Genomic DNA, 68247 nt, shown 5'->3' with positions numbered 1-68247 from the left:
CCTATCTCTTTATCTCCTTACGAATCCTTTCTGTATTGTTCTTTTCCTAATGATCATCTGCACACTCAATTAGTTCCTTCATTGATTCAATCCCTTTCTTATGTTTTTCATACGATCTTTAGACAGATTACTTCTTCATCCCTAATATCTCTTTCTGCTTTTCCCAAATTCCAATTTACACAATTGCCTTCTTAATTAACTTTTTATCTTCATTTTCCAAACTTCGCTTTTCACCATTACATCTTTGATCTTTATAGATATTACCTCCCATTGATTATTTTCACCCTTTTCGTTCTTACTCACTACATACACATTCTCTCCTTTTCAATTTCCAATTTTTCACAATGTTGTGAAATCATGTTTTTTAAGCTAGTTCCGCTTTGTTCGCAGGATAGATCACTTGATCTTCTCGTGTTTTCACAATTCCGGTGTGTGAACTCTTTCTTATTCGTTTTTCAGTGTTGTCCTGTGACTTCTTAATCCTTTTTCATGTTTTTCTATATTCCATGTGAATAATTAGCGGTGATTCGATATCACACTTTACTTAGTTTTCAAATATGTAGTGTTTCCCTACTTGTGATCATGTATCACCTTTCTTAGTGTAAATTGTGTTGTGTTTATCTCAATCTCTGTGTCCTACTAATGAGGATTACCTACTAATGAGGATTAGCTGCTCTCTTCTCATGGTAAGTTCTATTCCTTTCTTTCACTAATCCTCTTTATCTTTGTTCTTTTTCTAATAATAATCATCTACACAACTCAATTAGCCCCTTTACTTATTCATTATCCTTTCTTTCTCATTTATTATTTCTTCATACGTTCTTTATATTCTATTACCTAATACATATATTCTTTGATATGAATTTTAGTCTACATGGTTAGGTATCCTTTATTATAGGATAATTTAGCTTTTTATGTATTGATTCTTAACGTTCTTTATATTCTTCAAAGCCTACTGATGAGATCCTGGGGACAGGATCGAAATACGTATCTAGGCATCCCAATTTTTAGTCTTCAATTAATAGGTGCTCAGCCTAGTCACTACTTGGAGTGGGCCTTCCTTTTAAATTCTAATTAATTTAATTTGGCCAATTCTTCTTCATATACACACTCACTGTTATGTAGTGCATGAGCAGTTAGCATATTAGTTTAGATTAGACTTGATCTTATATCCATCAGAGTGGATATTACTTACTGTTTCAATGCACTTCTGATACTTTGTGCAGTCTGAGGTTTACTTACTTAATTTTGATATCTCTGTTCATCTTTAATTGTGTAATCTGTTTATGACTTGTACATTAGCTTTTATATTAACATTAACATTACTACATTTACTCCTTCACAGAGTGTCCTTTAGCAGATAATTCTTACCCTTTTTGCAGAACCCATTCTACATAGATCCACACATTTATGTTTGCATGGATCACTCTCTTTTGTGTTCTTCTCATCTCATTTACACACCAGCCATTAGATTTGTGGGGTTGTCCGTCTGTAACTTAGAGAAGTGGGATTCAGGTGGATAATGATTATCCAAATTTCTCGTCCTTAATTGTGCTGGTACGATTACTGATACGATTACTGATATGGTAGTCATTAGAAGAACCTTGTCTGTGAGCATGTAGCTGGGAATATTGCTCTTCTGATCCCGTAGATCATGGGAGGGTTGAAAGCATACTTTCACCACAATACGAGGACATAATATGTTGATGTCTTGTCATCAGCACTTGTATTATCCTCACCCATGTAGGGTGAAAGGAGATCAAGATGTCCTAGATTTGTGTTTACTCCACTATATATATATGTGTTTTATCATATATATATACCCTTGGGAGTAATCCTTTTTTACTTATAGCTTAGCTGTTGGTCATAATCTCACTCCATTGTAGCATGGTTAATAGAGAACTGACCACTGACTTTGTTTCTAGTTTTGTTTTTCATCTGTTACCCTATTAGGGATTGTTTTGCTTTTGTGTTTCTAGATTATGATAGATGGGATAATCTCACTTATCCTCTCTAGTGCACGGGAAAATGAGATTGGTTTCCACTTTCATTTCTGTTCTCGCACCGTCATGATGACTCACACTATCACTACATATATTCCCTATCTCTAGATAATATTCTACTGGAATATCTATCTTATATTTTTTTCCCATTTACCTATAGGCTATTACGCCTTTCTATGTGGTAGGCATATTCCCGGACAGCCTGGAATATCCCGAATCATTCCTTAAAATTTAATCGAATACAAGAATCTGTACTTTTTATAGCCACAAGATATGTAGTATCATCATGGAAGAGGCGACTTCTTAGCCTATCTCTTTATCTCCTTACGAATCCTTTCTGTATTGTTCTTTTCCTAATGATCATCTGCACACTCAATTAGTTCCTTCATTGATTCAATCCCTTTCTTATGTTTTTCATACGATCTTTAGACAGATTACTTCTTCATCCCTAATATCTCTTTCTGCTTTTCCCAAATTCCAATTTACACAATTGCCTTCTTAATTAACTTTTTATCTTCATTTTCCAAACTTCGCTTTTCACCATTACATCTTTGATCTTTATAGATATTACCTCCCATTGATTATTTTCACCCTTTTCGTTCTTACTCACTACATACACATTCTCTCCTTTTCAATTTCCAATTTTTCACAATGTTGTGAAATCATGTTTTTTAAGCTAGTTCCGCTTTGTTCGCAGGATAGATCACTTGATCTTCTCGTGTTTTCACAATTCCGGTGTGTGAACTCTTTCTTATTCGTTTTTCAGTGTTGTCCTGTGACTTCTTAATCCTTTTTCATGTTTTTCTATATTCCATGTGAATAATTAGCGGTGATTCGATATCACACTTTACTTAGTTTTCAAATATGTAGTGTTTCCCTACTTGTGATCATGTATCACCTTTCTTAGTGTAAATTGTGTTGTGTTTATCTCAATCTCTGTGTCCTACTAATGAGGATTACCTACTAATGAGGATTAGCTGCTCTCTTCTCATGGTAAGTTCTATTCCTTTCTTTCACTAATCCTCTTTATCTTTGTTCTTTTTCTAATAATAATCATCTACACAACTCAATTAGCCCCTTTACTTATTCATTATCCTTTCTTTCTCATTTATTATTTCTTCATACGTTCTTTATATTCTATTACCTAATACATATATTCTTTGATATGAATTTTAGTCTACATGGTTAGGTATCCTTTATTATAGGATAATTTAGCTTTTTATGTATTGATTCTTAACGTTCTTTATATTCTTCAAAGCCTACTGATGAGATCCTGGGGACAGGATCGAAATACGTATCTAGGCATCCCAATTTTTAGTCTTCAATTAATAGGTGCTCAGCCTAGTCACTACTTGGAGTGGGCCTTCCTTTTAAATTCTAATTAATTTAATTTGGCCAATTCTTCTTCATATACACACTCACTGTTATGTAGTGCATGAGCAGTTAGCATATTAGTTTAGATTAGACTTGATCTTATATCCATCAGAGTGGATATTACTTACTGTTTCAATGCACTTCTGATACTTTGTGCAGTCTGAGGTTTACTTACTTAATTTTGATATCTCTGTTCATCTTTAATTGTGTAATCTGTTTATGACTTGTACATTAGCTTTTATATTAACATTAACATTACTACATTTACTCCTTCACAGAGTGTCCTTTAGCAGATAATTCTTACCCTTTTTGCAGAACCCATTCTACATAGATCCACACATTTATGTTTGCATGGATCACTCTCTTTTGTGTTCTTCTCATCTCATTTACACACCAGCCATTAGATTTGTGGGGTTGTCCGTCTGTAACTTAGAGAAGTGGGATTCAGGTGGATAATGATTATCCAAATTTCTCGTCCTTAATTGTGCTGGTACGATTACTGATACGATTACTGATATGGTAGTCATTAGAAGAACCTTGTCTGTGAGCATGTAGCTGGGAATATTGCTCTTCTGATCCCGTAGATCATGGGAGGGTTGAAAGCATACTTTCACCACAATACGAGGACATAATATGTTGATGTCTTGTCATCAGCACTTGTATTATCCTCACCCATGTAGGGTGAAAGGAGATCAAGATGTCCTAGATTTGTGTTTACTCCACTATATATATATGTGTTTTATCATATATATATACCCTTGGGAGTAATCCTTTTTTACTTATAGCTTAGCTGTTGGTCATAATCTCACTCCATTGTAGCATGGTTAATAGAGAACTGACCACTGACTTTGTTTCTAGTTTTGTTTTTCATCTGTTACCCTATTAGGGATTGTTTTGCTTTTGTGTTTCTAGATTATGATAGATGGGATAATCTCACTTATCCTCTCTAGTGCACGGGAAAATGAGATTGGTTTCCACTTTCATTTCTGTTCTCGCACCGTCATGATGACTCACACTATCACTACATATATTCCCTATCTCTAGATAATATTCTACTGGAATATCTATCTTATATTTTTTCCCATTTACCTATAGGCTATTACGCCTTTCTATGTGGTAGGCATATTCCCGGACAGCCTGGAATATCCCGAATCATTCCTTAAAATTTAATCGAATACAAGAATCTGTACTTTTTATAGCCACAAGATATGTAGTATCATCATGGAAGAGGCGACTTCTTAGCCTATCTCTTTATCTCCTTACGAATCCTTTCTGTATTGTTCTTTTCCTAATGATCATCTGCACACTCAATTAGTTCCTTCATTGATTCAATCCCTTTCTTATGTTTTTCATACGATCTTTAGACAGATTACTTCTTCATCCCTAATATCTCTTTCTGCTTTTCCCAAATTCCAATTTACACAATTGCCTTCTTAATTAACTTTTTATCTTCATTTTCCAAACTTCGCTTTTCACCATTACATCTTTGATCTTTATAGATATTACCTCCCATTGATTATTTTCACCCTTTTCGTTCTTACTCACTACATACACATTCTCTCCTTTCAATTTCCAATTTTTCACAATGTTGTGAAATCATGTTTTTTAAGCTAGTTCCGCTTTGTTCGCAGGATAGATCACTTGATCTTCTCGTGTTTTCACAATTCCGGTGTGTGAACTCTTTCTTATTCGTTTTTCAGTGTTGTCCTGTGACTTCTTAATCCTTTTTCATGTTTTTCTATATTCCATGTGAATAATTAGCGGTGATTCGATATCACACTTTACTTAGTTTTCAAATATGTAGTGTTTCCCTACTTGTGATCATGTATCACCTTTCTTAGTGTAAATTGTGTTGTGTTTATCTCAATCTCTGTGTCCTACTAATGAGGATTACCTACTAATGAGGATTAGCTGCTCTCTTCTCATGGTAAGTTCTATTCCTTTCTTTCACTAATCCTCTTTATCTTTGTTCTTTTTCTAATAATAATCATCTACACAACTCAATTAGCCCCTTTACTTATTCATTATCCTTTCTTTCTCATTTATTATTTCTTCATACGTTCTTTATATTCTATTACCTAATACATATATTCTTTGATATGAATTTTAGTCTACATGGTTAGGTATCCTTTATTATAGGATAATTTAGCTTTTTATGTATTGATTCTTAACGTTCTTTATATTCTTCAAAGCCTACTGATGAGATCCTGGGGACAGGATCGAAATACGTATCTAGGCATCCCAATTTTTAGTCTTCAATTAATAGGTGCTCAGCCTAGTCACTACTTGGAGTGGGCCTTCCTTTTAAATTCTAATTAATTTAATTTGGCCAATTCTTCTTCATATACACACTCACTGTTATGTAGTGCATGAGCAGTTAGCATATTAGTTTAGATTAGACTTGATCTTATATCCATCAGAGTGGATATTACTTACTGTTTCAATGCACTTCTGATACTTTGTGCAGTCTGAGGTTTACTTACTTAATTTTGATATCTCTGTTCATCTTTAATTGTGTAATCTGTTTATGACTTGTACATTAGCTTTTATATTAACATTAACATTACTACATTTACTCCTTCACAGAGTGTCCTTTAGCAGATAATTCTTACCCTTTTTGCAGAACCCATTCTACATAGATCCACACATTTATGTTTGCATGGATCACTCTCTTTTGTGTTCTTCTCATCTCATTTACACACCAGCCATTAGATGTGTGGGGTTGTCCGTCTGTAACTTAGAGAAGTGGGATTCAGGTGGATAATGATTATCCAAATTTCTCGTCCTTAATTATGCTGGTACGATTACTGATATGGTGGTCATTAGAAGAACCTTGTCTGTGAGCATGTAGCTGGGAATATTGCTCTTCTGATCCCGTAGATCATGGGAGGGTTGAAAGCATACTTTCACCACAATACGAGGACATAATATGTTGATGTCTTGTCATCAGCACTTGTATTATCCTCACCCATGTAGGGTGAAAGGAGATCAAGATGTCCTAGATTTGTGTTTACTCCACTATATATATATGTGTTTTATCATATATATATACCCTTGGGAGTAATCCTTTTTTACTTATAGCTTAGCTGTTGGTCATAATCTCACTCCATTGTAGCATGGTTAATAGAGAACTGACCACTGACTTTGTTTCTAGTTTTGTTTTTCATCTGTTACCCTATTAGGGATTGTTTTGCTTTTGTGTTTCTAGATTATGATAGATGGGATAATCTCACTTATCCTCTCTAGTGCACGGGAAAATGAGATTGGTTTCCACTTTCATTTCTGTTCTCGCACCGTCATGATGACTCACACTATCACTACATATATTCCCTATCTCTAGATAATATTCTACTGGAATATCTATCTTATATTTTTTCCCATTTACCTATAGGCTATTACGCCTTTCTATGTGGTAGGCATATTCCCGGACAGCCTGGAATATCCCGAATCATTCCTTAAAATTTAATCGAATACAAGAATCTGTACTTTTTATAGCCACAAGATATGTAGTATCATCATGGAAGAGGCGACTTCTTAGCCTATCTCTTTATCTCCTTACGAATCCTTTCTGTATTGTTCTTTTCCTAATGATCATCTGCACACTCAATTAGTTCCTTCATTGATTCAATCCCTTTCTTATGTTTTTCATACGATCTTTAGACAGATTACTTCTTCATCCCTAATATCTCTTTCTGCTTTTCCCAAATTCCAATTTACACAATTGCCTTCTTAATTAACTTTTTATCTTCATTTTCCAAACTTCGCTTTTCACCATTACATCTTTGATCTTTATAGATATTACCTCCCATTGATTATTTTCACCCTTTTCGTTCTTACTCACTACATACACATTCTCTCCCTTTTCAATTTCCAATTTTTCACAATATTGTGAAATCATGTTTTTTAAGCTAGTTCCGCTTTGTTCGCAGGATAGATCACTTGATCTTCTCGTGTTTTCACAATTCCGGTGTGTGAACTCTTTCTTATTCGTTTTTCAGTGTTGTCCTGTGACTTCTTAATCCTTTTTCATGTTTTTCTATATTCCATGTGAATAATTAGCGGTGATTCGATATCACACTTTACTTAGTTTTCAAATATGTAGTGTTTCCCTACTTGTGATCATGTATCACCTTTCTCAGTGTAAATTGTGTTGTGTTTATCTCAATCTCTGTGTCCTACTAATGAGGATTACCTACTAATGAGGATTAGCTGCTGCTCTCTTCTCATGGTAAGTTCTATTCCTTTCTTTCACTAATCCTCTTTATCTTTGCTTCTTTTTCTAATAATAATCATCTACACAACTCAATTAGCCCCTTTACTTATTCATTATCCTTTCTTTCTCATTTATTATTTCTTCATACGTTCTTTATATTCTATTACCTAATACATATATTCTTTGATATGAATTTTAGTCTACATGGTTAGGTATCCTTTATTATAGGATAATTTAGCTTTTTATGTATCGATTCTTAACGTTCTTTATATTCTTCAAAGCCTACTGATGAGATCCTGGGGACAGGATCGAAATACGTATCTAGGCATCCCAATTTTTAGTCTTCAATTAATAGGTGCTCAGCCTAGTCACTACTTGGAGTGGGCCTTCCTTTTAAATTCTAATTAATTTAATTTGGCCAATTCTTCTTCATATACACACTCACTGTTATGTAGTGCATGAGCAGTTAGCATATTAGTTTAGATTAGACTTGATCTTATATCCATCAGAGTGGATATTACTTACTGTTTCAATGCACTTCTGATACTTTGTGCAGTCTGAGGTTTACTTACTTAATTTTGATATCTCTGTTCATCTTTAATTGTGTAATCTGTTTATGACTTGTACATTAGCTTTTATATTAACATTAACATTACTACATTTACTCCTTCACAGAGTGTCCTTTAGCAGATAATTCTTACCCTTTTTGCAGAACCCATTCTACATAGATCCACACATTTATGTTTGCATGGATCACTCTCTTTTGTGTTCTTCTCATCTCATTTACACACCAGCCATTAGATTTGTGGGGTTGTCCGTCTGTAACTTAGAGAAGTGGGATTCAGGTGGATAATGATTATCCAAATTTCTCGTCCTTAATTAGTGCTGGTACGATTACTGATATTACTGATATGGTAGTCATTAGAAGAACCTTGTCTGTGAGCATGTAGCTGGGAATATTGCTCTTCTGATCCCGTAGATCATGGGAGGGTTGAAAGCATACTTTCACCACAATACGAGGACATAATATGTTGATGTCTTGTCATCAGCACTTGTATTATCCTCACCCATGTAGGGTGAAAGGAGATCAAGATGTCCTAGATTTGTGTTTACTCCACTATATATATGTGTTTTATCATATATATATACCCTTGGGAGTAATCCTTTTTTACTTATAGCTTAGCTGTTGGTCATAATCTCACTCCATTGTAGCATGGTTAATAGAGAACTGACCACTGACTTTGTTTCTAGTTTTGTTTCTCAGTCTGTTACCCTATTAGGGATTGTTTTGCTTTTGTGTTTCTAGATTATGATAGATGGGATAATCTCACTTATCCTCTCTAGTGCACGGGAAAATGAGATTGGTTTCCACTTTCATTTCTGTTCTCGCACCGTCATGATGACTCACACTATCACTACATATATTCCCTATCTCTAGATAATATTCTACTGGAATATCTATCTTATATTTTTTCCCATTTACCTATAGGCTATTACGCCTTTCTATGTGGTAGGCATATTCCCGGACAGCCTGGAATATCCCGAATCATTCCTTAAAATTTAATCGAATACAAGAATCTGTACTTTTTATAGCCACAAGATATGTAGTATCATCATGGAAGAGGCGACTTCTTAGCCTATCTCTTTATCTCCTTACGAATCCTTTCTGTATTGTTCTTTTCCTAATGATCATCTGCACACTCAATTAGTTCCTTCATTGATTCAATCCCTTTCTTATGTTTTTCATACGATCTTTAGACAGATTACTTCTTCATCCCTAATATCTCTTTCTGCTTTTCCCAAATTCCAATTTACACAATTGCCTTCTTAATTAACTTTTTATCTTCATTTTCCAAACTTCGCTTTTCACCATTACATCTTTGATCTTTATAGATATTACCTCCCATTGATTATTTTCACCCTTTTCGTTCTTACTCACTACATACACATTCTCTCCCTTTCAATTTCCAATTTTTCACAATATTGTGAAATCATGTTTTTTAAGCTAGTTCCGCTTTGTTCGCAGGATAGATCACTTGATCTTCTCGTGTTTTCACAATTCCGGTGTGTGAACTCTTTCTTATTCGTTTTTCAGTGTTGTCCTGTGACTTCTTAATCCTTTTTCATGTTTTTCTATATTCCATGTGAATAATTAGCGGTGATTCGATATCACACTTTACTTAGTTTTCAAATATGTAGTGTTTCCCTACTTGTGATCATGTATCACCTTTCTTAGTGTAAATTGTGTTGTGTTTATCTCAATCTCTGTGTCCTACTAATGAGGATTACCTACTAATGAGGATTAGCTGCTGCTCTCTTCTCATGGTAAGTTCTATTCCTTTCTTTCACTAATCCTCTTTATCTTTGTTCTTTTTCTAATAATAATCATCTACACAACTCAATTAGCCCCTTTACTTATTCATTATCCTTTCTTTCTCATTTATTATTTCTTCATACGTTCTTTATATTCTATTACCTAATACATATATTCTTTGATATGAATTTTAGTCTACATGGTTAGGTATCCTTTATTATAGGATAATTTAGCTTTTTATGTATTGATTCTTAACGTTCTTTATATTCTTCAAAGCCTACTGATGAGATCCTGGGGACAGGATCGAAATACGTATCTAGGCATCCCAATTTTTAGTCTTCAATTAATAGGTGCTCAGCCTAGTCACTACTTGGAGTGGGCCTTCCTTTTAAATTCTAATTAATTTAATTTGGCCAATTCTTCTTCATATACACACTCACTGTTATGTAGTGCATGAGCAGTTAGCATATTAGTTTAGATTAGACTTGATCTTATATCCATCAGAGTGGATATTACTTACTGTTTCAATGCACTTCTGATACTTTGTGCAGTCTGAGGTTTACTTACTTAATTTTGATATCTCTGTTCATCTTTAATTGTGTAATCTGTTTATGACTTGTACATTAGCTTTTATATTAACATTAACATTACTACATTTACTCCTTCACAGAGTGTCCTTTAGCAGATAATTCTTACCCTTTTTGCAGAACCCATTCTACATAGATCCACACATTTATGTTTGCATGGATCACTCTCTTTTGTGTTCTTCTCATCTCATTTACACACCAGCCATTAGATGTGTGGGGTTGTCCGTCTGTAACTTAGAGAAGTGGGATTCAGGTGGATAATGATTATCCAAATTTCTCGTCCTTAATTGTGCTGGTACGATTACTGATACGATTACTGATATGGTAGTCATTAGAAGAACCTTGTCTGTGAGCATGTAGCTGGGAATATTGCTCTTCTGATCCCGTAGATCATGGGAGGGTTGAAAGCATACTTTCACCACAATACGAGGACATAATATGTTGATGTCTTGTCATCAGCACTTGTATTATCCTCACCCATGTAGGGTGAAAGGAGATCAAGATGTCCTAGATTTGTGTTTACTCCACTATATATATATGTGTTTTATCATATATATATACCCTTGGGAGTAATCCTTTTTTACTTATAGCTTAGCTGTTGGTCATAATCTCACTCCATTGTAGCATGGTTAATAGAGAACTGACCACTGACTTTGTTTCTAGTTTTGTTTCTCGTCTGTTACCCTATTAGGGATTGTTTTGCTTTTGTGTTTCTAGATTATGATAGATGGGATAATCTCACTTATCCTCTCTAGTGCACGGGAAAATGAGATTGGTTTCCACTTTCATTTCTGTTCTCGCACCGTCATGATGACTCACACTATCACTACATATATTCCCTATCTCTAGATAATATTCTACTGGAATATCTATCTTATATTTTTTCCCATTTACCTATAGGCTATTACGCCTTTCTATGTGGTAGGCATATTCCCGGACAGCCTGGAATATCCCGAATCATTCCTTAAAATTTAATCGAATACAAGAATCTGTACTTTTTATAGCCACAAGATATGTAGTATCATCATGGAAGAGGCGACTTCTTAGCCTATCTCTTTATCTCCTTACGAATCCTTTCTGTATTGTTCTTTTCCTAATGATCATCTGCACACTCAATTAGTTCCTTCATTGATTCAATCCCTTTCTTATGTTTTTCATACGATCTTTAGACAGATTACTTCTTCATCCCTAATATCTCTTTCTGCTTTTCCCAAATTCCAATTTACACAATTGCCTTCTTAATTAACTTTTTATCTTCATTTTCCAAACTTCGCTTTTCACCATTACATCTTTGATCTTTATAGATATTACCTCCCATTGATTATTTTCACCCTTTTCGTTCTTACTCACTACATACACATTCTCTCCCTTTCAATTTCCAATTTTTCACAATGTTGTGAAATCATGTTTTTTAAGCTAGTTCCGCTTTGTTCGCAGGATAGATCACTTGATCTTCTCGTGTTTTCACAATTCCGGTGTGTGAACTCTTTCTTATTCGTTTTTCAGTGTTGTCCTGTGACTTCTTAATCCTTTTTCATGTTTTTCTATATTCCATGTGAATAATTAGCGGTGATTCGATATCACACTTTACTTAGTTTTCAAATATGTAGTGTTTCCCTACTTGTGATCATGTATCACCTTTCTTAGTGTAAATTGTGTTGTGTTTATCTCAATCTCTGTGTCCTACTAATGAGGATTACCTACTAATGAGGATTAGCTGCTGCTCTCTTCTCATGGTAAGTTCTATTCCTTTCTTTCACTAATCCTCTTTATCTTTGCTTCTTTTTCTAATAATAATCATCTACACAACTCAATTAGCCCCTTTACTTATTCATTATCCTTTCTTTCTCATTTATTATTTCTTCATACGTTCTTTATATTCTATTACCTAATACATATATTCTTTGATATGAATTTTAGTCTACATGGTTAGGTATCCTTTATTATAGGATAATTTAGCTTTTTATGTATCGATTCTTAACGTTCTTTATATTCTTCAAAGCCTACTGATGAGATCCTGGGGACAGGATCGAAATACGTATCTAGGCATCCCAATTTTTAGTCTTCAATTAATAGGTGCTCAGCCTAGTCACTACTTGGAGTGGGCCTTCCTTTTAAATTCTAATTAATTTAATTTGGCCAATTCTTGTTCATATACACACTCACTGTTATGTAGTGCATGAGCAGTTAGCATATTAGTTTAGATTAGACTTGATCTTATATCCATCAGAGTGGATATTACTTACTGTTTCAATGCACTTCTGATACTTTGTGCAGTCTGAGGTTTACTTACTTAATTTTGATATCTCTGTTCATCTTTAATTGTGTAATCTGTTTATGACTTGTACATTAGCTTTTATATTAACATTAACATTACTACATTTACTCCTTCACAGAGTGTCCTTTAGCAGATAATTCTTACCCTTTTTGCAGAACCCATTCTACATAGATCCACACATTTATGTTTGCATGGATCACTCTCTTTTGTGTTCTTCTCATCTCATTTACACACCAGCCATTAGATGTGTGGGGTTGTCCGTCTGTAACTTAGAGAAGTGGGATTCAGGTGGATAATGATTATCCAAATTTCTCGTCCTTAATTATGCTGGTACGATTACTGATACTGATATGGTAGTCATTAGAAGAACCTTGTCTGTGAGCATGTAGCTGGGAATATTGCTCTTCTGATCCCGTAGATCATGGGAGGGTTGAAAGCATACTTTCACCACAATACGAGGACATAATATGTTGATGTCTTGTCATCAGCACTTGTATTATCCTCACCCATGTAGGGTGAAAGGAGATCAAGATGTCCTAGATTTGTGTTTACTCCACTATATATATGTGTTTTATCATATATATATACCCTTGGGAGTAATCCTTTTTTACTTATAGCTTAGCTGTTGGTCATAATCTCACTCCATTGTAGCATGGTTAATAGAGAACTGACCACTGACTTTGTTTCTAGTTTTGTTTCTCAGTCTGTTACCCTATTAGGGATTGTTTTGCTTTTGTGTTTCTAGATTATGATAGATGGGATAATCTCACTTATCCTCTCTAGTGCACGGGAAAATGAGATTGGTTTCCACTTTCATTTCTGTTCTCGCACCGTCATGATGACTCACACTATCACTACATATATTCCCTATCTCTAGATAATATTCTACTGGAATATCTATCTTATATTTTTTCCCATTTACCTATAGGCTATTACGCCTTTCTATGTGGTAGGCATATTCCCGGACAGCCTGGAATATCCCGAATCATTCCTTAAAATTTAATCGAATACAAGAATCTGTACTTTTTATAGCCACAAGATATGTAGTATCATCATGGAAGAGGCGACTTCTTAGCCTATCTCTTTATCTCCTTACGAATCCTTTCTGTAATTGTTCTTTTCCTAATGATCATCTGCACACTCAATTAGTTCCTTCATTGATTCAATCCCTTTCTTATGTTTTTCATACGATCTTTAGACAGATTACTTCTTCATCCCTAATATCTCTTTCTGCTTTTCCCAAATTCCAATTTACACAATTGCCTTCTTAATTAACTTTTTATCTTCATTTTCCAAACTTCGCTTTTCACCATTACATCTTTGATCTTTATAGATATTACCTCCCATTGATTATTTTCACCCTTTTCGTTCTTACTCACTACATACACATTCTCTCCCTTTCAATTTCCAATTTTTCACAATATTGTGAAATCATGTTTTTTAAGCTAGTTCCGCTTTGTTCGCAGGATAGATCACTTGATCTTCTCGTGTTTTCACAATTCCGGTGTGTGAACTCTTTCTTATTCGTTTTTCAGTGTTGTCCTGTGACTTCTTAATCCTTTTTCATGTTTTTCTATATTCCATGTGAATAATTAGCGGTGATTCGATATCACACTTTACTTAGTTTTCAAATATGTAGTGTTTCCCTACTTGTGATCATGTATCACCTTTCTCAGTGTAAATTGTGTTGTGTTTATCTCAATCTCTGTGTCCTACTAATGAGGATTACCTACTAATGAGGATTAGCTGCTGCTCTCTTCTCATGGTAAGTTCTATTCCTTTCTTTCACTAATCCTCTTTATCTTTGCTCTTTTTCTAATAATAATCATCTACACAACTCAATTAGCCCCTTTACTTATTCATTATCCTTTCTTTCTCATTTATTATTTCTTCATACGTTCTTTATATTCTATTACCTAATACATATATTCTTTGATATGAATTTTAGTCTACATGGTTAGGTATCCTTTATTATAGGATAATTTAGCTTTTTATGTATCGATTCTTAACGTTCTTTATATTCTTCAAAGCCTACTGATGAGATCCTGGGGACAGGATCGAAATACGTATCTAGGCATCCCAATTTTTAGTCTTCAATTAATAGGTGCTCAGCCTAGTCACTACTTGGAGTGGGCCTTCCTTTTAAATTCTAATTAATTTAATTTGGCCAATTCTTGTTCATATACACACTCACTGTTATGTAGTGCATGAGCAGTTAGCATATTAGTTTAGATTAGACTTGATCTTATATCCATCAGAGTGGATATTACTTACTGTTTCAATGCACTTCTGATACTTTGTGCAGTCTGAGGTTTACTTACTTAATTTTGATATCTCTGTTCATCTTTAATTGTGTAATCTGTTTATGACTTGTACATTAGCTTTTATATTAACATTAACATTACTACATTTACTCCTTCACAGAGTGTCCTTTAGCAGATAATTCTTACCCTTTTTGCAGAACCCATTCTACATAGATCCACACATTTATGTTTGCATGGATCACTCTCTTTTGTGTTCTTCTCATCTCATTTACACACCAGCCATTAGATGTGTGGGGTTGTCCGTCTGTAACTTAGAGAAGTGGGATTCAGGTGGATAATGATTATCCAAATTTCTCGTCCTTAATTATGCTGGTACGATTACTGATTTACTGATATGGTAGTCATTAGAAGAACCTTGTCTGTGAGCATGTAGCTGGGAATATTGCTCTTCTGATCCCGTAGATCATGGGAGGGTTGAAAGCATACTTTCACCACAATACGAGGACATAATATGTTGATGTCTTGTCATCAGCACTTGTATTATCCTCACCCATGTAGGGTGAAAGGAGATCAAGATGTCCTAGATTTGTGTTTACTCCACTATATATATATGTGTTTTATCATATATATATACCCTTGGGAGTAATCCTTTTTTACTTATAGCTTAGCTGTTGGTCATAATCTCACTCCATTGTAGCATGGTTAATAGAGAACTGACCACTGACTTTGTTTCTAGTTTTGTTTCTCGTCTGTTACCCTATTAGGGATTGTTTTGCTTTTGTGTTTCTAGATTATGATAGATGGGATAATCTCACTTATCCTCTCTAGTGCACGGGAAAATGAGATTGGTTTCCACTTTCATTTCTGTTCTCGCACCGTCATGATGACTCACACTATCACTACATATATTCCCTATCTCTAGATAATATTCTACTGGAATATCTATCTTATATTTTTCCCATTTACCTATAGGCTATTACGCCTTTCTATGTGGTAGGCATATTCCCGGACAGCCTGGAATATCCCGAATCATTCCTTAAAATTTAATCGAATACAAGAATCTGTACTTTTTATAGCCACAAGATATGTAGTATCATCATGGAAGAGGCGACTTCTTAGCCTATCTCTTTATCTCCTTACGAATCCTTTCTGTAATTGTTCTTTTCCTAATGATCATCTGCACACTCAATTAGTTCCTTCATTGATTCAATCCCTTTCTTATGTTTTTCATACGATCTTTAGACAGATTACTTCTTCATCCCTAATATCTCTTTCTGCTTTTCCCAAATTCCAATTTACACAATTGCCTTCTTAATTAACTTTTTATCTTCATTTTCCAAACTTCGCTTTTCACCATTACATCTTTGATCTTTATAGATATTACCTCCCATTGATTATTTTCACCCTTTTCGTTCTTACTCACTACATACACATTCTCTCCCTTTCAATTTCCAATTTTTCACAATATTGTGAAATCATGTTTTTTAAGCTAGTTCCGCTTTGTTCGCAGGATAGATCACTTGATCTTCTCGTGTTTTCACAATTCCGGTGTGTGAACTCTTTCTTATTCGTTTTTCAGTGTTGTCCTGTGACTTCTTAATCCTTTTTCATGTTTTTCTATATTCCATGTGAATAATTAGCGGTGATTCGATATCACACTTTACTTAGTTTTCAAATATGTAGTGTTTCCCTACTTGTGATCATGTATCACCTTTCTCAGTGTAAATTGTGTTGTGTTTATCTCAATCTCTGTGTCCTACTAATGAGGATTACCTACTAATGAGGATTAGCTGCTGCTCTCTTCTCATGGTAAGTTCTATTCCTTTCTTTCACTAATCCTCTTTATCTTTGCTCTTTTTCTAATAATAATCATCTACACAACTCAATTAGCCCCTTTACTTATTCATTATCCTTTCTTTCTCATTTATTATTTCTTCATACGTTCTTTATATTCTATTACCTAATACATATATTCTTTGATATGAATTTTAGTCTACATGGTTAGGTATCCTTTATTATAGGATAATTTAGCTTTTTATGTATCGATTCTTAACGTTCTTTATATTCTTCAAAGCCTACTGATGAGATCCTGGGGACAGGATCGAAATACGTATCTAGGCATCCCAATTTTTAGTCTTCAATTAATAGGTGCTCAGCCTAGTCACTACTTGGAGTGGGCCTTCCTTTTAAATTCTAATTAATTTAATTTGGCCAATTCTTGTTCATATACACACTCACTGTTATGTAGTGCATGAGCAGTTAGCATATTAGTTTAGATTAGACTTGATCTTATATCCATCAGAGTGGATATTACTTACTGTTTCAATGCACTTCTGATACTTTGTGCAGTCTGAGGTTTACTTACTTAATTTTGATATCTCTGTTCATCTTTAATTGTGTAATCTGTTTATGACTTGTACATTAGCTTTTATATTAACATTAACATTACTACATTTACTCCTTCACAGAGTGTCCTTTAGCAGATAATTCTTACCCTTTTTGCAGAACCCATTCTACATAGATCCACACATTTATGTTTGCATGGATCACTCTCTTTTGTGTTCTTCTCATCTCATTTACACACCAGCCATTAGATGTGTGGGGTTGTCCGTCTGTAACTTAGAGAAGTGGGATTCAGGTGGATAATGATTATCCAAATTTCTCGTCCTTAATTATGCTGGTACGATTACTGATATGGTGGTCATTAGAAGAACCTTGTCTGTGAGCATGTAGCTGGGAATATTGCTCTTCTGATCCCGTAGATCATGGGAGGGTTGAAAGCATACTTTCACCACAATACGAGGACATAATATGTTGATGTCTTGTCATCAGCACTTGTATTATCCTCACCCATGTAGGGTGAAAGGAGATCAAGATGTCCTAGATTTGTGTTTACTCCACTATATATATATGTGTTTTATCATATATATATACCCTTGGGAGTAATCCTTTTTTACTTATAGCTTAGCTGTTGGTCATAATCTCACTCCATTGTAGCATGGTTAATAGAGAACTGACCACTGACTTTGTTTCTAGTTTTGTTTCTCAGTCTGTTACCCTATTAGGGATTGTTTTGCTTTTGTGTTTCTAGATTATGATAGATGGGATAATCTCACTTATCCTCTCTAGTGCACGGGAAAATGAGATTGGTTTCCACTTTCATTTCTGTTCTCGCACCGTCATGATGACTCACACTATCACTACATATATTCCCTATCTCTAGATAATATTCTACTGGAATATCTATCTTATATTTTTTTCCCATTTACCTATAGGCTATTACGCCTTTCTATGTGGTAGGCATATTCCCGGACAGCCTGGAATATCCCGAATCATTCCTTAAAATTTAAAATTAAAATTAAAATTTAAAAAATAAAATCAGAGTGGATATTACTTACTGTTTCAATGCACTTCTGATACTTTGTGCAGTCTGAGGTTTACTTACTTAATTTTGATATCTCTGTTCATCTTTAATTGTGTAATCTGTTTATGACTTGTACATTAGCTTTTATATTAACATTAACATTACTACATTTACTCCTTCACAGAGTGTCCTTTAGCAGATAATTCTTACCCTTTTTGCAGAACCCATTCTACATAGATCCACACATTTATGTTTGCATGGATCACTCTCTTTTGTGTTCTTCTCATCTCATTTACACACCAGCCATTAGATTTGTGGGGTTGTCCGTCTGTAACTTAGAGAAGTGGGATTCAGGTGGATAATGATGATCCAAATTTCTTGTCCTTAATTGTGCTGGTACGATTACTGATATGATTACTGATATGGTAGTCATTAGAAGAACCTTGTCTGTGAGCATGTAGCTGGGAATATTGCTCTTCTGATCCCGTAGATCATGGGAGGGTTGAAAGCATACTTTCACCACAATACGAGGACATAATATGTTGATGTCTTGTCATCAGCACTTGTATTATCCTCACCCATGTAGGGTGAAAGGAGATCAAGATGTCCTAGATTTGTGTTTACTCCACTATATATATGTGTTTTATCATATATATATACCCTTGGGAGTAATCCTTTTTTACTTATAGCTTAGCTGTTGGTCATAATCTCACTCCATTGTAGCATGGTTAATAGAGAACTGACCACTGACTTTGTTTCTAGTTTTGTTTTTCATCTGTTACCCTATTAGGGATTGTTTTGCTTTTGTGTTTCTAGATTATGATAGATGGGATAATCTCACTTATCCTCTCTAGTGCACGGGAAAATGAGATTGGTTTCCACTTTCATTTCTGTTCTCGCACCGTCATGATGACTCACACTATCACTACATATATTCCCTATCTCTAGATAATATTCTACTGGAATATCTATCTTATATTTTTTTCCCATTTACCTATAGGCTATTACGCCTTTCTATGTGGTAGGCATATTCCCGGACAGCCTGGAATATCCCGAATCATTCCTTAAAATTTAATCGAATACAAGAATCTGTACTTTTTATAGCCACAAGATATGTAGTATCATCATGGAAGAGGCGACTTCTTAGCCTATCTCTTTATCTCCTTACGAATCCTTTCTGTAATTGTTCTTTTCCTAATGATCATCTGCACACTCAATTAGTTCCTTCATTGATTCAATCCCTTTCTTATGTTTTTCATACGATCTTTAGACAGATTACTTCTTCATCCCTAATATCTCTTTCTGCTTTTCCCAAATTCCAATTTACACAATTGCCTTCTTAATTAACTTTTTATCTTCATTTTCCAAACTTCGCTTTTCACCATTACATCTTTGATCTTTATAGATATTACCTCCCATTGATTATTTTCACCCTTTTCGTTCTTACTCACTACATACACATTCTCTCCCTTTTCAATTTCCAATTTTTCACAATGTTGTGAAATCATGTTTTTTAAGCTAGTTCCGCTTTGTTCGCAGGATAGATCACTTGATCTTCTCGTGTTTTCACAATTCCGGTGTGTGAACTCTTTCTTATTCGTTTTTCAGTGTTGTCCTGTGACTTCTTAATCCTTTTTCATGTTTTTCTATATTCCATGTGAATAATTAGCGGTGATTCGATATCACACTTTACTTAGTTTTCAAATATGTAGTGTTTCCCTACTTGTGATCATGTATCACCTTTCTTAGTGTAAATTGTGTTGTGTTTATCTCAATCTCTGTGTCCTACTAATGAGGATTACCTACTAATGAGGATTAGCTGCTGCTCTCTTCTCATGGTAAGTTCTATTCCTTTCTTTCACTAATCCTCTTTATCTTTGTTCTTTTTCTAATAATAATCATCTACACAACTCAATTAGCCCCTTTACTTATTCATTATCCTTTCTTTCTCATTTATTATTTCTTCATACGTTCTTTATATTCTATTACCTAATACATATATTCTTTGATATGAATTTTAGTCTACATGGTTAGGTATCCTTTATTATAGGATAATTTAGCTTTTTATGTATTGATTCTTAACGTTCTTTATATTCTTCAAAGCCTACTGATGAGATCCTGGGGACAGGATCGAAATACGTATCTAGGCATCCCAATTTTTAGTCTTCAATTAATAGGTGCTCAGCCTAGTCACTACTTGGAGTGGGCCTTCCTTTTAAATTCTAATTAATTTAATTTGGCCAATTCTTCTTCATATACACACTCACTGTTATGTAGTGCATGAGCAGTTAGCATATTAGTTTAGATTAGACTTGATCTTATATCCATCAGAGTGGATATTACTTACTGTTTCAATGCACTTCTGATACTTTGTGCAGTCTGAGGTTTACTTACTTAATTTTGATATCTCTGTTCATCTTTAATTGTGTAATCTGTTTATGACTTGTACATTAGCTTTTATATTAACATTAACATTACTACATTTACTCCTTCACAGAGTGTCCTTTAGCAGATAATTCTTACCCTTTTTGCAGAACCCATTCTACATAGATCCACACATTTATGTTTGCATGGATCACTCTCTTTTGTGTTCTTCTCATCTCATTTACACACCAGCCATTAGATTTGTGGGGTTGTCCGTCTGTAACTTAGAGAAGTGGGATTCAGGTGGATAATGATGATCCAAATTTCTTGTCCTTAATTGTGCTGGTACGATTACTGATATGATTACTGATATGGTAGTCATTAGAAGAACCTTGTCTGTGAGCATGTAGCTGGGAATATTGCTCTTCTGATCCCGTAGATCATGGGAGGGTTGAAAGCATACTTTCACCACAATACGAGGACATAATATGTTGATGTCTTGTCATCAGCACTTGTATTATCCTCACCCATGTAGGGTGAAAGGAGATCAAGATGTCCTAGATTTGTGTTTACTCCACTATATATATGTGTTTTATCATATATATATACCCTTGGGAGTAATCCTTTTTTACTTATAGCTTAGCTGTTGGTCATAATCTCACTCCATTGTAGCATGGTTAATAGAGAACTGACCACTGACTTTGTTTCTAGTTTTGTTTTTCATCTGTTACCCTATTAGGGATTGTTTTGCTTTTGTGTTTCTAGATTATGATAGATGGGATAATCTCACTTATCCTCTCTAGTGCACGGGAAAATGAGATTGGTTTCCACTTTCATTTCTGTTCTCGCACCGTCATGATGACTCACACTATCACTACATATATTCCCTATCTCTAGATAATATTCTACTGGAATATCTATCTTATATTTTTTTCCCATTTACCTATAGGCTATTACGCCTTTCTATGTGGTAGGCATATTCCCGGACAGCCTGGAATATCCCGAATCATTCCTTAAAATTTAATCGAATACAAGAATCTGTACTTTTTATAGCCACAAGATATGTAGTATCATCATGGAAGAGGCGACTTCTTAGCCTATCTCTTTATCTCCTTACGAATCCTTTCTGTATTTGTTCTTTTCCTAATGATCATCTGCACACTCAATTAGTTCCTTCATTGATTCAATCCCTTTCTTATGTTTTTCATACGATCTTTAGACAGATTACTTCTTCATCCCTAATATCTCTTTCTGCTTTTCCCAAATTCCAATTTACACAATTGCCTTCTTAATTAACTTTTTATCTTCATTTTCCAAACTTCGCTTTTCACCATTACATCTTTGATCTTTATAGATATTACCTCCCATTGATTATTTTCACCCTTTTCGTTCTTACTCACTACATACACATTCTCTCCTTTTCAATTTCCAATTTTTCACAATGTTGTGAAATCATGTTTTTTAAGCTAGTTCCGCTTTGTTCGCAGGATAGATCACTTGATCTTCTCGTGTTTTCACAATTCCGGTGTGTGAACTCTTTCTTATTCGTTTTTCAGTGTTGTCCTGTGACTTCTTAATCCTTTTTCATGTTTTTCTATATTCCATGTGAATAATTAGCGGTGATTCGATATCACACTTTACTTAGTTTTCAAATATGTAGTGTTTCCCTACTTGTGATCATGTATCACCTTTCTTAGTGTAAATTGTGTTGTGTTTATCTCAATCTCTGTGTCCTACTAATGAGGATTACCTACTAATGAGGATTAGCTGCTCTCTTCTCATGGTAAGTTCTATTCCTTTCTTTCACTAATCCTCTTTATCTTTGTTCTTTTTCTAATAATAATCATCTACACAACTCAATTAGCCCCTTTACTTATTCATTATCCTTTCTTTCTCATTTATTATTTCTTCATACGTTCTTTATATTCTATTACCTAATACATATATTCTTTGATATGAATTTTAGTCTACATGGTTAGGTATCCTTTATTATAGGATAATTTAGCTTTTTATGTATTGATTCTTAACGTTCTTTATATTCTTCAAAGCCTACTGATGAGATCCTGGGGACAGGATCGAAATACGTATCTAGGCATCCCAATTTTTAGTCTTCAATTAATAGGTGCTCAGCCTAGTCACTACTTGGAGTGGGCCTTCCTTTTAAATTCTAATTAATTTAATTTGGCCAATTCTTCTTCATATACACACTCACTGTTATGTAGTGCATGAGCAGTTAGCATATTAGTTTAGATTAGACTTGATCTTATATCCATCAGAGTGGATATTACTTACTGTTTCAATGCACTTCTGATACTTTGTGCAGTCTGAGGTTTACTTACTTAATTTTGATATCTCTGTTCATCTTTAATTGTGTAATCTGTTTATGACTTGTACATTAGCTTTTATATTAACATTAACATTACTACATTTACTCCTTCACAGAGTGTCCTTTAGCAGATAATTCTTACCCTTTTTGCAGAACCCATTCTACATAGATCCACACATTTATGTTTGCATGGATCACTCTCTTTTGTGTTCTTCTCATCTCATTTACACACCAGCCATTAGATTTGTGGGGTTGTCCGTCTGTAACTTAGAGAAGTGGGATTCAGGTGGATAATGATGATCCAAATTTCTTGTCCTTAATTGTGCTGGTACGATTACTGATATGATTACTGATATGGTAGTCATTAGAAGAACCTTGTCTGTGAGCATGTAGCTGGGAATATTGCTCTTCTGATCCCGTAGATCATGGGAGGGTTGAAAGCATACTTTCACCACAATACGAGGACATAATATGTTGATGTCTTGTCATCAGCACTTGTATTATCCTCACCCATGTAGGGTGAAAGGAGATCAAGATGTCCTAGATTTGTGTTTACTCCACTATATATATGTGTTTTATCATATATATATACCCTTGGGAGTAATCCTTTTTTACTTATAGCTTAGCTGTTGGTCATAATCTCACTCCATTGTAGCATGGTTAATAGAGAACTGACCACTGACTTTGTTTCTAGTTTTGTTTTTCATCTGTTACCCTATTAGGGATTGTTTTGCTTTTGTGTTTCTAGATTATGATAGATGGGATAATCTCACTTATCCTCTCTAGTGCACGGGAAAATGAGATTGGTTTCCACTTTCATTTCTGTTCTCGCACCGTCATGATGACTCACACTATCACTACATATATTCCCTATCTCTAGATAATATTCTACTGGAATATCTATCTTATATTTTTTTCCCATTTACCTATAGGCTATTACGCCTTTCTATGTGGTAGGCATATTCCCGGACAGCCTGGAATATCCCGAATCATTCCTTAAAATTTAAAAATTAAAAATTAAAATTAAAAATTAAAATATACCTTTATTACAGTTCACATAATCTGATTTGTTGATTGAGAAATGTATGACATCGTGTTTGAATTTGATCCACCGTTGTAATATTTCACCTAAAAGAAATCAATAATAACTACATTAGTAAACATCGCTAATTGAACATTTGATACACAAATTAGTTTGAAAGTTAGGAAGAGGTAAAATGACAGTACTTGCATGTAAATATAAACAATGATCAGGAAAGAATGAAAGAGGAGCACAACATAGAGATTATGAGTATGATGGAAAGATAGAGTTTTTTGTGACAGGAAATAGGTCTAGAACAAGTAGGACTTAGATGAATGAACGTCATACCTGGCGTAAACACAAGCAGGAGGACTCCGCGACTTCAGAAGGATGATGCAGCGCCTGAAAAAGGAGAGACACAGCGACAAGGCATAAAGTATTGAATAGATACACACCTGAGCAGCAATGGAAAAAACCACAACGTGCCGGACATCGGAAAATTCCATAGCAGATGATCTGAAATACACAAAAGGATTAAATTTAGTTATTAGCATATTTACTTACGGCAATGTTTATGATGACAGTAGGGATCTCCATTTCACAAATTAGACAGATGATGATTAGACTAGAATTTGAGTAATAGATTAGATAATATAAAACAGAAGAGATCATAGTAGATGTGCTTTCCAATGCACCTTCATATAGTAAGGGAAGAATAGATCATGATAAGAAGTTTAAAAATGAAGGAAGATATTAATAGTAACACAATAGAGATAGATTTGAACTCAATTAGCAAGAAAATTTACAAGAGAATCTAGTTAGAACCATAAGATAAAGTCATACAGTAGGAAAGAATCCTCAATCATTAAAAATGGAACAATGATTGAGAGAATAATATCAAAGTCTGTGGATAAGTCTTTAGGAAAATTAAAAATGAATTAGGAAACATAGCTAGAGATAGTAAGTAGCAGACAAGACTTAGGTATGTCAGTTATAGTCCGTCTGTTAATCACTCTTGGAGGGAATAAGTGGGAATATAATGTACATCCACAGACCAAATATACATCCCAAACAATGTAGGATGTCTTCAGGCTGCAAAGATATACTGGCCTGCAGCTTGAACTGTGGGACCTGCTGGTGAGCTGAACCACACTCGGGTGGCAACTCAGATTCCCCATGACTGTCTCATTGAGAGATAGGTGTTCGTCACCCAGCTAAAGGGGTGCCTTTTAGGTATCTCTGGCTAAACCGATGAACACAGGAATGCCAAATTTGGAGAGACCAAGCCCCTCACTGGCTTTGGAGTACAAGGTACATAGGGGAAATCTCAGCCCATAAAGGTGCATTCTCCTTTCATACTACTCTCTCCTATCTCTAATTTTTCACATTTTTTCGCCTTGAAGCTAGATGTGGTAGCACATCAAACTTCAGTATTCGTCACCTAGTCATAGATTGCCTGGCTAAACCGACGAATAAAAGGATGCCCATTGCGAAAAAACAGGCCCTCACTTACTTTAAGGTATAAAGTACATAGGGAAGTCTCGCCCAATGAGGAGCATTCTCACTTTACTTTTTTACTTTTTTACTCTCACTGTATTTCATTTTTCCACACTATCCTGTCTTATCTTTCTGCGATCTTGAAGTGAGAGGTCGGAGGACATCGGTCTGCTTCCAAGTAGTATGTAGTTGTGGTCTCCATATTGGATGCTCTCTCTATATCCATATGAGAGGAGCAACTGCGTTTACATGAGTAGTCTCAGTCACCCATGGTTATGACCACACTTAACAATATGTATATCTGGTGGAAAACGAAGAACCAAATATAAGGCAAGAATAAAACCCGTTTTCGCTTCAATATTAAAGATTGCTATAACAGCTTTTACGGCAGATAGAAATAGCAACAAACGACAGAATGAGCCTGTAGCCAGAACGTAACTGAAATGTGCTTGTAGACGACAAGGACCTGTACTGTGAGTGGGAGGACTTTGTAAGAGAGTGGCAGTAGTTGCGGTTTCGTGGATATCTCTTCACGAGAATGTAGTTAATATTTGCACAAAATGGTCATAGGTTGATTGTCGTCGGGACAAGACAGCTTGCAATGTAGAATGCAAGTTGTTGACCAACCCAAAAAAAGTTGATCTTACCTGAGTCGCTGGGGGTTGAACGGATAGTGCTCAGCTGATTACGAGGAGAGACCCCTGAAATAGTGCCTCCTTAGGTCAGAAAAAAGCTGATGAGAACAGCACAATCCACACGTTCTACGGCCTTGACTCGTGCCTGCACGTCAGCCTCCTATTTCACTAGGAAATAGGATAGGTGACCATTTGTCTTATCTAACTCAGTACGAAAATAGCAATATTAGCACATAGGTAAGAGAAGGTATGATATAATAGCTAGTAGAACAGATTATGAGGTAATAAGGATCGTACAAGCCCGCTAAGTCAACAAAAGTCCAAACTTAGAATGTAGAAGTACAGCCTGCATTTACCCAATGCAATAGCCCACCACTTACACATCAATAAAACACCATACACATAAAGAAAGCAACGGTAAAAAACCGGAACATATGAAACTGGAACAAGCAGTATAAAAACAAGGAATGGCCGAAGAATGGTCCAATTCATACTGGAAGTTCAAGAGGAACAGTTGTTTATGTAAAAAGTGTAGTGGTAAAAAGTGATATACAAGGTGCTTGGCAATACTCTACTCATCTATGGAAGGCAGCGTTGGACCAATGATGCAACCAATCCAGGAGGAAGGTCTCGCACATAGGAAGGACGTAGTGAGGAAAGGATACACCGAGGGAAGAAACAATCCACGAAGTGAAAGATGAAGCGTACACAACTAACAACTGAGTTGACAGAGGACAAGGTACGTGGGCATGGTTTTTCGGTATCTCAAGTTAGATTAGGAAAACAGGGAAAGATTCAAATTAAGTATAGGAAACGTAGGAATATCTCTCTAAAATTAAGTTTTCACTTTACTCTACTTCACTTTGATTATCGGGACGTTGAGTCCCCACTCAATTGATCTGCATTATTTCCAAATTCACAATTTAGGGGCCCACACATTAGGTTTTTCTCAATAAAAGGGCCATTAGGTCAATCTAAAACACCCCCGGTAGTTGCACAATAAAGCCTACTGATGAGACTCCTTGGACAGAGTCGAAATACGTATATAGGCGTCCACTGAGGTTTTTCCACTATCACAGATGTCGTCTACTCAAGGGCGGAATGCGTAAGCGGCACAAAATCGCCAAGAATGGAACTTAACGTTCAGCGGCATCACAAATCTTAACAATCTTTAGATTAATTAGTTAACTAGTAAATCACTTTTATGTCAAGGGTCATTCCACACAAACTATTGACCACTTAGGATACTGAAGAGAATACAAACTTGACCTGCATGAATGAAGAAGTTTTCGCACAACGCAATATAGTAATATAATGATTAATTTGCAAGTAATAAGTAACAAGACAAGTGTTTAGTTGTAAACATGAAAATTTTCTTTATTGATCGCAAAATATATACCTTTATTACAGTTCACATAATCTGATTTGTTGATTGAGAAATGTATGACATCGTGTTTGAATTTGATCCACCGTTGTAATATTTCACCTAAAAGAAATCAATAATAACTACATTAGTAAACATCGCTAATTGAACATTTGATACACAAATTAGTTTGAAAGTTAGGAAGAGGTAAAATGACAGTACTTGCATGTAAATATAAACAATGATCAGGAAAGAATGAAAGAGGAGCACAACATAGAGATTATGAGTATGATGGAAAGATAGAGTTTTTTGTGACAGGAAATAGGTCTAGAACAAGTAGGACTTAGATGAATGAACGTCATACCTGGCGTAAACACAAGCAGGAGGACTCCGCGACTTCAGAAGGATGATGCAGCGCCTGAAAAAGGAGAGACACAGCGACAAGGCATAAAGTATTGAATAGATACACACCTGAGCAGCAATGGAAAAAACCACAACGTGCCGGACATCGGAAAATTCCATAGCAGATGATCTGAAATACACAAAAGGATTAAATTTAGTTATTAGCATATTTACTTACGGCAATGTTTATGATGACAGTAGGGATCTCCATTTCACAAATTAGACAGATGATGATTAGACTAGAATTTGAGTAATAGATTAGATAATATAAAACAGAAGAGATCATAGTAGATGTGCTTTCCAATGCACCTTCATATAGTAAGGGAAGAATAGATCATGATAAGAAGTTTAAAAATGAAGGAAGATATTAATAGTAACACAATAGAGATAGATTTGAACTCAATTAGCAAGAAAAGTTACAAGAGAATCTAGTTAGAACCATAAGATAAAGTCATACAGTAGGAAAGAATCCTCAATCATTAAAAATGGAACAATGATTGAGAGAATAATATCAAAGTCTGTGGATAAGTCTTTAGGAAAATTAAAAATGAATTAGGAAACATAGCTAGAGATAGTAAGTAGCAGACAAGACTTAGGTATGTCAGTTATAGTCCGTCTGTTAATCACTCTTGGAGGGAATAAGTGGGAATATAATGTACATCCACAGACCAAATATACATCCCAAACAATGTAGGATGTCTTCAGGCTGCAAAGATATACTGGCCTGCAGCTTGAACTGTGGGACCTGCTGGTGAGCTGAACCACACTCGGGTGGCAACTCAGATTCCCCATGACTGTCTCATTGAGAGATAGGTGTTCGTCACCCAGCTAAAGGGGTGCCTTTTAGGTATCTCTGGCTAAACCGATGAACACAGGAATGCCAAATTTGGAGAGACCAAGCCCCTCACTGGCTTTGGAGTACAAGGTACATAGGGGAAATCTCAGCCCATAAAGGTGCATTCTCCTTTCATACTACTCTCTCCTATCTCTAATTTTTCACATTTTTTCGCCTTGAAGCTAGATGTGGTAGCACATCAAACTTCAGTATTCGTCACCTAGTCATAGATTGCCTGGCTAAACCGACGAATAAAAGGATGCCCATTGCGAAAAAACAGGCCCTCACTTACTTTAAGGTATAAAGTACATAGGGAAGTCTCGCCCAATGAGGAGCATTCTCACTTTACTTTTTTACTTTTTTACTCTCACTGTATTTCATTTTTCCACACTATCCTGTCTTATCTTTCTGCGATCTTGAAGTGAGAGGTCGGAGGACATCGGTCTGCTTCCAAGTAGTATGTAGTTGTGGTCTCCATATTGGATGCTCTCTCTATATCCATATGAGAGGAGCAACTGCGTTTACATGAGTAGTCTCAGTCACCCATGGTTATGACCACACTTAACAATATGTATATCTGGTGGAAAACGAAGAACCAAATATAAGGCAAGAATAAAACCCGTTTTCGCTTCAATATTAAAGATTGCTATAACAGCTTTTACGGCAGATAGAAATAGCAACAAACGACAGAATGAGCCTGTAGCCAGAACGTAACTGAAATGTGCTTGTAGACGACAAGGACCTGTACTGTGAGTGGGAGGACTTTGTAAGAGAGTGGCAGTAGTTGCGGTTTCGTGGATATCTCTTCACGAGAATGTAGTTAATATTTGCACAAAATGGTCATAGGTTGATTGTCGTCGGGACAAGACAGCTTGCAATGTAGAATGCAAGTTGTTGACCAACCCAAAAAAAGTTGATCTTACCTGAGTCGCTGGGGGTTGAACGGATAGTGCTCAGCTGATTACGAGGAGAGACCCCTGAAATAGTGCCTCCTTAGGTCAGAAAAAAGCTGATGAGAACAGCACAATCCACACGTTCTACGGCCTTGACTCGTGCCTGCACGTCAGCCTCCTATTTCACTAGGAAATAGGATAGGTGACCATTTGTCTTATCTAACTCAGTACGAAAATAGCAATATTAGCACATAGGTAAGAGAAGGTATGATATAATAGCTAGTAGAACAGATTATGAGGTAATAAGGATCGTACAAGCCCGCTAAGTCAACAAAAGTCCAAACTTAGAATGTAGAAGTACAGCCTGCATTTACCCAATGCAATAGCCCACCACTTACACATCAATAAAACACCATACACATAAAGAAAGCAACGGTAAAAAACCGGAACATATGAAACTGGAACAAGCAGTATAAAAACAAGGAATGGCCGAAGAATGGTCCAATTCATACTGGAAGTTCAAGAGGAACAGTTGTTTATGTAAAAAGTGTAGTGGTAAAAAGTGATATACAAGGTGCTTGGCAATACTCTACTCATCTATGGAAGGCAGCGTTGGACCAATGATGCAACCAATCCAGGAGGAAGGTCTCGCACATAGGAAGGACGTAGTGAGGAAAGGATACACCGAGGGAAGAAACAATCCACGAAGTGAAAGATGAAGCGTACACAACTAACAACTGAGTTGACAGAGGACAAGGTACGTGGGCATGGTTTTTCGGTATCTCAAGTTAGATTAGGAAAACAGGGAAAGATTCAAATTAAGTATAGGAAACGTAGGAATATCTCTCTAAAATTAAGTTTTCACTTTACTCTACTTCACTTTGATTATCGGGACGTTGAGTCCCCACTCAATTGATCTGCATTATTTCCAAATTCACAATTTAGGGGCCCACACATTAGGTTTTTCTCAATAAAAGGGCCATTAGGTCAATCTAAAACACCCCCGGTAGTTGCACAATAAAGCCTACTGATGAGACTCCTTGGACAGAGTCGAAATACGTATATAGGCGTCCACTGAGGTTTTTCCACTATCACAGATGTCGTCTACTCAAGGGCGGAATGCGTAAGCGGCACAAAATCGCCAAGAATGGAACTTAACGTTCAGCGGCATCACAAATCTTAACAATCTTTAGATTAATTAGTTAACTAGTAAATCACTTTTATGTCAAGGGTCATTCCACACAAACTATTGACCACTTAGGATACTGAAGAGAATACAAACTTGACCTGCATGAATGAAGAAGTTTTCGCACAACGCAATATAGTAATATAATGATTAATTTGCAAGTAATAAGTAACAAGACAAGTGTTTAGTTGTAAACATGAAAATTTTCTTTATTGATCGCAAAATATATACCTTTATTACAGTTCACATAATCTGATTTGTTGATTGAGAAATGTATGACATCGTGTTTGAATTTGATCCACCGTTGTAATATTTCACCTAAAAGAAATCAATAATAACTACATTAGTAAACATCGCTAATTGAACATTTGATACACAAATTAGTTTGAAAGTTAGGAAGAGGTAAAATGACAGTACTTGCATGTAAATATAAACAATGATCAGGAAAGAATGAAAGAGGAGCACAACATAGAGATTATGAGTATGATGGAAAGATAGAGTTTTTTGTGACAGGAAATAGGTCTAGAACAAGTAGGACTTAGATGAATGAACGTCATACCTGGCGTAAACACAAGCAGGAGGACTCCGCGACTTCAGAAGGATGATGCAGCGCCTGAAAAAGGAGAGACACAGCGACAAGGCATAAAGTATTGAATAGATACACACCTGAGCAGCAATGGAAAAAACCACAACGTGCCGGACATCGGAAAATTCCATAGCAGATGATCTGAAATACACAAAAGGATTAAATTTAGTTATTAGCATATTTACTTACGGCAATGTTTATGATGACAGTAGGGATCTCCATTTCACAAATTAGACAGATGATGATTAGACTAGAATTTGAGTAATAGATTAGATAATATAAAACAGAAGAGATCATAGTAGATGTGCTTTCCAATGCACCTTCATATAGTAAGGGAAGAATAGATCATGATAAGAAGTTTAAAAATGAAGGAAGATATTAATAGTAACACAATAGAGATAGATTTGAACTCAATTAGCAAGAAAAGTTACAAGAGAATCTAGTTAGAACCATAAGATAAAGTCATACAGTAGGAAAGAATCCTCAATCATTAAAAATGGAACAATGATTGAGAGAATAATATCAAAGTCTGTGGATAAGTCTTTAGGAAAATTAAAAATGAATTAGGAAACATAGCTAGAGATAGTAAGTAGCAGACAAGACTTAGGTATGTCAGTTATAGTCCGTCTGTTAATCACTCTTGGAGGGAATAAGTGGGAATATAATGTACATCCACAGACCAAATATACATCCCAAACAATGTAGGATGTCTTCAGGCTGCAAAGATATACTGGCCTGCAGCTTGAACTGTGGGACCTGCTGGTGAGCTGAACCACACTCGGGTGGCAACTCAGATTCCCCATGACTGTCTCATTGAGAGATAGGTGTTCGTCACCCAGCTAAAGGGGTGCCTTTTAGGTATCTCTGGCTAAACCGATGAACACAGGAATGCCAAATTTGGAGAGACCAAGCCCCTCACTGGCTTTGGAGTACAAGGTACATAGGGGAAATCTCAGCCCATAAAGGTGCATTCTCCTTTCATACTACTCTCTCCTATCTCTAATTTTTCACATTTTTTCGCCTTGAAGCTAGATGTGGTAGCACATCAAACTTCAGTATTCGTCACCTAGTCATAGATTGCCTGGCTAAACCGACGAATAAAAGGATGCCCATTGCGAAAAAACAGGCCCTCACTTACTTTAAGGTATAAAGTACATAGGGAAGTCTCGCCCAATGAGGAGCATTCTCACTTTACTTTTTTACTTTTTTACTCTCACTGTATTTCATTTTTCCACACTATCCTGTCTTATCTTTCTGCGATCTTGAAGTGAGAGGTCGGAGGACATCGGTCTGCTTCCAAGTAGTATGTAGTTGTGGTCTCCATATTGGATGCTCTCTCTATATCCATATGAGAGGAGCAACTGCGTTTACATGAGTAGTCTCAGTCACCCATGGTTATGACCACACTTAACAATATGTATATCTGGTGGAAAACGAAGAACCAAATATAAGGCAAGAATAAAACCCGTTTTCGCTTCAATATTAAAGATTGCTATAACAGCTTTTACGGCAGATAGAAATAGCAACAAACGACAGAATGAGCCTGTAGCCAGAACGTAACTGAAATGTGCTTGTAGACGACAAGGACCTGTACTGTGAGTGGGAGGACTTTGTAAGAGAGTGGCAGTAGTTGCGGTTTCGTGGATATCTCTTCACGAGAATGTAGTTAATATTTGCACAAAATGGTCATAGGTTGATTGTCGTCGGGACAAGACAGCTTGCAATGTAGAATGCAAGTTGTTGACCAACCCAAAAAAGTGGGAATATAATGCACATCCACAGACCAAATATACATCCCAAACATGAAGGATGTCTTCAGGCTGCAAAGTTACACTGGCCCGCAGCTTGAAGTGTGGGACCTGCTGGTGAGCTGAACCACACTCGGGTGGCAACTCAGATTCCCCATGACTGACTCATTGAGAGATAGGTGTTCGTCACCCAGCTAAAGGGGTACCGATGAACACAGGAATGCCAAACTTGGAGAGACCAAGCCCCTCACTGGTTTTGGAGTACAAGGTACATAGGGGAAATCTCAGCCCATAAAGGTGCATTCTCCTTTCATACTACTCTCCACTATCTCTAATTTTCACATTTATTTCGCCTTGAAGCTAGATGTGGTAGCACATCGAACTTCAGTATTCGTCACCTAGTCATAGATTGCCTGGCTAAACCGACGAATAAAAGGATGCCCATTGCGAACAAACAGGCCCTCACTTACTTTAAGGTATAAAGTACATAGGGAAGTCTCGCCCAATGAGGAGCATTCTTATTTTACCTTTTTACTTTCTACTCTCACTATATTTCATTCTTCCACACTATCCTATCTGATCTTTCTGCGATCTTGAAGTGAGAGGTCGGAGGACATCGGTCTGCTTCCAAGTAAAATGTAGTTTTGTTCTCCATATTGGATGCTCTCTCTATATCCATATGAGAGGGGTAACTGCGTTTACATGAGTAGTCTCAGTCACCCATGGTTACGACCACACTCAACAATATGTATACCTGGTGGAAAATGTAGAACCAGATATAAGGCAAGAATAGAACCCATGTTCACTTCAATATTAAAAAATTGCTAGAACAGCCTTTACGGCAGATAGAAATAGCAACAAAAGACAGAATGAGCCTATAGCCAGAACGTAACTGAAATGTGCTTGTAAACGACAAGGACCTGTACTGTGAGTGGGAGGACCTTGTAAGAGAGTGGCAGCAGTTGCGGTTCGTGGATATCTCCTCACGAGAATGTAGTTAACATTTTCACAAAATGGTCATAGGTTGATTGTCGTCGGGACAAGACAGCTTGCAATGTAGAATGCAAGTTGTTGACCAATCCAAAAAAAGTTGATCCTTATTTGAGTCGCTGGGGGTTGAACGGATAGTGCTCAGCTGATTACGAGGAGAGACCCCTGAAATAGTGCCTCCTTAGGTCAGAAAAAAGCTGATGAGAACAGCACAATCCACACGTTCTACGGCCTTGACTCGTGCCTGCACATCGGCCACCTATTTCACTAGGAAATAGGATAGGTTGACCATTTTGACCTATCTGAACTTACTACAAAATAATACAATACTTATTTATATAGAGAGGCAAAAGCCAAAAAACAGTTTAAATAACAACGAAATAAGAACACAAGCTATAAGAGGTAGAAAAACAGCTAGGACAACATAATAAATATCTACAATCATACAAACGTGTCAAATTAACTAAAGTTGGAACTTAGAAGGCATAATCACAAACCAGTATTGACTCAATGCAAGAGACCAACACTCAAACACCAGCCCAATACACCGTTCACATAAAGAAATAGACGGAAAAAACCGGAACATATGGAACAGGAACGGCAAGTATAAAAACAAGGAATGATTCCATAATGGGCCATAGTCACATTGGAGGTGCGGTGTTAAAGACGTAGTGAAATAAAGTGGGAATAGTCGTGAGAATACCTGCCTAACCTTATACCAAGAGTAAAAATGGTCAAGCGACACCAAGTCAAAATGCCACGGACAGCAGTGATGGAAGAATAATCCCCAGAGCACAAACAATCCACTAGGTAGGGTCGTACAATGGACACAACAAGGACTAACCGAGGAAAGGACACACTAAAAGAAAGGACAGATTTGAAGCCGAGAAAACAACCAAATGACACAGCGGGCAAAGGTACGTGAGAATGTTGGGTTTTCTGTTTAAGCCAGGAAAATAGAGATAGGTTCTAAGAAAGATTCATGTCAGTGATATGTAACGAAGGAATATTTTTTCTCTCAGATCAAACACTTTTTTGACTATCGGGATGCTGAATCCCCACTCAATGATCAATATAATTTCTAAATTCATAAGATAGGGGCCCACACATTAGTTCTCTCAAAGGGCCATTAGGCTAATCTAAACACCCCCGGTAGTTTGCACAAAAAAGCCTACTGATGAGACTCCTCGGACAGAGTCGAAATACGTATATAGGCGTCCACTTAGTTTTTCCCACAAACATAGATGCTGTTTTTCAAGGGCTGGCTGCCGATGCGGTAAATGTAGGCCAAGAAGTGAACTTGACGTTCAACGGCATCAAACATCACAAATCTTTAGAATAGCTCGTTTTCTTATAAATATGCCACAATTTCTTCAAGGGTCACTCCAATCTAGAATAATGGCCACTCAGGTGACTTATAACCATTGACACTTTACAAGCATTTAGTTAATAATTTGCACATAAATTTTGCTTCAATACACATACCGACACCGCATAATGGAAACACAGAGAAAGGATTTTGAAGGTTACGAACAATAAACAACACAACGATTATCAATATATAAGTATCTTTATTAAACTTTCTTATATTTACTTTTTACAACTCATATATTTGAATACATTTTTCTGTAATATGGTATGTGATGCACTCAGGGGATGAACAGATCCGTTTGGTTGTATTTGATCCTAAAAAGTTAAAAGCCAGTAAGCAGACAATTTGTTAATTGAATTTAGACAACACAAATTGAACATTTAGTAAACAAATAAATTTTGAGGTTAGGAGAAGGTGAAAAATGACATAAAGAAAACAATTATTAGGTAAACAAAACGAAATGTATGCACAACATAGGTAAAATGATCGCCGGTAGAAGTAATGATGCTCTAAATAGGAAGAAGGACTCAAACTCAAAGAGGAGCAAACGTCGTACTCACCATGGACACAGGCAGTGGGACTCCGTAGGCGGTTAGATGCTCTAAATGGGACCATGTAAAAGTTGGCGCAGCACCTGAAAGAAGGAAAAAGGAAAAGCACAGCCACAAGTCATACACAATTAAATGCATACGAACCTGAGCAATGGAAAAACCCATGACGTGCTGGGGAATGGAAAAACCCCAGAACAAATGAACCAATGTAGTGCATTAGGATCAAAGTTTTCTTTGTATTTATACACTTGTAGCAACATTTAAACTTGACAATAGTTAAACTCCATTTTGATATATTGAACAAATGACAGCTAGACTAGAATTTGAGTAATAGATTAGCCAGTACAAAACATTAAAGATTACACTATTAATACTTGATAAGGGATTTGCATACATTGAAGGAATAGAAGATCAGAATAGTAATTCAACAAATTAGGAAGATGGAAATATTAAACATAGCAAAACAATAGTAGGAAGAAAAGCTAGATGAAAAAATGAGATACATTTCATATAATTAAAAGTACACCATAGAATAGAATATCATGACAAGAATTCCAACATAGCAGTTATAAGTAAATATGAAGGGATTAATTATTTTCAGACATTTTTCAAATTAGTTTTCACAAGAATACCCAGTTAAATTGATTAAAATATATCTCAGTTAGGTGTAAAGAAACCTCAATCATTATAAATGGAGCAATGATTGAGAGAATAATATCAATATCTGTGGATAAGGCTATAGGAAAATTGAAATTAATTAGGAAACATAGCTAAAGATAGTAAGCAGCAGAGAAGATTTAGGTATGTCAGTTATAGTCCGTCTGTTAAACACTCTTGGAGGGAATAAGTGGGAATATAATGCACATCCACAGACCAAATATACATCCCAAACATGAAGGATGTCTTCAGGCTGCAAAGTTACACTGGCCCGCAGCTTGAAGTGTGGGACCTGCTGGTGAGCTGAACCACACTCGGGTGGCAACTCAGATTCCCCATGACTGACTCATTGAGAGATAGGTGTTCGTCACCCAGCTAAAGGGGTACCGATGAACACAGGAATGCCAAACTTGGAGAGACCAAGCCCCTCACTGGTTTTGGAGTACAAGGTACATAGGGGAAATCTCAGCCCATAAAGGTGCATTCTCCTTTCATACTACTCTCCACTATCTCTAATTTTTCACATTTATTTCGCCTTGAAGCTAGATGTGGTAGCACATCGAACTTCAGTATTCGTCACCTAGTCATAGATTGCCTGGCTAAACCGACGAATAAAAGGATGCCCATTGCGAACAAACAGGCCCTCACTTACTTTAAGGTATAAAGTACATAGGGAAGTCTCGCCCAATGAGGAGCATTCTTATTTTACCTTTTTACTTTCTACTCTCACTATATTTCATTCTTCCACACTATCCTATCTGATCTTTCTGCGATCTTGAAGTGAGAGGTCGGAGGACATCGGTCTGCTTCCAAGTAAAATGTAGTTTTGTTCTCCATATTGGATGCTCTCTCTATATCCATATGAGAGGGGTAACTGCGTTTACATGAGTAGTCTCAGTCACCCATGGTTACGACCACACTCAACAATATGTATACCTGGTGGAAAATGTAGAACCAGATATAAGGCAAGAATAGAACCCATGTTCACTTCAATATTAAAAAATTGCTAGAACAGCCTTTACGGCAGATAGAAATAGCAACAAAAGACAGAATGAGCCTATAGCCAGAACGTAACTGAAATGTGCTTGTAAACGACAAGGACCTGTACTGTGAGTGGGAGGACCTTGTAAGAGAGTGGCAGCAGTTGCGGTTCGTGGATATCTCCTCACGAGAATGTAGTTAACATTTTCACAAAATGGTCATAGGTTGATTGTCGTCGGGACAAGACAGCTTGCAATGTAGAATGCAAGTTGTTGACCAATCCAAAAAAAAGTTGATCCTTATTTGAGTCGCTGGGGGTTGAACGGATAGTGCTCAGCTGATTACGAGGAGAGACCCCTGAAATAGTGCCTCCTTAGGTCAGAAAAAAGCTGATGAGAACAGCACAATCCACACGTTCTACGGCCTTGACTCGTGCCTGCACATCGGCCACCTATTTCACTAGGAAATAGGATAGGTTGACCATTTTGACCTATCTGAACTTACTACAAAATAATACAATACTTATTTATATAGAGAGGCAAAAGCCAAAAAACAGTTTAAATAACAACGAAATAAGAACACAAGCTATAAGAGGTAGAAAAACAGCTAGGACAACATAATAAATATCTACAATCATACAAACGTGTCAAATTAACTAAAGTTGGAACTTAGAAGGCATAATCACAAACCAGTATTGACTCAATGCAAGAGACCAACACTCAAACACCAGCCCAATACACCGTTCACATAAAGAAATAGACGGAAAAAACCGGAACATATGGAACAGGAACGGCAAGTATAAAAACAAGGAATGATTCCATAATGGGCCATAGTCACATTGGAGGTGCGGTGTTAAAGACGTAGTGAAATAAAGTGGGAATAGTCGTGAGAATACCTGCCTAACCTTATACCAAGAGTAAAAATGGTCAAGCGACACCAAGTCAAAATGCCACGGACAGCAGTGATGGAAGAATAATCCCCAGAGCACAAACAATCCACTAGGTAGGGTCGTACAATGGACACAACAAGGACTAACCGAGGAAAGGACACACTAAAAGAAAGGACAGATTTGAAGCCGAGAAAACAACCAAATGACACAGCGGGCAAAGGTACGTGAGAATGTTGGGTTTTCTGTTTAAGCCAGGAAAATAGAGATAGGTTCTAAGAAAGATTCATGTCAGTGATATGTAACGAAGGAATATTTTTTCTCTCAGATCAAACACTTTTTTGACTATCGGGATGCTGAATCCCCACTCAATGATCAATATAATTTCTAAATTCATAAGATAGGGGCCCACACATTAGTTCTCTCAAAGGGCCATTAGGCTAATCTAAACACCCCCGGTAGTTTGCACAAAAAAGCCTACTGATGAGACTCCTCGGACAGAGTCGAAATACGTATATAGGCGTCCACTTAGTTTTTCCCACAAACATAGATGCTGTTTTTCAAGGGCTGGTTGCCGATGCGGTAAATGTAGGCCAAGAAGTGAACTTGACGTTCAACGGCATCAAACATCACAAATCTTTAGAATAGCTCGTTTTCTTATAAATATGCCACAATTTCTTCAAGGGTCACTCCAATCTAGAATAATGGCCACTCAGGTGACTTATAACCATTGACACTTTACAAGCATTTAGTTAATAATTTGCACATAAATTTTGCTTCAATACACATACCGACACCGCATAATGGAAACACAGAGAAAGGATTTTGAAGGTTACGAACAATAAACAACACAACGATTATCAATATATAAGTATCTTTATTAAACTTTCTTATATTTACTTTTTACAACTCATATATTTGAATACATTTTTCTGTAATATGGTATGTGATGCACTCAGGGGATGAACAGATCCGTTTGGTTGTATTTGATCCTAAAAAGTTAAAAGCCATTAAGCAGACAATTTGTTAATTGAATTTAGACAACACAAATTGAACATTTAGTAAACAAATAAATTTTGAGGTTAGGAGAAGGTGAAAAATGACATAAAGAAAACAATTATTAGGTAAACAAAACGAAATGTATGCACAACATAGGTAAAATGATCGCCGGTAGAAGTAATGATGCTCTAAATAGGAAGAAGGACTCAAACTCAAAGAGGAGCAAACGTCGTACTCACCATGGACACAGGCAGTGGGACTCCGTAGGCGGTTAGATGCTCTAAATGGGACCATGTAAAAGTTGGCGCAGCACCTGAAAGAAGGAAAAAGGAAAAGCACAGCCACAAGTCATACACAATTAAATGCATACGAACCTGAGCAATGGAAAAACCCATGACGTGCTGGGGAATGGAAAAACCCCAGAACAAATGAACCAATGTAGTGCATTAGGATCAAAGTTTTCTTTGTATTTATACACTTGTAGCAACATTTAAACTTGACAATAGTTAAACTCCATTTTGATATATTGAACAAATGACAGCTAGACTAGAATTTGAGTAATAGATTAGCCAGTACAAAACATTAAAGATTACACTATTAATACTTGATAAGGGATTTGCATACATTGAAGGAATAGAAGATCAGAATAGTAATTCAACAAATTAGGAAGATGGAAATATTAAACATAGCAAAACAATAGTAGGAAGAAAAGCTAGATGAAAAAATGAGATACATTTCATATAATTAAAAGTACACCATAGAATAGAATATCATGACAAGAATTCCAACATAGCAGTTATAAGTAAATATGAAGGGATTAATTATTTTCAGACATTTTTCAAATTAGTTTTCACAAGAATACCCAGTTAAATTGATTAAAATATATCTCAGTTAGGTGTAAAGAAACCTCAATCATTATAAATGGAGCAATGATTGAGAGAATAATATCAATATCTGTGGATAAGGCTATAGGAAAATTGAAATTAATTAGGAAACATAGCTAAAGATAGTAAGCAGCAGAGAAGATTTAGGTATGTCAGTTATAGTCCGTCTGTTAAACACTCTTGGAGGGAATAAGTGGGAATATAATGCACATCCACAGACCAAATATACATCCCAAACATGAAGGATGTCTTCAGGCTGCAAAGTTACACTGGCCCGCAGCTTGAAGTGTGGGACCTGCTGGTGAGCTGAACCACACTCGGGTGGCAACTCAGATTCCCCATGACTGACTCATTGAGAGATAGGTGTTCGTCACCCAGCTAAAGGGGTACCGATGAACACAGGAATGCCAAACTTGGAGAGACCAAGCCCCTCACTGGTTTTGGAGTACAAGGTACATAGGGGAAATCTCAGCCCATAAAGGTGCATTCTCCTTTCATACTACTCTCCACTATCTCTAATTTTTCACATTTATTTCGCCTTGAAGCTAGATGTGGTAGCACATCGAACTTCAGTATTCGTCACCTAGTCATAGATTGCCTGGCTAAACCGACGAATAAAAGGATGCCCATTGCGAACAAACAGGCCCTCACTTACTTTAAGGTATAAAGTACATAGGGAAGTCTCGCCCAATGAGGAGCATTCTTATTTTACCTTTTTACTTTCTACTCTCACTATATTTCATTCTTCCACACTATCCTATCTGATCTTTCTGCGATCTTGAAGTGAGAGGTCGGAGGACATCGGTCTGCTTCCAAGTAAAATGTAGTTTTGTTCTCCATATTGGATGCTCTCTCTATATCCATATGAGAGGGGTAACTGCGTTTACATGAGTAGTCTCAGTCACCCATGGTTACGACCACACTCAACAATATGTATACCTGGTGGAAAATGTAGAACCAGATATAAGGCAAGAATAGAACCCATGTTCACTTCAATATTAAAAATTGCTAGAACAGCCTTTACGGCAGATAGAAATAGCAACAAAAGACAGAATGAGCCTATAGCCAGAACGTAACTGAAATGTGCTTGTAAACGACAAGGACCTGTACTGTGAGTGGGAGGACCTTGTAAGAGAGTGGCAGCAGTTGCGGTTCGTGGATATCTCCTCACGAGAATGTAGTTAACATTTTCACAAAATGGTCATAGGTTGATTGTCGTCGGGACAAGACAGCTTGCAATGTAGAATGCAAGTTGTTGACCAATCCAAAAAAAAAAAAAAAAAAAAAAAAAAAAAAAAAAAAAAAAGTTTACCTGAGTCGCTGGGGGTTGAACGGATAGTGCTCAGCTGATTACGAGGAGAGACCCCTGAAATAGTGCCTCCTTAGGTCAGAAAAAAGCTGATGAGAACAGCACAATCCACACGTTCTACGGCCTTGACTCGTGCCTGCACGTCAGCCTCCTATTTCACTAGGAAATAGGATAGGTGACCATTTGTCTTATCTAACTCAGTACGAAAATAGCAATATTAGCACATAGGTAAGAGAAGGTATGATATAATAGCTAGTAGAACAGATTATGAGGTAATAAGGATCGTACAAGTCCGCTAAGTCAACAAAAGTCCTAAACGTAGAATGTAGAAGTACAGCCTGCATTTACCCAATGCAATAGCCCACCACTTACACATCAATAAAACACCATACACATAAAGAAAGCAACGGTAAAAAACCGGAACATATGAAACTGGAACAAGCAGTATAAAAACAAGGAATGGCCGAAGAATGGTCCAATTCATACTGGAAGTTCAAGAGGAACAGTTGTTTATGTAAAAAGTGTAGTGGTAATAAGTGATATACAAGGTGCTTGGCAATACTCTACTCATCTATGGAAGGCAGCGTTGGACCAATGATGCAACCAATCCAGGAGGAAGGTCTCGCACATAGGAAGGACGTATTGAGGAAAGGATACACCGAGGGAAGAAACAATCCACGAAGCGAAAGATGAAGCGTACACAACTAACAACTGAGTTGACAGAGGACAAGGTACGTGGGCATGGTTTTTTCGGTATCTCAAGTTAGATTAGGAAAACAGGGAAAGATTCAAATTAAGTATAGGAAACGTAGGAATATCTCTCTAAAATGAAGTTTTCACTTTACTCTACTTTACTTTGATTATCGGGACGTTGAGTCCCCACTCAATTGATCTGTATTATTTCCAAATTTACAAGTTAGGGGCCCACACATTAGGTTCTTCTTATAAAAAGGGCCATTAGGTCAATCTAAAACACCCCCGGTAGTTGCACAATAAAGCCTACTGATGAGACTCCTTGGACAGAGTCGAAATACGTATATAGGCGTCCACTCTAAGTTTTCCACAAGTAGATGTTGTATTCAAGGGCAAAGCTGCACAGGCGGCATATATAAGCCAAGAAGATAACTTCACGTTCAACAACATCAACAAATCACTATAATCTTTAGAATAGTTCTTTCTGATAAATACACCACCTTTCTTTCAAGGGTCACTACAATCAAAACAAATGACCATTTAGGAGACTTATGATAATTAACATTTGACTATCATTAATGTAGAAACGCGCACAAGAAGTGTTTGCTCAAATTGCACACGCAACATAGTAATATAAGGATTAATTTGCAAGTAATAAGTAACAAGACAAGTGTTTAGTTGTAAACATGAAAATTTCTTTATTGATCGCAAAATATATACCTTTATTACAGTTCACATAATCTGATTTGTTGATTGAGAAATGTATGCCATCGTGTTTGAATTTGATCCACCGTTGTAATAATTCACCTAAAAGAAATCAATAATAACTACATTAGTAAACATCGCTAATTGAGCATTTGATACACAAATTAGTTTGAAAGTTAGGAAGAGGTAAAATGACAGTACTTGCATGTAAATATAAACAATGATCAGGAAAAGAATGAAAGACGAGCACAACATAGAGATTATGAGTATGATGGAAAGATAGAGTTTTTTGTGACAGGAAATAGGTCTAGAACAAGTAGGACTTAGATGAATTAACGTCATACCTGGCGTAAACACAAGCAGGAGGACTCCGCGATTTCAGAAGGATGATGCAGCGCCTGAAAAAGGAGAGACACAGCGACAAGGCATAAAGTATTGAATAGATACACACCTGATCAGCAATGGAAAAAACCACAACGTGCCGGACATCGGAAAATTCCATAGCAGATGATCTGAAATACACAAAAGGATTAAATTTAGTTATTAGCATATTTACTTACAGGCAATGTTTATGATGACAGCAGGGATCTCCATTTCACAAATTAGACAGATGATGATTAGACTAGAATTTGAGTAATAGATTAGATAATATAAAACAGAAAAGATCATAAGAAATGTGCTTTCCAATGCACCTTCATATATTAAGGGAAGAATAGTTCATGATAAGAAGTTTTTAAAAATGAAGGAAGATATTAATAGGAACACAATAGAGATAGATTTAAATTCAATTAGTAAGAAAAGTTACAAGAGAATCTAGTTAGAACCACAAGATAAATTCATACAGTAGGAAAGAAATCCTCAATCATTAAAAATGGAGCAATGATTGAGAGAATAATATCAATGTCTGTGGATAAGGCTATAGGAAAATTGAAAATTAATTAGGAAACACAGCTAGAGATAGTAAGTAGCAGAAAAGATTTAGGTATGTCAGTTATAGTCCGTCTGTTAAACACTTTTGGAGGGAATAAGTGGGAATATAATGTACATCCACAGACCAAATATACATCCCAAACAATGTAGGATGTCTTCAGGCTGCAAAGATATACTGGCCTGCAGCTTGAACTGTGGGACCTGCTGGTGAGCTGAACCACACTCGGGTGGCAACTCAGATTCCCCATGACTTTCTCATTGAGAGATAGGTGTTCGTCACCCAGCTAAAGGGGTGCCTTTTAGGTATTTCTGGCTGAACCGATGAACACAGGAATGCCAAATTTGGAGAGACCAAGCCCCTCACTGGCTTTGGAGTACAAGGCACATAGGGGAAATCTCAGCCCATAAAGGTGCATTCTCCTTTCATACTACTCTCTCCTATCTCTAATTTTCACATTTATTTCGCCTTGAAGCTAGATGTGATAGCACATCGAACTTCAGTATTCGTCACCTAGTCATAGATTGCCTGGCTAAACCGACGAATAAAAGGATGCCCATTGCGAAAAAACAGGCCCTCACTTACTTTAAGGTATAAAGTACATAGGGAAGTCTCGCCCAATGAGGAGCATTCTCACTTTACTTTTTTACCTTTTTACTCTCACTGTATTTCATTTTTCCACACTATCCTGTCTTATCTTTCTGCGATCTTGAAGTGAGAGGTCGGAGGACATCGGTCTGCTTCCAAGTAGTATGTAGTTGTGGTCTCCATATTGGATGCTCTCTCTATATCCATATGAGAGGAGCAACTGCGTTTACATGAGTAGTCTCAGTTACCCATGGTTATGACCACACTTAACAATATGTATATCTGGTGGAAAACGAAGAACCAGATATAAGGCAAGAATAAAACCCGTTTTCGCTTCAACTATTAAAGATTGCTATAACAGCTTTTACGGCAGATAGAAATAGCAACAAACGACAGAATGAGCCTGTAGCCAGAACGTAACTGAAATGTGCTTGTAGACGACAAGGACCTGTACTGTGAGTGGGAGGACTTTGTAAGAGAGTGGCAGCAGTTGCGGTTCGTGGATATCTCTTCACGAGAATGTAGTTAATATTTGCACAAAATGGTCATAGGTTGATTGTTGTCGGGACAAGACAGCTTGCAATGTAGAATGCAAGTTGTTGACCAACCCAAAAAAAAGTTGATCTTACCTGAGTCGCTGGGGGTTGAACGGATAGTGCTCAGCTGATTACGAGGAGAGACCCCTGAAATAGTGCCTCCTTAGGTCAGAAAAAAGCTGATGAGAACAGCACAATCCACACGTTCTACGGCCTTGACTCGTGCCTGCACGTCAGCCTCCTATTTCACTAGGAAATAGGATAGGTGACCATTTGTCTTATCTAACTCAGTACGAAAATAGCAATATTAGCACATAGGTAAGAGAAGGTATGATATAATAGCTAGTAGAACAGATTATGAGGTAATAAGGATCGTACAAGTCCGCTAAGTCAACAAAAGTCTAAACGTAGAATGTAGAAGTACAGCCTGCATTTACCCAATGCAATAGCCCACCACTTACACATCAATAAAACACCATACACATAAAGAAAGCAACGGTAAAAAACCGGAACATATGAAACTGGAACAAGCAGTATAAAAACAAGGAATGGCCGAAGAATGGTCCAATTCATACTGGAAGTTCAAGAGGAACAGTTGTTTATGTAAAAAGTGTAGTGGTAAAAGTGATATACAAGGTGCTTGGCAATACTCTACTCATCTATGGAAGGCAGCGTTGGACCAATGATGCAACCAATCCAGGAGGAAGGTCTCGCACATAGGAAGGACGTATTGAGGAAAGGATACACCGAGGGAAGAAACAATCCACGAAGCGAAAGATGAAGCGTACACAACTAACAACTGAGTTGACAGAGGACAAGGTACGTGGGCATGGTTTTTCGGTATCTCAAGTTAGATTAGGAAAACAGGGAAAGATTCAAATTAAGTATAGGAAACGTAGGAATATCTCTCTAAAATTAAGTTTTCACTTTACTCTACTTCACTTTGATTATCGGGACGTTGAGTCCCCACTCAATTGATCTGCATTATTTCCAAATTCACAAGTTAGGGGCCCACACATTAGGTTTTTTCTCAATAAAAGGGCCATTAGGTCAATCTAAAACACCCCCGGTAGTTGCACAATAAAGCCTACTGATGAGACTCCTTGGACAGAGTCGAAATACGTATATAGGCGTCCACTGAGGTTTTTCCACTATCACAGATGTCGTCTACTCAAGGGCGGAATGCGTAAGCGGCACAAAATCGCCAAGAATGGAACTTAACGTTCAGCGGCATCACAAATCTTAACAATCTTTAGATTAATTAGTTAACTAGTAAAGTACTTTTATGTCAAGGGTCATTCCGCACAAACTATTGACCACTTAGGATACTGAAGAGAATACAAACTTGACCTGTATGAATGAAGAAGTTTTCGCACAACGCAACATAGTAATATAAGGATTAATTTGCAAGTAATAAGTAACAAGACAAGTGTTTAGTTGTAAACATGAAAATTTCTTTATTGATCGCAAAATATATACCTTTATTACAGTTCACATAATCTGATTTGTTGATTGAGAAATGTATGCCATCGTGTTTGAATTTGATCCACCGTTGTAATAATTCACCTAAAAGAAATCAATAATAACTACATTAGTAAACATCGCTAATTGAGCATTTGATACACAAATTAGTTTGAAAGTTAGGAAGAGGTAAAATGACAGTACTTGCATGTAAATATAAACAATGATCAGGAAAAGAATGAAAGACGAGCACAACATAGAGATTATGAGTATGATGGAAAGATAGAGTTTTTTGTGACAGGAAATAGGTCTAGAACAAGTAGGACTTAGATGAATTAACGTCATACCTGGCGTAAACACAAGCAGGAGGACTCCGCGATTTCAGAAGGATGATGCAGCGCCTGAAAAAGGAGAGACACAGCGACAAGGCATAAAGTATTGAATAGATACACACCTGATCAGCAATGGAAAAAACCACAACGTGCCGGACATCGGAAAATTCCATAGCAGATGATCTGAAATACACAAAAGGATTAAATTTAGTTATTAGCATTTTTACTTACAGCAATGTTTATGATGACAGCAGGGATCTCCATTTCACAAATTAGACAGATGATGATTAGACTAGAATTTGAGTAATAGATTAGATAATATAAAACAGAAAAGATCATAAGAAATGTGCTTTCCAATGCACCTTCATATATTAAGGGAAGAATAGTTCATGATAAGAAGTTTTTAAAAATGAAGGAAGATATTAATAGGAACACAATAGAGATAGATTTAAATTCAATTAGTAAGAAAAGTTACAAGAGAATCTAGTTAGAACCACAAGATAAATTCATACAGTAGGAAAGAAACCTCAATCATTAAAAAGGGAGCAATGATTGAGAGAATAATATCAATGTCTGTGGATAAGGCTATAGGAAAATTGAAAATTAATTAGGAAACACAGCTAGAGATAGTAAGTAGCAGAAAAGATTTAGGTATGTCAGTTATAGTCCGTCTGTTAAACACTCTTGGAGGGAATAAGTGGGAATATAATGTACATCCACAGACCAAATATACATCCCAAACAATGTAGGATGTCTTCAGGCTGCAAAGATATACTGGCCTGCAGCTTGAACTGTGGGACCTGCTGGTGAGCTGAACCACACTCGGGTGGCAACTCAGATTCCCCATGACTTTCTCATTGAGAGATAGGTGTTCGTCACCCAGCTAAAGGGGTGCCTTTTAGGTATTTCTGGCTGAACCGATGAACACAGGAATGCCAAATTTGGAGAGACCAAGCCCCTCACTGGCTTTGGAGTACAAGGCACATAGGGGAAATCTCAGCCCATAAAGGTGCATTCTCCTTTCATACTACTCTCTCCTATCTCTAATTTTCACATTTATTTCGCCTTGAAGCTAGATGTGATAGCACATCGAACTTCAGTATTCGTCACCTAGTCATAGATTGCCTGGCTAAACCGACGAATAAAAGGATGCCCATTGCGAAAAAACAGGCCCTCACTTACTTTAAGGTATAAAGTACATAGGGAAGTCTCGCCCAATGAGGAGCATTCTCACTTTACTTTTTTACCTTTTTACTCTCACTGTATTTCATTTTTCCACACTATCCTGTCTTATCTTTCTGCGATCTTGAAGTGAGAGGTCGGAGGACATCGGTCTGCTTCCAAGTAGTATGTAGTTGTGGTCTCCATATTGGATGCTCTTTCTATATCCATATGAGAGGAGCAACTGCGTTTACATGAGTAGTCTCAGTTACCCATGGTTATGACCACACTTAACAATATGTATATCTGGTGGAAAACGAAGAACCAGATATAAGGCAAGAATAAAACCCGTTTTCGCTTCAACATTAAAGATTGCTATAACAGCTTTTACGGCAGATAGAAATAGCAACAAACGACAGAATGAGCCTGTAGCCAGAACGTAACTGAAATGTGCTTGTAGACGACAAGGACCTGTACTGTGAGTGGGAGGACTTTGTAAGAGAGTGGCAGCAGTTGCGGTTCGTGGATATCTCTTCACGAGAATGTAGTTAATATTTGCACAAAATGGTCATAGGTTGATTGTTGTCGGGACAAGACAGCTTGCAATGTAGAATGCAAGTTGTTGACCAACCCAAAAAAAAGTTGATCTTACCTGAGTCGCTGGGGGTTGAACGGATAGTGCTCAGCTGATTACGAGGAGAGACCCCTGAAATAGTGCCTCCTTAGGTCAGAAAAAAGCTGATGAGAACAGCACAATCCACACGTTCTACGGCCTTGACTCGTGCCTGCACGTCAGCCTCCTATTTCACTAGGAAATAGGATAGGTGACCATTTGTCTTATCTAACTCAGTACGAAAATAGCAATATTAGCACATAGGTAAGAGAAGGTATGATATAATAGCTAGTAGAACAGATTATGAGGTAATAAGGATCGTACAAGTCCGCTAAGTCAACAAAAGTCTAAACGTAGAATGTAGAAGTACAGCCTGCATTTACCCAATGCAATAGCCCACCACTTACACATCAATAAAACACCATACACATAAAGAAAGCAACGGTAAAAAACCGGAACATATGAAACTGGAACAAGCAGTATAAAAACAAGGAATGGCCGAAGAATGGTCCAATTCATACTGGAAGTTCAAGAGGAACAGTTGTTTATGTAAAAAGTGTAGTGGTAAAAAGTGATATACAAGGTGCTTGGCAATACTCTACTCATCTATGGAAGGCAGCGTTGGACCAATGATGCAACCAATCCAGGAGGAAGGTCTCGCACATAGGAAGGACGTATTGAGGAAAGGATACACCGAGGGAAGAAACAATCCACGAAGCGAAAGATGAAGCGTACACAACTAACAACTGAGTTGACAGAGGACAAGGTACGTGGGCATGGTTTTTCGGTATCTCAAGTTAGATTAGGAAAACAGGGAAAGATTCAAATTAAGTATAGGAAACGTAGGAATATCTCTCTAAAATTAAGTTTTCACTTTACTCTACTTCACTTTGATTATCGGGACGTTGAGTCCCCACTCAATTGATCTGCATTATTTCCAAATTCACAAGTTAGGGGCCCACACATTAGGTTTTTTCTCAATAAAAGGGCCATTAGGTCAATCTAAAACACCCCCGGTAGTTGCACAATAAAGCCTACTGATGAGACTCCTTGGACAGAGTCGAAATACGTATATAGGCGTCCACTGAGGTTTTTCCACTATCACAGATGTCGTCTACTCAAGGGCGGAATGCGTAAGCGGCACAAAATCGCCAAGAATGGAACTTAACGTTCAGCGGCATCACAAATCTTAACAATCTTTAGATTAATTAGTTAACTAGTAAAGTACTTTTATGTCAAGGGTCATTCCGCACAAACTATTGACCACTTAGGATACTGAAGAGAATACAAACTTGACCTGTATGAATGAAGAAGTTTTCGCACAACGCAACATAGTAATATAAGGATTAATTTGCAAGTAATAAGTAACAAGACAAGTGTTTAGTTGTAAACATGAAAATTTCTTTATTGATCGCAAAATATATACCTTTATTACAGTTCACATAATCTGATTTGTTGATTGAGAAATGTATGCCATCGTGTTTGAATTTGATCCACCGTTGTAATAATTCACCTAAAAGAAATCAATAATAACTACATTAGTAAACATCGCTAATTGAGCATTTGATACACAAATTAGTTTGAAAGTTAGGAAGAGGTAAAATGACAGTACTTGCATGTAAATATAAACAATGATCAGGAAAAGAATGAAAGACGAGCACAACATAGAGATTATGAGTATGATGGAAAGATAGAGTTTTTTGTGACAGGAAATAGGTCTAGAACAAGTAGGACTTAGATGAATTAACGTCATACCTGGCGTAAACACAAGCAGGAGGACTCCGCGATTTCAGAAGGATGATGCAGCGCCTGAAAAAGGAGAGACACAGCGACAAGGCATAAAGTATTGAATAGATACACACCTGATCAGCAATGGAAAAAACCACAACGTGCCGGACATCGGAAAATTCCATAGCAGATGATCTGAAATACACAAAAGGATTAAATTTAGTTATTAGCATTTTTACTTACAGCAATGTTTATGATGACAGCAGGGATCTCCATTTCACAAATTAGACAGATGATGATTAGACTAGAATTTGAGTAATAGATTAGATAATATAAAACAGAAAAGATCATAAGAAATGTGCTTTCCAATGCACCTTCATATATTAAGGGAAGAATAGTTCATGATAAGAAGTTTTTAAAAAATGAAGGAAGATATTAATAGGAACACAATAGAGATAGATTTAAATTCAATTAGTAAGAAAAGTTACAAGAGAATCTAGTTAGAACCACAAGATAAATTCATACAGTAGGAAAGAAACCTCAATCATTAAAAAGGGAGCAATGATTGAGAGAATAATATCAATGTCTGTGGATAAGGCTATAGGAAAATTGAAATTAATTAGGAAACACAGCTAGAGATAGTAAGTAGCAGAAAAGATTTAGGTATGTCAGTTATAGTCCGTCTGTTAAACACTTTTGGAGGGAATAAGTGGGAATATAATGTACATCCACAGACCAAATATACATCCCAAACAATGTAGGATGTCTTCAGGCTGCAAAGATATACTGGCCTGCAGCTTGAACTGTGGGACCTGCTGGTGAGCTGAACCACACTCGGGTGGCAACTCAGATTCCCCATGACTTTCTCATTGAGAGATAGGTGTTCGTCACCCAGCTAAAGGGGTGCCTTTTAGGTATTTCTGGCTGAACCGATGAACACAGGAATGCCAAATTTGGAGAGACCAAGCCCCTCACTGGCTTTGGAGTACAAGGCACATAGGGGAAATCTCAGCCCATAAAGGTGCATTCTCCTTTCATACTACTCTCTCCTATCTCTAATTTTCACATTTATTTCGCCTTGAAGCTAGATGTGATAGCACATAGAACTTCAGTATTCGTCACCTAGTCATAGATTGCCTGGCTAAACCGACGAATAAAAGGATGCCCATTGCGAAAAAACAGGCCCTCACTTACTTTAAGGTATAAAGTACATAGGGAAGTCTCGCCCAATGAGGAGCATTCTCACTTTACTTTTTTACCTTTTTACTCTCACTGTATTTCATTTTTCCACACTATCCTGTCTTATCTTTCTGCGATCTTGAAGTGAGAGGTCGGAGGACATCGGTCTGCTTCCAAGTAGTATGTAGTTGTGGTCTCCATATTGGATGCTCTTTCTATATCCATATGAGAGGAGCAACTGCGTTTACATGAGTAGTCTCAGTTACCCATGGTTATGACCACACTTAACAATATGTATATCTGGTGGAAAACGAAGAACCAGATATAAGGCAAGAATAAAACCCGTTTTCGCTTCAACATTAAAGATTGCTATAACAGCTTTTACGGCAGATAGAAATAGCAACAAACGACAGAATGAGCCTGTAGCCAGAACGTAACTGAAATGTGCTTGTAGACGACAAGGACCTGTACTGTGAGTGGGAGGACTTTGTAAGAGAGTGGCAGCAGTTGCGGTTCGTGGATATCTCTTCACGAGAATGTAGTTAATATTTGCACAAAATGGTCATAGGTTGATTGTTGTCGGGACAAGACAGCTTGCAATGTAGAATGCAAGTTGTTGACCAACCCAAAAAAAACCGTTGTAATATTTCACCTATAAGAAATCATTAATAATTACATTAGTAAACATCGCCAATTGAACATTTGATACACAAATAATTTTGAAGGTTAGGAAGAGGTAAAATGACAGTACTTGCATGTAAATACAAACAATGATCAGGTAAAAGAATGAAAGAAGAGCACAACATAGGGATTATAAGTATGATTGAAAAATAGAGTTTTTCGTGACAGGAATTAGATCTAGAACAAGGTAGGACTTAGATGAATTAACTTCATACCTGGCGTAAGGACAAGCAGGAGGACTCCACGACTCCAGAAGGATGATGCAGCGCCTGAAAGAAGAGAGACACAGAAACAAGGCATAAAGTATTGAATAGATACGTACATGATCAGCAATGGAAAAAACCACAACGTGCCGGACATCGGAAAATTCCATAGCAGATGATCTGAAATACACCAAAGGATTAAATTTAGTTATTTGCATATTTACTTACGGCAATGTTTATGATGACAGCAGGGATCTCCATTTTACAGATTAGACAGATGATGATTAGACTAGAATTTGAGTAATAGATTAGATAATATAAAACAGAAGAGATCATAACAGATGTGCTTTCCAATGCACCTTCATATATTAAGGGAAGAATAGATCATGATAAGAAGTTTAAAAATGAAGGAAGATATTAATAGGTACACAATAGAAATAGATTTAAATTCAATTAGTAAGAAAAGTTACAAGAGAATCTAGTTAGAACCATAAGATAAATTCATACAGTAGGAAAGAATCCTCAATCATTAAAAATAGAACAATGATTGAGAGAATAATATCAAAATCTGTGGATAAGACGTTAGGAAAATTAAAATGAATTAGGAAACATAGCTAGAGATAGTAAGCAACAGATAAGATTTAGGTATGTCAGTTATAGTCCGTCTGTTAAACACTCTTGGAGGGAATAAGTTGGAATATAATGTACATCCACAGACCAAATATACATCCCAAACAATGTAGGATGTCTTCAGGCTGCAAAGATATACTGGCCTGCAGCTTGAACTGTGGGACCTGCTGGTGAGCTGAACCACACTCGGGTGGCAACTCAGATTCCCCATGACTGTCTCATTGAGAGATAGGTGTTCGTCACCCAGCTAAAGGGGTGCCTTTTAGGTATTTCTGGCTAAACCGATGAACACAGGAATGCCAAATTTGGAGAGACCAAGCCCCTCACTGGCTTTGGAGTACAAGGTACATAGGGGAAATCTCAGCCCATAAAGGTGCATTCTCCTTTCATACTACTCTCTCCTATCTCTAATTTTCACATTTTTTCGCCTTGAAGCTAGATGTGGTAGCACATCAAACTTCAGTATTCGTCACCTAGTCATAGATTGCCTGGCTAAACCGACGAATAAAAGGATGCCCATTGCGAACAAACAGGCCCTCACTTACTTTAAGGTATAAAGTACATAGGGAAGTCTCGCCCAATGAGGAGCATTCTCACTTTAATTAATTTTTTACCTTGTTACTCTCACTATATTTCAATTTTTCCACACTATCCTGTCTTATCTTTTGTGATCTTGAAGTGAGAGGTCAGGGGACATCGGTCTGCTTCCAAGTAGAATGTAGTTGCGTTCTCCATATTGGATGCTCTCTCTATATCCATATGAGAGGGGTAACTGTATTTACATGAGTAGTCTCAGTCACCCAAGGTACGACCACATTTAACAATATGTATATCTGGTGGAAAATGAAGAACCAGATATAAGGCAATAATAGAGCCCAGTCCACTTCAATATTAAAGATTGCTATAACAGCCTTTACGGCAGATAGAAATAGCAAAAAATGACAGAATGAGCTTGTAGCCAGGACGTAACTGAAATGTGCTTGTAGACGACAAGGACCTGTACTGTGAGTGGGTGGACCTTGTAAGAGAGTGGCAGCAGTTGCGGTTCGTGGATATCTCTTCACGAGTATGTAGTTAATATTTTCACAAAATGGTCATAGGTTGATTGTCGACGGGACAAGACAGCTTGCAATGTAGAATGCAAGTTGTTGACCAACCCAAAAAAAGTTGTTCTTACCTGAGTCGCTGGGGGTTGAACGGATAGTGCTCAGCTGATTACGAGGAGAGACCCCTGAAATAGTGCCTCCTTAGGTCAGAAAAAAGCTGATGAGAACAGCACAATCCACACGTTCTACGGCCTTGACTCGTGCCTGCACGTCAGCCTCCTTTTTCACTAGGAAATAGGATAGGTGACCATTTGTCTTATCTAACTCAGTACGAAAATAGCAATATTAGCACATAGGTAAGAGAAGGTATGATATAATAGCTAGGAGAACAGATAATGAAGTAATAAGGATCGTACAAGTCCGCTTAGTCAACAAAAGTCCAAACTTGTAATGTAGAGGTACAGCCTGCATTTGCCCAATGCAAGAGCCCAACACTTACACATCAATAAAACACCATACACATAAAGAAAGCAACGGTAAAAAACCGGAACATATGAAACTGGAACAAGCAGTATAAAAACAAGGAATGACCGAAGAATGGTCCAATTCATACTGGAAGTTCAAGGTGAACAGTTGATTATGTAAAAAGTGTAGTGGTGACAAGGTGCTTGGCAATACTCTACTTATCTATAAAAGGCAGCGTTGGACAAATGATGCAACCAATCCAGAAGGAAGTTCTTGCACATAGGAAGGACGTATTGAGGAAAAGATACACCGAGGGAAGCAACAAACCACGAAGCGAAAGATGGAGCGTACACAATTAAAACTGTGTTGACAGAGGACAAGGTACGTGGGCATGGTTTTCTTTGGTATCTCAAGTTAGATTAGGAAAACAGGGAAAGATTCAAATTAAGTATAGGAAACGTAGGAATATCTCTCTAAAATGAAGTTTTTCACCTTACTCTACTTTACTTTGATTATCGGGACGTTGAGTCCCCACTCAATTGATCTGCATTATTTCCAAAGTCATAAGTTAGGGGCCCACACATTAGGTTTTCTCAAAAAAAGGGCCATTAGGTCAATCAAAAACACCCCCGGTAGTTGCACAATAAAGCCTACTGATGAGACTCCTTGGACAGAGTCGAAATACGTATATAGGCGTCCACTGAGGTTTTCCACTATCACAGATGTCGTTTGTTCAAGGGCGAACTGCGGAAGCGGCAAGAAATCGCCAAGAGTAGAACTTAACGTTCAGCGACAACACAAAATCTTAACAATCTTTAGATTAATTAGTCAACTAGTAAAATCACTTTTATGTCAAGGGTCATTCCACACATACTATTGACCACTTAGGATACTTAAGAGAATACAAACTTGACCAGCATGAATGAAGAATTTTTCGCTCAGCACAACACAACACAGTTATAATGATGAATTTGTAAGTAACAAGTAACAAAACAAGTGGGTAGTTGTAACACGAAGAATTCTTTATTGATCACAAAAACAAAAATAAATACCTTCTTTACAGTTCACATAATTATAAGCAGTATACATTACTAGATGCATGCCATTGGAGTTGAAGTCCGGTCCACCGTTGTAATATTTCACCTATAAGAAATCATTAATAATTACATTAGTAAACATCGCCAATTGAACATTTGATACACAAATAATTTTGAAGGTTAGGAAGAGGTAAAATGACAGTACTTGCATGTAAATACAAACAATGATCAGGTAAAAGAATGAAAGAAGAGCACAACATAGGGATTATAAGTATGATTGAAAAATAGAGTTTTTCGTGACAGGAATTAGATCTAGAACAAGGTAGGACTTAGATGAATTAACTTCATACCTGGCGTAAGGACAAGCAGGAGGACTCCACGACTCCAGAAGGATGATGCAGCGCCTGAAAGAAGAGAGACACAGAAACAAGGCATAAAGTATTGAATAGATACGTACATGATCAGCAATGGAAAAAACCACAACGTGCCGGACATCGGAAAATTCCATAGCAGATGATCTGAAATACACCAAAGGATTAAATTTAGTTATTTGCATATTTACTTACGGCAATGTTTATGATGACAGCAGGGATCTCCATTTTACAGATTAGACAGATGATGATTAGACTAGAATTTGAGTAATAGATTAGATAATATAAAACAGAAGAGATCATAACAGATGTGCTTTCCAATGCACCTTCATATATTAAGGGAAGAATAGATCATGATAAGAAGTTTAAAAATGAAGGAAGATATTAATAGGTACACAATAGAAATAGATTTAAATTCAATTAGTAAGAAAAGTTACAAGAGAATCTAGTTAGAACCATAAGATAAATTCATACAGTAGGAAAGAATCCTCAATCATTAAAAATAGAACAATGATTGAGAGAATAATATCAAAATCTGTGGATAAGACGTTAGGAAAATTAAAATGAATTAGGAAACATAGCTAGAGATAGTAAGCAACAGATAAGATTTAGGTATGTCAGTTATAGTCCGTCTGTTAAACACTCTTGGAGGGAATAAGTGGGAATATAATGTACATCCACAGACCAAATATACATCCCAAACAATGTAGGATGTCTTCAGGCTGCAAAGATATACTGGCCTGCAGCTTGAACTGTGGGACCTGCTGGTGAGCTGAACCACACTCGGGTGGCAACTCAGATTCCCCATGACTGTCTCATTGAGAGATAGGTGTTCGTCACCCAGCTAAAGGGGTGCCTTTTAGGTATTTCTGGCTAAACCGATGAACACAGGAATGCCAAATTTGGAGAGACCAAGCCCCTCACTGGCTTTGGAGTACAAGGTACATAGGGGAAATCTCAGCCCATAAAGGTGCATTCTCCTTTCATACTACTCTCTCCTATCTCTAATTTTCACATTTTTTCGCCTTGAAGCTAGATGTGGTAGCACATCAAACTTCAGTATTCGTCACCTAGTCATAGATTGCCTGGCTAAACCGACGAATAAAAGGATGCCCATTGCGAACAAACAGGCCCTCACTTACTTTAAGGTATAAAGTACATAGGGAAGTCTCGCCCAATGAGGAGCATTCTCACTTTAATTAATTTTTTACCTTTTTACTCTCACTATATTTCAATTTTTCCACACTATCCTGTCTTATCTTTTGTGATCTTGAAGTGAGAGGTCAGGGGACATCGGTCTGCTTCCAAGTAGAATGTAGTTGCGTTCTCCATATTGGATGCTCTCTCTATATCCATATGAGAGGGGTAACTGTATTTACATGAGTAGTCTCAGTCACCCAAGGTACGACCACATTTAACAATATGTATATCTGGTGGAAAATGAAGAACCAGATATAAGGCAATAATAGAGCCCAGTCCACTTCAATATTAAAGATTGCTATAACAGCCTTTACGGCAGATAGAAATAGCAAAAAATGACAGAATGAGCTTGTAGCCAGGACGTAACTGAAATGTGCTTGTAGACGACAAGGACCTGTACTGTGAGTGGGTGGACCTTGTAAGAGAGTGGCAGCAGTTGCGGTTCGTGGATATCTCTTCACGAGTATGTAGTTAATATTTTCACAAAATGGTCATAGGTTGATTGTCGACGGGACAAGACAGCTTGCAATGTAGAATGCAAGTTGTTGACCAACCCAAAAAAAGTTGTTCTTACCTGAGTCGCTGGGGGTTGAACGGATAGTGCTCAGCTGATTACGAGGAGAGACCCCTGAAATAGTGCCTCCTTAGGTCAGAAAAAAGCTGATGAGAACAGCACAATCCACACGTTCTACGGCCTTGACTCGTGCCTGCACGTCAGCCTCCTTTTTCACTAGGAAATAGGATAGGTGACCATTTGTCTTATCTAACTCAGTACGAAAATAGCAATATTAGCACATAGGTAAGAGAAGGTATGATATAATAGCTAGGAGAACAGATAATGAAGTAATAAGGATCGTACAAGTCCGCTTAGTCAACAAAAGTCCAAACTTGTAATGTAGAGGTACAGCCTGCATTTGCCCAATGCAAGAGCCCAACACTTACACATCAATAAAACACCATACACATAAAGAAAGCAACGGTAAAAAACCGGAACATATGAAACTGGAACAAGCAGTATAAAAACAAGGAATGACCGAAGAATGGTCCAATTCATACTGGAAGTTCAAGGTGAACAGTTGATTATGTAAAAAGTGTAGTGGTGACAAGGTGCTTGGCAATACTCTACTTATCTATAAAAGGCAGCGTTGGACAAATGATGCAACCAATCCAGAAGGAAGTTCTTGCACATAGGAAGGACGTATTGAGGAAAAGATACACCGAGGGAAGCAACAAACCACGAAGCGAAAGATGGAGCGTACACAATTAAAACTGTGTTGACAGAGGACAAGGTACGTGGGCATGGTTTTCTTTGGTATCTCAAGTTAGATTAGGAAAACAGGGAAAGATTCAAATTAAGTATAGGAAACGTAGGAATATCTCTCTAAAATGAAGTTTTTCACCTTACTCTACTTTACTTTGATTATCGGGACGTTGAGTCCCCACTCAATTGATCTGCATTATTTCCAAAGTCATAAGTTAGGGGCCCACACATTAGGTTTTCTCAAAAAAAGGGCCATTAGGTCAATCAAAAACACCCCCGGTAGTTGCACAATAAAGCCTACTGATGAGACTCCTTGGACAGAGTCGAAATACGTATATAGGCGTCCACTGAGGTTTTCCACTATCACAGATGTCGTTTGTTCAAGGGCGAACTGCGGAAGCGGCAAGAAATCGCCAAGAGTAGAACTTAACGTTCAGCGACAACACAAAATCTTAACAATCTTTAGATTAATTAGTCAACTAGTAAAATCACTTTTATGTCAAGGGTCATTCCACACATACTATTGACCACTTAGGATACTTAAGAGAATACAAACTTGACCAGCATGAATGAAGAATTTTTCGCTCAGCACAACACAACACAGTTATAATGATGAATTTGTAAGTAACAAGTAACAAAACAAGTGGGTAGTTGTAACACGAAGAATTCTTTATTGATCACAAAAACAAAAATAAATACCTTCTTTACAGTTCACATAATTATAAGCAGTATACATTACTAGATGCATGCCATTGGAGTTGAAGTCCGGTCCACCGTTGTAATATTTCACCTATAAGAAATCATTAATAATTACATTAGTAAACATCGCCAATTGAACATTTGATACACAAATAATTTTGAAGGTTAGGAAGAGGTAAAATGACAGTACTTGCATGTAAATACAAACAATGATCAGGTAAAAGAATGAAAGAAGAGCACAACATAGGGATTATAAGTATGATTGAAAAATAGAGTTTTTCGTGACAGGAATTAGATCTAGAACAAGGTAGGACTTAGATGAATTAACTTCATACCTGGCGTAAGGACAAGCAGGAGGACTCCACGACTCCAGAAGGATGATGCAGCGCCTGAAAGAAGAGAGACACAGAAACAAGGCATAAAGTATTGAATAGATACGTACATGATCAGCAATGGAAAAAACCACAACGTGCCGGACATCGGAAAATTCCATAGCAGATGATCTGAAATACACCAAAGGATTAAATTTAGTTATTTGCATATTTACTTACGGCAATGTTTATGATGACAGCAGGGATCTCCATTTTACAGATTAGACAGATGATGATTAGACTAGAATTTGAGTAATAGATTAGATAATATAAAACAGAAGAGATCATAACAGATGTGCTTTCCAATGCACCTTCATATATTAAGGGAAGAATAGATCATGATAAGAAGTTTAAAAATGAAGGAAGATATTAATAGGTACACAATAGAAATAGATTTAAATTCAATTAGTAAGAAAAGTTACAAGAGAATCTAGTTAGAACCATAAGATAAATTCATACAGTAGGAAAGAATCCTCAATCATTAAAAATAGAACAATGATTGAGAGAATAATATCAAAATCTGTGGATAAGACGTTAGGAAAATTAAAATGAATTAGGAAACATAGCTAGAGATAGTAAGCAACAGATAAGATTTAGGTATGTCAGTTATAGTCCGTCTGTTAAACACTCTTGGAGGGAATAAGTGGGAATATAATGTACATCCACAGACCAAATATACATCCCAAACAATGTAGGATGTCTTCAGGCTGCAAAGATATACTGGCCTGCAGCTTGAACTGTGGGACCTGCTGGTGAGCTGAACCACACTCGGGTGGCAACTCAGATTCCCCATGACTGTCTCATTGAGAGATAGGTGTTCGTCACCCAGCTAAAGGGGTGCCTTTTAGGTATTTCTGGCTAAACCGATGAACACAGGAATGCCAAATTTGGAGAGACCAAGCCCCTCACTGGCTTTGGAGTACAAGGTACATAGGGGAAATCTCAGCCCATAAAGGTGCATTCTCCTTTCATACTACTCTCTCCTATCTCTAATTTTCACATTTTTTCGCCTTGAAGCTAGATGTGGTAGCACATCAAACTTCAGTATTCGTCACCTAGTCATAGATTGCCTGGCTAAACCGACGAATAAAAGGATGCCCATTGCGAACAAACAGGCCCTCACTTACTTTAAGGTATAAAGTACATAGGGAAGTCTCGCCCAATGAGGAGCATTCTCACTTTAATTAATTTTTTACCTTTTTACTCTCACTATATTTCAATTTTTCCACACTATCCTGTCTTATCTTTTGTGATCTTGAAGTGAGAGGTCAGGGGACATCGGTCTGCTTCCAAGTAGAATGTAGTTGCGTTCTCCATATTGGATGCTCTCTCTATATCCATATGAGAGGGGTAACTGTATTTACATGAGTAGTCTCAGTCACCCAAGGTACGACCACATTTAACAATATGTATATCTGGTGGAAAATGAAGAACCAGATATAAGGCAATAATAGAGCCCAGTCCACTTCAATATTAAAGATTGCTATAACAGCCTTTACGGCAGATAGAAATAGCAAAAAATGACAGAATGAGCTTGTAGCCAGGACGTAACTGAAATGTGCTTGTAGACGACAAGGACCTGTACTGTGAGTGGGTGGACCTTGTAAGAGAGTGGCAGCAGTTGCGGTTCGTGGATATCTCTTCACGAGTATGTAGTTAATATTTTCACAAAATGGTCATAGGTTGATTGTCGACGGGACAAGACAGCTTGCAATGTAGAATGCAAGTTGTTGACCAACCCAAAAAAAGTTGTTCTTACCTGAGTCGCTGGGGGTTGAACGGATAGTGCTCAGCTGATTACGAGGAGAGACCCCTGAAATAGTGCCTCCTTAGGTCAGAAAAAAGCTGATGAGAACAGCACAATCCACACGTTCTACGGCCTTGACTCGTGCCTGCACGTCAGCCTCCTTTTTCACTAGGAAATAGGATAGGTGACCATTTGTCTTATCTAACTCAGTACGAAAATAGCAATATTAGCACATAGGTAAGAGAAGGTATGATATAATAGCTAGGAGAACAGATAATGAAGTAATAAGGATCGTACAAGTCCGCTTAGTCAACAAAAGTCCAAACTTGTAATGTAGAGGTACAGCCTGCATTTGCCCAATGCAAGAGCCCAACACTTACACATCAATAAAACACCATACACATAAAGAAAGCAACGGTAAAAAACCGGAACATATGAAACTGGAACAAGCAGTATAAAAACAAGGAATGACCGAAGAATGGTCCAATTCATACTGGAAGTTCAAGGTGAACAGTTGATTATGTAAAAAGTGTAGTGGTGACAAGGTGCTTGGCAATACTCTACTTATCTATAAAAGGCAGCGTTGGACAAATGATGCAACCAATCCAGAAGGAAGTTCTTGCACATAGGAAGGACGTATTGAGGAAAAGATACACCGAGGGAAGCAACAAACCACGAAGCGAAAGATGGAGCGTACACAATTAAAACTGTGTTGACAGAGGACAAGGTACGTGGGCATGGTTTTCTTTGGTATCTCAAGTTAGATTAGGAAAACAGGGAAAGATTCAAATTAAGTATAGGAAACGTAGGAATATCTCTCTAAAATGAAGTTTTTCACCTTACTCTACTTTACTTTGATTATCGGGACGTTGAGTCCCCACTCAATTGATCTGCATTATTTCCAAAGTCATAAGTTAGGGGCCCACACATTAGGTTTTCTCAAAAAAAGGGCCATTAGGTCAATCAAAAACACCCCCGGTAGTTGCACAATAAAGCCTACTGATGAGACTCCTTGGACAGAGTCGAAATACGTATATAGGCGTCCACTGAGGTTTTCCACTATCACAGATGTCGTTTGTTCAAGGGCGAACTGCGGAAGCGGCAAGAAATCGCCAAGAGTAGAACTTAACGTTCAGCGACAACACAAAATCTTAACAATCTTTAGATTAATTAGTCAACTAGTAAAATCACTTTTATGTCAAGGGTCATTCCACACATACTATTGACCACTTAGGATACTTAAGAGAATACAAACTTGACCAGCATGAATGAAGAATTTTTCGCTCAGCACAACACAACACAGTTATAATGATGAATTTGTAAGTAACAAGTAACAAAACAAGTGGGTAGTTGTAACACGAAGAATTCTTTATTGATCACAAAAACAAAAATAAATACCTTCTTTACAGTTCACATAATTATAAGCAGTATACATTACTAGATGCATGCCATTGGAGTTGAAGTCCGGTCCACCGTTGTAATATTTCACCTATAAGAAATCATTAATAATTACATTAGTAAACATCGCCAATTGAACATTTGATACACAAATAATTTTGAAGGTTAGGAAGAGGTAAAATGACAGTACTTGCATGTAAATACAAACAATGATCAGGTAAAAGAATGAAAGAAGAGCACAACATAGGGATTATAAGTATGATTGAAAAATAGAGTTTTTCGTGACAGGAATTAGATCTAGAACAAGGTAGGACTTAGATGAATTAACTTCATACCTGGCGTAAGGACAAGCAGGAGGACTCCACGACTCCAGAAGGATGATGCAGCGCCTGAAAGAAGAGAGACACAGAAACAAGGCATAAAGTATTGAATAGATACGTACATGATCAGCAATGGAAAAAACCACAACGTGCCGGACATCGGAAAATTCCATAGCAGATGATCTGAAATACACCAAAGGATTAAATTTAGTTATTTGCATATTTACTTACGGCAATGTTTATGATGACAGCAGGGATCTCCATTTTACAGATTAGACAGATGATGATTAGACTAGAATTTGAGTAATAGATTAGATAATATAAAACAGAAGAGATCATAACAGATGTGCTTTCCAATGCACCTTCATATATTAAGGGAAGAATAGATCATGATAAGAAGTTTAAAAATGAAGGAAGATATTAATAGGTACACAATAGAAATAGATTTAAATTCAATTAGTAAGAAAAGTTACAAGAGAATCTAGTTAGAACCATAAGATAAATTCATACAGTAGGAAAGAATCCTCAATCATTAAAAATAGAACAATGATTGAGAGAATAATATCAAAATCTGTGGATAAGACGTTAGGAAAATTAAAATGAATTAGGAAACATAGCTAGAGATAGTAAGCAACAGATAAGATTTAGGTATGTCAGTTATAGTCCGTCTGTTAAACACTCTTGGAGGGAATAAGTTGGAATATAATGTACATCCACAGACCAAATATACATCCCAAACAATGTAGGATGTCTTCAGGCTGCAAAGATATACTGGCCTGCAGCTTGAACTGTGGGACCTGCTGGTGAGCTGAACCACACTCGGGTGGCAACTCAGATTCCCCATGACTGTCTCATTGAGAGATAGGTGTTCGTCACCCAGCTAAAGGGGTGCCTTTTAGGTATTTCTGGCTAAACCGATGAACACAGGAATGCCAAATTTGGAGAGACCAAGCCCCTCACTGGCTTTGGAGTACAAGGTACATAGGGGAAATCTCAGCCCATAAAGGTGCATTCTCCTTTCATACTACTCTCTCCTATCTCTAATTTTCACATTTTTTCGCCTTGAAGCTAGATGTGGTAGCACATCAAACTTCAGTATTCGTCACCTAGTCATAGATTGCCTGGCTAAACCGACGAATAAAAGGATGCCCATTGCGAACAAACAGGCCCTCACTTACTTTAAGGTATAAAGTACATAGGGAAGTCTCGCCCAATGAGGAGCATTCTCACTTTAATTAATTTTTACCTTTTTACTCTCACTATATTTCAATTTTTCCACACTATCCTGTCTTATCTTTCTGTGATCTTGAAGTGAGAGGTCAGGAGGACATCGGTCTGCTTCCAAGTAGAATGTAGTTGCTGGTCTCCATATTGGATGCTCTCTCTATATCCATATGAGAGGGGTAACTGTAGTTTACATGAGTAGTCTCAGTCACCCAATGGTACGACCACATTTAACAATATGTATATCTGGTGGAAAATGAAGAACCAGATATAAGGCAATAATAGAGCCCAGTCCACTTCAATATTAAAGATTGCTATAACAGCCTTTACGGCAGATAGAAATAGCAAAAAATGACAGAATGAGCTTGTAGCCAGGACGTAACTGAAATGTGCTTGTAGACGACAAGGACCTGTACTGTGAGTGGGTGGACCTTGTAAGAGAGTGGCAGCAGTTGCGGTTCGTGGATATCTCTTCACGAGTATGTAGTTAATATTTTCACAAAATGGTCATAGGTTGATTGTCGACGGGACAAGACAGCTTGCAATGTAGAATGCAAGTTGTTGACCAACCCAAAAAAAAAAAAAAAAAAAAAAAAAGTTGTCATCATCATCATCATCATCATCATTCATTAATACATACTGTGCACGTACATTTCGGGAATGAAAGATAACAAACAGACACATAAACACACATATATTTGGGAAAAACGGCAAGAAATACATTTGATTATTTCCAAAATCAAGTATAGAGCAGCGTGCGCAATATATAAAGTGCACTACTAGTCATCATTCCAATATACATAAGATAAATCATTATGTATTGACTATTACACATTACACGAACACACAAAATGGCCGCCGACTCCTCCTTCTACAACACTAAGATATCAGCAGAATCAATGAAATATCATCTTGCTAATGCAATTGGAATTGCAATAAAAAATGTGTAAATATGGCACAGTGTCGGCTTTGTTCTCAGTGCCGGCTATATATGAAAAATGCAAAATTGTCGAAAATTTGGTCCCCCCTGCCCACCCCCGGTTTCTTCTAACTACTTATTTTAATAAGTCTATTTGGGTCCCCTAAAGGGGTTCCATCTTAGATTTCTTATATGCTAACTAAATGTTCCGCTCTACCCATGAATCATAACAATATGAAATTATTATATGGAATCATCGTGAGAAATCTAGCTCTATCTAGCCATCTAGAATGCAGCGTCTTTGCTTAGCTTCATCTCTAAAATCTGTATATACGAGTAGATAATAATAATAACAACATCTCGCAACTATTAACAACTTGTCAACAACAAAATACAACCTTCTTCCATAATCTTGCACAAATACGAGTGAATGCATTCATTATATCGTAGAAATTGCAACAGAATATATGTAAATTCAACAAATTGCAATGTACATTATGCAAATTTGCATAATCAATTAAGCATCGATCGCGCCACTATGCGTACACATGTATTGCGATTAGGTAAAGTGTTATCGAATATTATAACGTGGCTCAAGTGGTTAGGGCACTGGGATAAGTTTTTGTAACCGGAAAGGTCACGGTTCAAATCTTATTGCTGCCAAAGTGTAAGAATCCCCCAATAGGAATGTTCTTTTTTATGTGAAAATCAAATATATGAAATGAAATGCATTCACGATTAATGTCTTGCAATTTAGGAGGATGCAATATGAAAGGTTAAAATGCAATCAAGTGTCATGTAAAGCGAATGCATACATGCCATGTACATTATGGAAATTTCCATAATCAATGGTCCCACTATGCATACGGGGGTACATCGATCCGGTGAAACGTGACGTAATAATACGATGTGGCTCAGGTGGTTAGGGCACTGGGATAAGTTTTTGTAACCGGAAAGGTCAGGGTTCAAATCTTATTGCTGCCAAAGTGTAAGAATCCCCCAATAGGAATGTTCTTTTTTATGTGAAAAACAAATATATGAAATGAAATGCATTCAGGATTAATGTCTTGCAATTTAGGAAGATGCAATATGAAAGGTTAAAGTGCAATCAAGTGTCATGTAAAGCGAATGCATCCATAACAGTACTTCTACAGCAGCAGCAGGCAACAGTTAATCATTAATGTTTGATTACGGCATGTATGCAACCTTCTTAATATGCAAATTGTCTTGTCTTGTCTTGCCAATCAGAAATAATCAACATCATCATCATCATTATGTATTGTAGCATCATGAAAATCTGCAATATAAGAAGAGTACAAAAGAATCTACAATAATTCCCATTCTATTGTGTCTATATAATCTTCTACGATCAGCCACCATCTTCTTATATACGGACATATCATTGAAATATATCGAAATGAATATCATTAAAGATATACGGCAATTTGCAAATGTCAATTATGAAATTCCCATAAGAGTTGCCAATAAGAATTGATCGCGCTACTGTATAAAATTGAATTGTTTCCATTGATCATTCGTCGTCGTCGTCGTCGTCGTCGTCGTCATATTTAAAATCAACATCAAGGATCAATTGGAATACATAAAGTAAAAATGTCTAGGATATGATGTGTGTACTTCCAATTAGAAATTTCAAAATCGCATCTATAATCGCGTATATGCAATGGGAATATCGAATACAGAAATGCTGCAATACGAAAATACAACAATACTACTTATGTACATACTCGCCACATGTGTAGAAATATATTTCCTATAGAACAGCTATCAACATCTACATATATTCTCGGGGCCAATCATAGTCTGCAATAGTGCATACTTGTACGTACATACGAATGTCATAAGTTTTTCCAATATGTACACACATATTTCACAAAAATCTAGCATACGGAAACGTGCAAAAGAGTCTAGCTGTAAGGGGAAAAGTTGTCATCATCATCATCATCATCATCATTCATTAATACATACTGTGCACGTACATTTCGGGAATGAAAGATAACAAACAGACACATAAACACACATATATTTGGGAAAAACGGCAAGAAATACATTTGATTATTTCCAAAATCAAGTATAGAGCAGCGTGCGCAATATATAAAGTGCACTACTAGTCATCATTCCAATATACATAAGATAAATCATTATGTATTGACTATTACACATTACACGAACACACAAAATGGCCGCCGACTCCTCCTTCTACAACACTAAGATATCAGCAGAATCAATGAAATATCATCTTGCTAATGCAATTGGAATTGCAATAAAAAATGTGTAAATATGGCACAGTGTCGGCTTCGTTCTCAGTGCCGGCTATATATGAAAAATGCAAAATTGTCGAAAATTTGGTCCCCCTGCCCACCCCCGGTTTCTTCTATACTACTTATTTTAATAAGTCTATTTGGGTCCCCTAAAGGGGTTCCATCTTAGATTTCTTATATGCTAACTAAATGTTCCGCTCTACCCATGAATCATAACAATATGAAATTATTGTATGGAATCATCGTGAGAAATCTAGCTCTATCTAGCCATCTAGAATGCAGCGTCTTTGCTTAGCTTCATCTCTAAAATCTGTATATAGATAATAATAATAACAACATCTCGCAACTATTAACAACTTGTCAACAACAAAATACTACCTTCTTCCATAATCTTGCACAAATACGAGTGAATGCATTCATTATATCGTAGAAATTGCAACAGAATATATGCAAATTCATCAAATTGCAATGTACATTATGCAAATTTGCATAATCAATTAAGCATCGATCGTGCCACTATGCGTACACATGTATTGCGATTAGGTGAAGGGTCATGCAATATTATGACGTGGCTCAAGTGGTTAGGGCAC

The 68247-nt window shown here is 36.9% G+C and overlaps 2 long non-coding RNA genes across 8 annotated transcripts; both read right to left on the bottom strand.

The window, feature by feature from the left end:
* Nucleotides 1-24103: 24103 nt before the first annotated feature.
* Nucleotides 24104-64472, bottom strand: LOC119661096. Of its 7 annotated transcripts, none has more exons than XR_005250549.1 (12): nucleotides 63251-63900; nucleotides 62916-63006; nucleotides 59735-60011; nucleotides 59400-59490; nucleotides 56219-56495; nucleotides 55884-55974; nucleotides 52703-52870; nucleotides 31151-31237; nucleotides 27968-28244; nucleotides 27640-27726; nucleotides 24457-24733; nucleotides 24104-24215 (listed from the first exon to the last, which is right to left on the bottom strand). It is a non-coding gene; the product is annotated as an uncharacterized LOC119661096 (long non-coding RNA). The 7 variants fall into 7 exon arrangements; XR_005250548.1 differs by having other exon boundaries at nucleotides 52703-52979; nucleotides 56219-56386; XR_005250547.1 differs by having other exon boundaries at nucleotides 52703-52979; nucleotides 59735-59902.
* LOC119661098 lies at nucleotides 43249-43824 on the bottom strand. Its single transcript, XR_005250553.1, has 2 exons — nucleotides 43625-43824; nucleotides 43249-43382 (listed from the first exon to the last, which is right to left on the bottom strand). It is a non-coding gene; the product is annotated as an uncharacterized LOC119661098 (long non-coding RNA).
* Nucleotides 64473-68247: the final 3775 nt, after the last annotated feature.

Source organism: Hermetia illucens, unplaced genomic scaffold, assembly GCF_905115235.1.
Source record: "Hermetia illucens unplaced genomic scaffold, iHerIll2.2.curated.20191125, whole genome shotgun sequence".
NCBI classification, from domain to species: Eukaryota; Metazoa; Arthropoda; class Insecta; order Diptera; family Stratiomyidae; genus Hermetia; species Hermetia illucens.
Note: the sequence above shows the minus strand (reverse complement) of the source record. Positions and strands in the feature narration are given on the sequence as shown.